Raw genomic sequence first — 63,144 nt, 5'->3', positions numbered from 1 at the left:
AAAAAAAAAAAAAAAAGTCCAACCAAACCAGTAGTGTCCACTACTTAGATTCAAGTTAGGAGGTCAACTCAGGTTAGGGCAACTGTCTTTTGGGACTGCGAAAGGTATACTCTTGATAGAGCTTCTCAAAGGACACAGGATGATCATGAGGGCCTAATATGAAGAAATTTTAAGAAAATTGAAAACTGTATTAGTGAGAAAAAGGCCAGGAAATTTGCACCAAGGAATTTTTCCATCGCGATAATGCAACTGCTCATACTTTGAGGGTAGCAAAGGCTGTCCTATGAGAATTTCATTGTGGAACTTTACCTCATCCACCCTACAGCACTGATGTTACTGACCGATGCCTCAGTCACAGCATCAGTAGGACTAGAGAGCTGGAAATACTGCCTGTAGAAGTGTAGGCACCATAATGGAGGATATATTGAGAGGTTATTTTTGTTTCATAAAAGCTCCTGTGATTTTTAACTATACTTGTTTACTTTTCCTTTGTAAATGCCTTGAATTAGTCATATTGTCTCTAGTCTCTGAAAGCCTTATTAACTCACCATCTTAGTAGTGACCCTTCTGTCAACTTCTGTGAAATTCGAGTTTTCTACTGAAATTAAGAGTTAGAGCTCCTTATTCAAAGAAAATGAAATCAGAGAGAGGAAAAGGAGGTTGAATGTGGAACCTTATATTTGAAGACCTTGCTCTTCTGAGTTGAAACGAACACTGAAGCTACACATACAATCATATTAAATCAACTGTCTCTAATATCTGTCAATTATACATAAGGAGAAGTTCGTGGGTCGTGTAGTTGGTTAATAGTGCTTGGCTGCTAACTGGAAAGTTGGAGATTTCAGTCCATCCAAATGTGCCTTTGGCACATCAAAAGAAATGCCTACTAATCTGCTTCTGAAAAATCAGCCACTGAAAACCCTACGCAGCACAATTCAACTATGACGCACATGGAGTCACCAAGAGATGGAGTCCACTTGATGACGATTGGTAAGTGATATTATACAAGGCGTTTACAGAATTAGAGCAAAATATCTACAAATGCCTATATAGATTGAAAAAATCATAACCTTACACAGATAATCTATTTTCACACTTAACTAGATGCTGCTGTAACCAGTGTGATATAAATTATTTTAATATAACCATTATTATATTCATTTGGCATTACGTATTTTCTCAACCAATATAGACAACTATTGTCATGGGACATCTATAAATATAAATGATGTTAGCAAAGAGTTCTCTTTTTAAAAGGAGCTAGAAATCACTAAACTAAGTATCAGAGTTTCCAATTGTGGTCAGCAAAGTAGGAAGAAACAGAGCTATGAAGACACTTCCATAAGAAAAGTAGAGTAGGAGGTTCTTTCCCACAGCTATTCATCCCTTTTGGGAAACTGGCTGAGGTGTCCTTGCTTTACCTTAGAATGCTGGAAGCCTTCTGTTTAGCAGGGAGGTTCAAGTGGCCTATGTGAATGAACTCGCAGGAAGAACTCATTGTTTCTACTGGCATTCTGTCCAAGCTCTCAAAGGGTACAGAACTCAGTTCCTTATGTAATCAGAATGTCTTCGACATTTTCCTGAGAAGGAATCATAGATTCTAAGTCAACATGCCAAAAGATAAATAAAGGGTTATTTCTTACTGTGAAATTTCTACTACTAGAAGATAATCAAAAGAATCATCCAATTGTAATCAATGCAATGAAACAGAATACGATAGGATGAATGCAAAACTTATGTTCTCCCAGTAAACTAGCACTCAATTCACAATAAAAACTTAAAAAGAAAAGAAAATGGAGGAATCATTCAAAGGTCCTTGTCGTTAAATTGGTTTGAGCTTTTTTCCCTCTTCCAAAAACATTTGCCTTCTGGAACAGAATCTCAATTTTCATTTAGAAAGTTGTCTATATCTGCTGCTGGGTACATGAGCCAGACTACCCCGAAGGTATTCTTATTCAGAAAGAGGTGAACTCTTGTTGAGCTTATAATCTGGTTGGAAGTAACTTTGTTTTTTTCTTGTAATCGTCTTTGCCATCATTGGGACTAGCTGTTCTGAAAAAAAGCAACATAGGGAAAGTTGGCCAACAGATATATATAGAAAAAGTCCAAAACATCATCTAATCAAGAGTTTCTGATTTTGATTTTTGGGTTATGCAAGTTAATCAATTTTCCTTTGTGATTTATATGTTTGAGTTAGGATTGTATCGCTCACATCATAAAGAAATCAGACTAAAACAGAGTTGTAATTTAGCCTCAGATGAAATGTAGTATTTTGTTTGCATTGTGTCCTTCTACATCCCAACTCCAAGAAAAAGTAACCCTGTCAGGAACCCCTGAATGGTACAAACAATTGCTCTAGGCTTCTAACCAAAAGGCTGAAGGTCTAAGTCTACCCATATGTGTCTCATAAGAAAGATCTAGAGATCTACTTTTGGAAAATCAGTCAGTGAAAACTCTTTGAAGCACAGTTCTATTCTGACAGCACGGGGTTGTCTTGAGTTGAAATTGGCACTATGGCATCCGGTTTGCTTCCCAGTCATGTCAGAGGGTGCCCTAGCTTCACAGGTTCATTATGGGGGTGTCTCAGTAGGGAACAGAGAGCTTTTTCTCAGCATTCTCAGTCGCCTTCTCAGACAAGGCAGTCCCAGCCACACTAAGCAGGTCAAACAAAGTAAAGGTAAGGAGAAACAGAGACCATGCAGTTCCACTGGGAAATGTAGCTCTCAGACAGGGCAGAAAAGTCACTATAGAACATTTTAGAATGTTCTAAAATGCAAACTGAAGCTTTCTTTCCAACTGGAAATAAACAGTGAGTGATGCAGTGTATTATATGAAGGGTACCAAGTTTTGTTAGAACATCCCAGTAACTCAGCTGGGGATTTTGCTAAGAGTGGAGACTGTGATGGTGCTGCTTTATGAAGATAGGGTGTTTTGATGCTGACCCTTTGATTTGTATTCTATTCCTTTTTTTCTCCCCTGTCCATTATGTTATTCTTGCTTTCCCTGCTGTGTTCCTCTGTACTATCGCTCTTTACTTTGTCTGGAATTGGAACCACAGAAATGAGCCTATAATAAGGAGATATGATGTTGTTGTTGTGTGGCATTGAGTCAGTTGTAACTCCTAGTGACCCCGTATAGGATTTCTGAGGCTGTAAATCATCACAGGAGCAGAAAGTTTCATCTTTCACATGCTGAGCAGCTGGTAAGGTCAAACCTCCAACCTTGTGGTTCATAGTCCAGTTCTTATCCTACAGGCTCCTGATGTTGATTAGGAGACATAATAATGCTTGAATTTCTCTTATTATGATCTTTTACTTTATTAATATTTCAATATATGAAAAAGATCAGAGGCATTTAGCTCACTGACCCTTCAACTTAACCATTCTTCCATTTAATCAATAGTCTGGAAAATTTTAATATACATCATAGCATCAGAATGGACATTTGTAGATCTTTTTGTAGTACATTATACAGAAAATGATTATATAATACATTATATACTAAATTATATACATTATGTAGAAAATCTCACTAGTACTTAAACCTCTGTCATTTATCATTTCAAAATCCTAGAAAAAGATGCATTTGAAGAGATTTGTCTGAATATAAGAGACATCAGAAAAAAGTAATTTTGCAATACATTGATAACGATTAAAATGGCTTTCTTATCTAAATTGAACTGAGTTCTTTCTTAAATTTGGGGTCCTCTTGTGCAGCTTACTATACAAGGGTAAGTAAAAAAGTACTGCTACTAGGATTCCATTTCCTGATGTAGTCAGTGATGTTGTTGTTCAGTGCTGTTGAGTTGATTGCTACTCATGGTGTTCCTGTATGGGCTTCCCAAGGTATGGCTGGTGGGTTTGAACTACATACCTTGCAGTTAGCAGTCCAGCGCTTATCCTACATTGCCACAACAGGATTCCTTGGTTAGGGCCTTTAATTTTTCCAGAATGCCTTAGCTTATCCTAGGTTCTTACTGTTACTTCAGATCTTCTAAATCCCTTCATAGGGTCGCTATGAGTTAGAACTGAGTTGCTGGCGCTTAACAGCAACAACAAATCCCAGCTACGTTCTCCATCTATTGTTTGCTGTGGTTGTTAAGTGCTGTCAAGTTGGTTCCAACTCGTAGCGACCCTGTATCAGGTTTCTGAGGAGTGACTGGTGAGCTTGAACCACCAACCTCAGGATTAACAGTGCACTGCGTATCCTACAGTGCCACACCAAGATTCTATTGTTTGGTATGGGTTTATTCCAAACAAAAGGTGTTTAAACCTGTCTTTGCAATCAATGAATAGCTGCAGACAAGTTTTCTCATTAATACATTTGTGTGTGCCTTCAAAAAAAGGTCCAGTCCAAACAATGACTTCTGAGGGTATCTGCAGAGGGTCAGTCAGCACAGAAGGTTGTAGTGGCTATTTTTGGGATTCCATAGGAGTAATATTGATAGATTTTCTTGAAGGACACAGAACAATCTTGGAGACTAATTATGAAGACATTTTAAGAAAATTGAAAACTGCATTGGTGAAAAATGGGACTAAAGCCTAAGAACAAATCCAAGTAGATCTAACTTGGTAATAGTGAGATCCCCATTCTGGGAAAGTTGCACCAAGGAATGTTTTTCTATAACAACCATGCACCTGCTTATCTTAAAGGACAGCATTATAAGAATTTCATTGTGAAACCTTACTCCATCCATCTATATCCCTGATAGTTCCCCTTTAGACTTCTTTTTGTTCCCCAAACTTAAACAGAACATTGAGAAAAAGCAGGATTTGATTGCTTGAGGATGTCAGAACTGCTTTTATGTGGTGTAAGTGGAAGAGCACAAAATTCTTTGGTGAAGGATTAGAGAGACGGACAGACTACCTTAAAAGTGTACAGACCTAGGTGGAAGATAAATTGAGAAACATCGTTTCACATCTTAATATTTTTGGTTAATAGCATTTCTATGATTTTGCAGCAAAACTTTTTGATTTACCCTCATAAGGTAGTTGTTCTTCAATGATCTTTGCATTAGAGAAGAAAACAATGTCTGATGCCAAAGTACTATTAATGAAGTGAAAGGCTCCTCTGTCCTCCAGTAGCAGAAGTATCCAGTTAGGTTTTAAAAAACAATGCTTAAAGTACATTGAGCACTTACTATGTGGCAAGAATTTTATATGAGCTATCTCATTTGGTCTTCAGACAAGTCTTATGAGGCAGGATCAGTTAATCTTTTCATTTTATAAGTAAAACAACTGAGAGCTAGAGACTATACATAGTATATCTTTTGGCGAATAGTAAATAGGTGTTCAAGAAATGGAAGGTTTTTTTTTCTTAGTTAGAATTTGGTTCTAGGGCGTGTGAATGAGAACTTAATCTCTTACCAAGAGTTTAATAAAATTTGTAAATTATGGGCTTCAACTGATGCAATTTTCAGTCCAACTGAAAGCTTGGGTAAAAATCTACTATACAAATGTGTCTGGTAAGTTTCATTATTCATTATTTTGAACAGTTCTAACTAGAATGACTGGATGACACTGAACTTGCTTTTGATTTTACTTCTAGTAGCAGACTTGGTAGTACTAGAGATTGTACTCAAGTAGTAGAGCTGCCGAAATGGTTTTCCTCATACCAACCCTTTATAGGGTTTCCAAGGCTGTAAATCTTTAAAGGCAGTAGAAAGTCTAATCTTTCTTCCGTGGAGTGACTGGCAGGTTTGAACTGCTAACCTTGCAGTTAGCAACCCAGTTCTTAATCCACTATGCTACATGGTTACTTAGTACTAGAATTAGTCCAACACAATCTCTTTGAAGTTACTGGCAATATTATTTGACTTCCTTGGATTAATAAAAAGTACATTTGCCTCACTCAGGAGCCATTAGAACTTTCCAGGGCCTTTTAAACAATAATATACAGCATCAAATGACAGTAAGGCCAGGTTGGCAGCATTGTTAATTTCCACTTCAGTTTAATTACTGACTCTTACTGCCTGTGCATCAAGTCTTAAGAGTGAAGATGAATCAAATACTGTAAGTATAAAATTAGAATCCATTTCTGCCCACTCTCATTTCTACCCTTGTGTATCTGAAAAGGGAAAAGTCAAATTTGTTGCTCTCCAGGGTACCTTGACAGTGTGTTTTACAACTTAACCAGGCATGTTGCTTCAACTGTTATTCAGCTCTTGTTATTCAAAATCACTCAGTTTAATTTCCCCCTGGGAACTCCACAGTGTGTTAGGTGGTTACTAAAGCCTTGGACGTCAGAGGTGAAACACAGCTGTGATTCTAAATGGCTCACTCACAGGTGGAGAATGGCCATGACAGAGCTTATGGAGTTGGGGGCGAGTTATTAAGGCAGTTAGCTGCTCAACAACCCCAGACAAGCTCTATGCTGCAGGTGAATTATAGAGACACAAGAAAAATGAATGCTTTAGCCTCCTGAGAATTCCAAATAATCTTCATATTGAACTACTAGGACTGTGGGAACTGCCAGAAAAGTAATTTTATACAGAAATATTTCCTTAATTAAGAATATGATTCCATATAACAAAGAATGTTGTAGTTTTGTTATGTCAGTTCCAACTCATAGCTACCTTACGCACAGCAGAATGAAATACTGCCTAGTCCTGTACCATCCTCAAAATCATTGTTACGCTTCAGGCCATTGCTGCTGCCACTGTGCCAGTACATTGGGGGTTTCCCTCTTTTACGCTGACCCTCCACTTTACCAAGCATGCTGCCCTTCTCCAGGGACTGGCCCATCCTGATAACATGTCTGAAGTATGAGAGATGAAGGCTTGCCATCCTGGTTTCTAAGGAACATTCTGGCTGTATTCTTTCAACAGAGATTTGTTTGTTCTTCCAACAGTCTGTGGTACTTTTAATATTCTTCTCTAACACCATAACTCAAATGTATCAATTTTTTTCTACAGTCTTCCTTATTCACTGTCCAGTGTCACATGCATGTGAGGTTATTGAAAATCCCATGGCTTGTATCAGATGCACCTTAGTCCTCACACTGACATCTTTGCTCTTGAACTCAATAAAGAGGTCTTGTGCAGCAGATTTGCCTAATGCAATATGTCATTTGATTTCTTTTTTTATGTTTTAAAATGAGTTTGTTAAAGAATGGTTTCAGGAAGGCATTGCTTTTGAGTTGTCATAAAAAAAAATGTGAAGTTTCTTCAGGCTATATAATAAAGGTAATGTAAGAAAGAGGCTAAGGAGCTCTGGTAGCGTCATGGTTACGAATCAGGCTGCGAACCACAAGGTCAGCAGTTTGAAAATACCAGCTGCTCCGTGGGAGAAAGATGAGGCTTTCTGCTCCTGTAAAGATTTACAGCTTCAGAAACCCTGTACAGGGTCGCTATGGGTCAGAACTGACTCGACGGCACTTAACAACAACAACAAAGATGCTACAGAGTTATAAGCATCTCTTTCCTGGCATTCTTTGATAATATAGCACAGTATAGTCATTTCTGCATTGCTAGAATAAATTTTCAAAGTACCTTCTATGCTTCTCTTTACCAAGCAATGAGTAGTAACAGAAGCTAGCATAACAAAATCATTTTCCTTATTGATTCTGAAGAATTGGAGCCAATGTTTTTACCACTGCGATCTACAATTTTCACTTTATCCACTTTAATAAGCTCTGTGACCTCTCTGAATTAAACATAATTCAAAGCAAAAATCAACACATTATTGTAAAATCTGTAGGTATTTTAGAGAGCCCTTGAACTTGACTCTGTTCCTGACCCTCTGAGTCAATGCTGACTATGTCGCGGTATCAGACTGAAGCAGAACTTGAAGAACAAGTTGCAAGGTGATCTGCTGAGATTGTATGAACTCATATAGGTGCTCCTGAAGGCTTTTTTCCAAAGTGATATTTCTGTGTAACTGATATGCATAGCTTAGGGGGAAGAAATTGTTTTTTTCATTCAGGCTTGCATTGGTATCCTATGGGGAAGGCGCTTCCCATTACAGAGTGGACAGAAGCCGTAAAGTAGGAGTCCATTTCATGACCACCTCAGCAGCCACAGAAATACTGAGCTGGTTTGTGACCCCTATTTGATTTCTAGACTGCTGCTTCTATGTGTGTTGACAGTGGATCCAAGCAAAATGAAGTCTTTGATAGCTTCAGTCTGTTTTTCATTGATCATGATGCTATTATTTATTGGGCCAGTACTGAGGAGTTTGTTTTTTTTTCTTTACATTGACGTGCAAGCCATACTGAAGGCTATGGTCTTTGATCTTCATTAGTATTTTAAGTGCTCTTCACTCTTTGTGATAGTTAATACTATGTGTCTTCTGGGTTAGTATAAATTCTCACTGGTTTGGCAGACACTAGACTGATTGCTCTGCCATGCTTTAATAAAATGTAATGACTTATATGATGTGATGTCTTGTGAACAGTCAATCAGGTGAAAGGGGACTTTCCTTGGAGATGTGGTCTGCCTTCAACATATAAATGCATGTCTGTAAAGGCTCTCTCTCTCTCTCCCCTGCATTCTTCTTTTTACCTGACCTGTGATTCTTGGGAGATAAGACTGAAGAAGTCTTTAGCCTGCCACCAGACCTGCAGAATTTGGATTTATCAGCCACCTGAGCCAACCAAATTCTTCAGCCTGTCACTTGGCTGGTGAATTTGGGATTTACCAGCCCCCATAATTGTGAGATCATTTTCTTGAAGAAAATCTCTAGATATATTTATATATAGTCTCCATTGATTTTGCTCTTCTAGAAAGCTCCGACTAAGACATTCTTCAGATACTGTATTTACTTATCAAGAGTAACCAAAACCACCAAAGGGGGCACTGGGAGAACTGGATTTGAGCCCTCACTGTACTCCAGTGGATTGTATTGATTTGAATAAATCATCTACCAGTATTGGTCTTTTAAACACATTTATAAAATTCAAATAGATCTGTACAGAATATTTCATAATTCATTTTTGAAAGTTTAATGTGACTGATCTGAGATTCTTTGCGATAAAATGTCACTGCTGTGACTGTGGCTTCAGGGTGGCATTGAGTCAGTTTCTGAGACTGTATCATTATGGGAGAAGAAAGCCTTATTTTTCTCCCTTGGAGTGACTGGTGGATTTGAACTGCTGACCTTGTGGTTAGCAGCACAATGCATAACATCTATGCTACAAGTGCTCCTTAAACTTCACTAGAAGGAACCTCTTATATTTTGTTAAAAGACTCTACCACACAAGTTAGCATATGACTTACCGGATAAAAGAACCATGTATGAATAGTTCGATGAAACCTATTCCTTTAAATAGTATATTTATTAAAGTATAGCAATTAAAAAATGAAAGCAAGAGTTGTCAAAATTTCACACGTTGTATCACTTGATCCTCATAAAAATTCTTTAAGGTTGTTATTGTTGATAAGTACTGTGGAGTCGGCTCTGACCCAACTCAGAGTTTCTGAGGCTATAAATCTTTACAGGAGAAGAACACTTCATCTCTCTCCAGTGGAACTGATGGTAGTTTTGAACTGCTGACCTTGAGGCTGGCAGCCTGACTCCTAACTACTACACTTCCAGAGCTCTTTTCTTTAAGGTAGATCATTTCAATTTAACACAAGAAAAGAACTGCAGTTTAAAGAGGGTTACTTTTTGTCTATGTGTACATTATTAACAAATGGCAGGGATAGTCTTAATTTTCATACCCTTTTTACGCCACTGTGAACTGTTTATGCCAATAGCTGTGATAATAGAATTAAGAATCCTTTCATGCTTCGATCAAAAGCAATTGATTGAAAGGTGTATGCTATACACATTGTAGAATGTCTGTTCACCAATGAAATAGTACACTCAAATATATGTAAACAATTCTTTTATTATTAAAATATTTCACTACCTTTGTGATATTAAAACAAATACATGTATAAAAGTATTATTGAATTAATAGCAGTTTTCTATCAATATATGTTTTCTCAATCAATGGGTACAATCAAGAAACTAATATTGCTTGGAGTCTATGAAACTTTGGTTGTTAAAAATGAGCCTCCATGAACTTCCTTAGGTTATGAGAATGTTCTTTATCTTGATTTGGGTGTGAATTATATGGGTATATACACTTGTTAAGGAGACCAGGTAGCCTAGTGGATTACAAGTTACACAGTTAACTGCAAGGTCAGTAGTTGGACTCTACTAGTCACCTCTCAGGAGAAAAATAAAGCTTTCTGCTCCCGTAAAGATTTACAACCTTAGAGTCAGAATCAACTCATGGTACACAACCACCACCATCACCATACATTTGTTAGAATTCATTAAACTTAACATTTAGACTTCATGTATTTCACTGCTAAGAATTTTACCTCAATTTTAAAAAAATGAGTTCTTATGGCACTTGGGAAGTTGACAATCCTGATGCCCATCAATTTCTTGAGTTCTGACTACATTTCCCTTTTTAAGGGCATCATAGTATTTGGGGTGATAGTGAGGCGGTCCTTCCCATGCCCTTTGTGAACATAACTTAAAAATCTCAAGGAATGAATGAAGTTAGACACCTGTGAGTAGAAACCAAGATATTAGCTGCAATTGTGTTTCTGTGAAGTGTGAAATGGCTGTAACATCAGTCAAGGTGATCAGGACGTACATTTGTAAAGGCAGAAAGAAAATGTGATTGGTGTTTAGGAAATGGAATCTCATTGAATCGAGGAAGACAAGAGTCAATGCAACTGACTAGGTTCTGTGAGTAGAAAAGGGTCAATCTTAATCATAAAAAGGAAGTATGAGGGTTACTTGATCATATCCAGAAAGTATGAGGGTTACTTGATCATATCCAGAGTAAGGAGTCCTGGTGTGACGCCGTGGGCTAATGCGTCAGACTGCAAAGTCATTTGAACTACCAGGTCGGTGGTTCAAGCTCACCAGCTGCTCCTTGGAAACCTTATAAAGGGTCACTATGGGTCCTTGGAAACCCTATTCAGGGTTGCTATGGGTTGGAAATTAATATAACAACAACAACATCCAGATTAAAAACATGCTTAGATATAATAGATAAAAATTCAGGCATAAAAGAGGTGCTCTTTTGGGTGGCAGTGTTGATCATGGACTTTCATTGTGTTGTCGAGTTGGTTCCAACTCATAGCAACCCTGTGTAGGGTTTCCGAAGAGTAGCTGGTGGCTTTGAACTTGGTTCAGATAAAATAGACTTCAAATTAGTCATCTTTCTTTACTCTGGTTCTCACTCAGGAGGCAGCCTTTTGTTTGCTGACTTGACTTTTCAAGTAATCTGATTAAAGGAATTGGGTGATCTAGGCAGAAGATGTAAATATTTTTGACATTGCAAAGTTCTATTAAATTAGCATCCTGTATTATATATCAGTATCTTTTAAATATAGTTAATATGATACAGTTAATAATACAGTTCCGTTGTGTCTGATCATTTCTAAAGACTTCACTTTTAAGTTTATTGATAGGAAAAGTTTGGTGACTCTTTGTATTAGTCAAGAATTTTTGGTTTTCTAGTGACAAACAGAACTTCAAGTTGTTTGAACAAAAGCATGAATTTATTGGTTCATTCAACTTCAAAGTTCAATGTGGCACTGCCTTCAGGCTAGCAGGATCTAGAGGCTTAAATAATTCGGTTAGGGATATTGATATCTCCATCTCTAGGCTTTACCTTGCCCTCCAATAGAGAGAACTTCTTTATCCTAGAGTTTTGCAAAAATCTTGCACCAGTATCCAATTAGTATGACTTGGGTCAAACCACAGAGCTTGAGCAAGAATGTGCTGATTGGTTTAGACTTAGTTTTATCTATAGCTGGGGGATGTGGACAGCCCCTCTAAACTCATAAGGGTGAACACTGGGAAGGGTATTTCCTAAATGGAAAATTGTTGCTGTTATTTTGGGGTTCTGTTGAGTGTTTTCTGATTCCAAGCAACCCCATATCCAAAACAGTTTCATGGGGTTTTCTTGCTTGCAGACTTTCTGTAAATAGATCACCAGCTCATTCTCCCATAGAACCACTGGATGGGTTCAAACTGTCAACCTTTTGGTTATCAGCGGAGTGTTTAACCAAATATTGTTGTTGTTGTTAAGAGCTATTGAGTTGATTCTGACTCATATTGACCCTTTGTAGGGTTTCCCAGAAGTAGCTGGTGGGATTGAACTGCCAACATTGAGGTTAGTAGTCCCATGCTTATCCTACAGTGCCATACCAGGACTCCTCACCAAAAGTTGTTGTTGTTGTCAAGTGCTGTTGGGTCATTTCCAACTCATAGTGATCCTGTATAGGATTTTTGAGGAGCGACTGGTGAGTTTGAATCACTGACCTTGAGGTTCAAACCGACTTTGTAATCCAGTTCTCATCCTACATCACCACACCAGAACTCCCAGTAGAGGTACTGATATCAGACAAGGGAAGGATGGAAGCTCGGCTGGTAAAGCACACACAAACAGCCATGCCCTTCAGAGTTACAATGATCTGTGAGACTTTGTCTAGCTTGCCAGTCAATACCCCCAGATCCCTTTATCCTAAACCAACACAACAGACAAAGCAACCACCAGTGGTAAGTGTTTATGATTCTGTTTTCTTTTTCTTTTTCTTTTTTTCCTAAAGTAACTATTCTAAATTTTGAGTCTTGGTGTAGCACTGTGGGATGAACACTGAACTACTAGCCACAAGGTTGGGAGTTCAAACTCAGTTGTTCCTTGGAAAACCTATACAGGGTCACTGTGAGTCAAAACTGACTTGATGATACTTAACAATAATAACATTGGGGTTATGGAAATGCTGGTGTGGCACTGTAGGATAACCACTGGACTGCTAATGGCCAGGTAGGCATTTAAACCCATCAACCATTTCTTGGAAAACCTATACAGGGTTGCAACTGACTTGACAGCATACAACAAGAATTCTAAATTTAATTTAGGAAGGAAAATAAAATATAACTTTGACCCTATATCTTAAGTTCATTACCCTGATGTTGTTGTTGTTCAGTGCCACTAAGTCAGTTACAACTCATAGTGACCCTGCATAGGGTTTCCAAGGAGAGACCTGTGGTTTTGAACGCTTGGCCTTGCGGTTACTAGTTCTGTGCTTATCCTGCAGTACCACACCAAGAGTTCCATGATCCCTAATGTTGTTGATGTTACTAAGTGTCATCAAGTAAGTTTTGACTCACAGCAACCCTGTATAGACTTTCCAAGAAGCTACTGGTGGGTTTGAATCCTGACCTTGTGGCTGGCAGTTCAGTGCTTGTCCTACAGCCACAACAGGATTTCAATGTTGCTGTTGTTGTTGTTTCTCATAAATGCCATTGAGTCAGTTCAGGACTTCAATAGTCATTCTTAAATAATTGTGACTTCTTGAGAAGAAGAAGATACACTGAAGCCATGTAATATTTTTCATGGCTGGGATTTGTTTTATTTGTTTCATAAAAATAAACTAATAAACAATGGCTTCATTGTGACAGTGGGGCAAACAACCATTCATTCTTTCATTCTGCAGTTATTTACTAAACACTTACTCTATGCACAGAAGCTTTACATTGCTGTAAATATGTAGTTAATAAATGGGGAACTCCAGTTTAATCCCTGCACCCAGAGTCAGTGTTCTTAACTGTGATTCTATGTACTCATCATAGTAAGTTATGTGCCACTGATGGTGTCTGGCACAGAATACACCAAAGACAAGCTCACTGCTGTTGGCCTGATCCCAGCTTATGTCAACACCATGTGTTACAGTGTAGAACTGATATATATGGTTTTCTGGGCTATAATATTTTGAAATAGAAGCGCTGATGTTGCAGTGGTTAAGTGCTTGGGTGATAACTGAAGGGTTAGCTGTATGAACCCAATAGCCATTCCATAATAAAAATATGTGGCAGTTTGCATCTGTAGAGATTTATACCATGGAAACCCTATGGGGCAATTCTGCCCTGAGTCACTATGAGCTGGAATCAACTTGATGGCCACAAGTTTTTTGTTGTAATTTAAAAAAAAAATTTTTATGGAAGTAAATTGTCAGTCTTTCTTTTGTGGCTGAAAGAAACCATTAGGTTTATAGTTGAGCACAAACTTCTGGTACAAGATATCGGTGCAATAAATTACTGGGCAGAATTAGAAACAGTAAGTCAAGAGCAGGTAGTATGTGATGATCCAAGTCAACTGGTTGGTAGATGGTATTAGGAAAGTCTGAAATAAAATCAGCCATGAAGGATGATACTTTAGTTCTTAGAAGAGTTTAACAGGAGTCAAAATAAGCTACCGTGCTGGGAAAACTGCTATACTGTACAGGGAGAGTGGCACACAGGGCCAGAAGAGAGGTCTAGGTACCTGAACTATGTTGCATGATATAAATGAAATCAGAAGCAAGGTGGAATCTGAGGCCTCGTGGAAACAGTGGTTCATGGTTGGACTTGGACTAGCAGGAAGTGGGAAGGCACGATTCTGTGTCACCCTGAGAGCAGTCTGGGGAAGACAGAGCTGCTGGTAGGCATCAGGAGGCTCAGCTTAAAGGAGAGAGAGAGGAAAGGGTGGTGGACCAGGGCACTGGGTACATTTTCTCAGTCATCTACATGCTTATTGATGATGCTGGATTGCTACCTTGACAATTGTATGTGTGTGTGTGTGTGGTAATCAATCTTCTAGCCTATTTGGAGCTATTTTTAGAAAGCATTCTTTATAGGCTCTCTTTGGATTCTTAAAACATGTCTACAGCTACCTTATCAAGACGATTCTCCAGAAAAGTACATTTATTTCTTACAAGCAAGCAAGCAACCACTAAGCAGCAAAAAATAGTAATATCAAAATATGGTAAATAAAACAATCCTCTCCCAAATCAGTCACCACAATAAAAACTTAATTTAAAAATCACAGCAAGATTTTGAACCAAGTATTTATTTAGACAGCATCTTTAAAATCTGCAGAATTTTCCTAACCTTTTACCATATGAACAAATAAGTACAGTGCCATATATAGTGCCTAACCAAGGGATATTTTTAGGAAAAGGCTGTGAAGAATCAGTCAGAAGACAATAAGATGGTTTCCCCCACCCCTCTGGTTTTTATTTTTTTAAACCACAATTTAAAAAGAAAAAAATCTGGCCTGGACTTAGATAAGGAGTGCTGAATGCAGTTCAGGCCGATTCTTCTCCTGGTTTGTAGAACTGAGCTGATCTCAATAAGGGCAAAAGAGACAATATTTCTTATTCACATTAAAAAAAAATTATTTTATTTATTTTGGTTTTTTTCTATTCACATTTTTGCCTGATTCAAACTCATAGCAAAATTAAGTGTGCTTCTTGGGCCTCTTAGTAAAATTGAGGCTTTTGGGGTCTTGCTTAGATTTCCCACGGACTAGTCATTAAGGAGTAAGAAAATGCAAATTCTGGTTTCCAGTCCATTTTGGCAAGTATCTTCAATTTTATGTGCCTGTTATTTCCTTTATAAAGCCAACAGTTTTGATTAGGTTGAAATTTTCAAAATTCCTGGCACTTTGGCAACATGGTAAATTTTTATATTCATAGACTAAATATAGAGAACATGCCTACATATGGCAAATTATAATGAAACAAAACTTATGCTGGTTTAAATTCTATGAGCCATGAATTAAAAATAAAAGTCTGCAGAAATAGCTGGAAAACTGAAAATAATAACAATGTTAATGAAGTACTAAAAATAAGATTCGGTATGCATGCTCTAACAGTTTCTCTCTTGCTTTTTTCCATGTAATTTCTTTTTGGGGGCATGTCAACTTAGTCATTAATTTCCCTCCTCCCAGTGGTAATATACCACAGTCTGCCTCAGGCACTTGGGTCAATAGTAATAATAATAGTTCACTTTTCTTACCATAAGACAAACACCATCTCAAGCAATGATCTCAGTATTTTACCCCACTCTCCCTACAATGCAACACCATTTTATAGATCAACAAACAGACCTAATGCTGATATCATTAGGTTAATGACAGAGAGACTTGAGAATGGAATCTGGTTTGCTTGGCTTCAAAGCTTATATTATGGATTGAATTGTGTTCCACCCCCACATTCCCCACCCCATGCCAGAATGTCAGGGGTCTTCAAAATACTTAATGAAAAAGTAAAAATAGAGCTAAGGGATTTTTACCAAGTCCTCTTGTAGGTGTGTGGGATTCTATACCCTGTCTATACCTGGGAAGTTCTGGTGTGGTGCTGTTGGCTAATGTGCTGGACTGTAAAATCCACTTGAACCAGGAAGCCCGTGGTTCAAGTTTACCAGTTGCTCCTTGGAAACCCTATACAAGGTTGCTATGGGTTGGAACCTGACTCAATGGTACTTAACAACAACAACAACAGACATAGGTGTGGATATAATCTAGCCTAATGTGATGTAAAATCCTCACCACTGGACCGATATACAACATTCTTATCAATGGAGAAAAGATTGAAGTTGTCAAGGACTTCATTCTTCTTGGATAGACTATCAACTCTCATGGAACCACAGTCACAAATCAAACGACGAATTGCATTAGGCAAATTTGCTGCACAAGACCTTTTTAAAAGGGTTGAAGAGCAAAGGTGTCAGCTTGAGGAATAAGGTGCTCCGGACCCAAGCCATGGTGTTTTCAATAACCTCATATACATGTGAAAGCTGGACAGTGAATAAGGAAGACATAGAATAATTGATGCTTTGGAGTTATAGTGTTGGAGGAGAATATTGAAAGTACCATGGGCTGCCAAAAGAACCAACGGATCTGTTTTGGAAGAAGTGTAACTAGAGTGCTCCTTGGAGGCCAGGATGGCCAAACTTCGTCTCTCTTACTTCAGACATATTGTCAGGAGGGACCAGTCACTGGAGAAGGATATCATATTTGGTAAGGTGGAGGTTCAGAGAAAAAGAGGAAGACCTGCAGCTAGATGGATTGGCAAAGTGGCAGCATCAATGGGCTCAAGCGTGGCAACAATAGTGAGGTTGGCCTAGGATCCGGCAGTGTTTCATTCTTTTGTGCATAGAGTCTCTATGAGTTGGTACTGACTTGATGGCACCTAACAACAACACATGTAATGTTGGATTCCCAGTGTGGTGCTGCAGGATAATGCACCAGATCACAAGGTAAGTTTGAACCACAAGGTTGGCAATTCAGACCCACCAGCTGCTCCTTAAAAAACCTAGACAGGGTCGCTGTGAGTTGGAACCAACTCAACAATAATCAACAACAGTAACAACAACAATGTAATGTCATCACTTTCATTATGAAAGGCAAAGTAATCAGCCAGTCAGTAGTGGGTGTACCAGTGCAGTGTGAATACTAAATGTAACCACTTCTGAGTTATGGAAAGAGCAGCATAAACACAGAGCTATACATGCAGACAGAGCGGGGAAGACAGACACTTTCAAATGAGATGGGAGCAGATGCATCCACAAGTCCAGGAATTCCATGGAAGCTGGTGCTGCAGTGGTTAAGCACTCAGCTGTTAACTTGAAGGCTTGAACCTACCAGTGGATCTAAGGTAGAAAAAACCTAAACATCTGCTCCCATAAAGATTATGGCCTAGGAAACTCTATAGGGCAGTTCTACTCTGTTCTATGTCATGCTTTGAGACTGAATTGACTTGATGGCACACAACAGAATCTAAAAAAGATGAAGAACTCCTTTAACATTCACACCTTGAATTTGGACACCTAACCTCCTAAACTGTGAGAAAATGAATTTCTATTTTTCAATCACCCACTATGCCACAGGGCTTCAACATTGACAATGAGTCCCACATTAGGGTGAAGGTGAGTGTGGTGGTGGTGATAGTGTGCCGTGGAGTCAGTTCCAACTCATAGCGACCCTGTACAGGGTTTCTCAGGCTGTAAATCTTTACGGGAGCAGTAAGCCTCATCTTTCTCCCGTGGAACTGCTGGTAGTTTTGAACTGTTGACCTTGAGATTAGCAGCCTGATTCATAACCACTGTGCTACCAGTGCTCCTTGAGGGTGAGAGAGTACAAACTGCTAAATCAAGAGGAGAATAAGGCTGCATGCACAACTAACGCCCTTGCACAATTACACTATATCAAATATTTATAATTTTACAAAGCACTGCAATCTTTTTTGTCTAAACAATTTATAGATTCTTAGCAGACCTCTAAGAAGATAATGTGTAACACAAGACACAGGAAAATCCATGTCTAGATGATTAAGGATTTATCCAATGTTAAACCTGGATCTGATCTTCAATGATCTTTAATTATTAGCATGTTGTTGTTGTTAAGTGCCATCGAGTCGATTCCGACCCATAGTGACCCTGTATAGGGTTTCTGAGGAGCAGCTGTGAGCTTGAACCGCCAGCCTTGCAATTCCAACGGCTTTGCAGTCTGGTGCAACAACCCACAGTGCCATTCCAGGACTCCAATGATTAGCAGAGGTTAACAGACATCATCAAACAATATCATTAATATCACATCCAAGTAAAATTTTGCTCAAGATAATTAAAAAACAGTTGCAACAGTACATTTACAGGGAGCTGCCACAAATCCAAGCTGGATTCAGAACAGGACGTGGAATATGGATTATCATGACTGATGTCAGATGTATCTTGGCTAAAAGCAGAGAATATCAGAAAGTTATTTACTTGTATTTTATGGACTACACAAAGGCATACAACTGCATGGATCATAATAAACTACGGATAACATTAGGAAGAATGGGATTTCCAGAATATTTAATTGCGCTCATGAGCTAGCTGTACATAGAAACAGGAGGCAGTAGCTCGAACAGAAAAAGGGGATATTGAATGGTTTAAAATCATACAGTTTGAATAAGTATTCCCTTACCATATTTATTAAATCTGTATGCTGAGCAAATAATCTAGGAAGTTGGACTATATGAAGAAGAATGTAGCATTAGTATCAGAGGAAGACTCATTAACAACTTGAGATATGTAGATGATACAACTTTGCTTGCTGGAAGCAAAGAGGACCTGAAACATTTGCATATGAATTGCACCTCAATGTAAAGAAAGCGAAAATTCTCACAACTAGATAAATAAATGGCATCATTATAAATGGGGAAAGGAGTGAAGTTGTCAAAGATTGCATTTTGGTTGGATCCATAACCAGTGCTTATGGAAGCAGCAGTCAAGAAATCAAACAAGTATTGCATTAGGCAAATCTGCGCGTAAGGCCTCTTTAAAGAGTTCAAGAGCAAAGAGGTCAGTTTCAGCACTAAGTTGTTAGGTAGCAAGAAAGGTCAGAGAAGAAATGATGCATTTGAATTATGGTGTTGGTGAAGACTATTGAAAATGCCATCAATTGCCAGAAGAACAAAGAAATGCTCTCTAGAAGGGAGGGTGGTGAGATTTTGTCTCTTGTATTTTGGGCTTGTTGTCAGGAAGCACTAGAGAAGGACATCATGCTTGGTAAAGGGTAGAGTCATTGAAAAAGAGGACGGACGATCCCCAACAAGATGTAGTGACACAGTGACAACAACGAGGGGCTTAAACATAACAATTAGGAGGTTGGTGCAGGACTGGATAGTGTTTTATTCTGTTATGCGTAGGGCTGCTGTGAGTCAGAATCGACTTGGTGGCACTTAACAACAACAGCTTCTTTTTTGTTGTTGTTGTTGTCAAGTGTTGTCGAGTCAATTCCGACCCATAGCGACCCTGAATAGGGTTTCCAAGGAGCAGCTGGTGAGCTTGAACCACTGACATTGCAGTTCAAACGGCTTTGCAGTCTGGCGCATTAACCCACAGCGCCACACAAGGGGGCAAATATGCTACTCTTAATTTTTCATCTATGGCTCTAGCCTTCTCTTTTATATTCTGTGTTCAATGATGGTGACCAGAATATAAACCAAGGTGAAATTTTGAAGCCTTCTCATATGTAAGGTGCCTACCTGGACCTACCCATAAAATAGGGTGGATTGATTGCTCAAAAGGAGTCTGAATGTCTTCCTGTGACTTGACTAGGAGTTGGGCCTCGCAGGGCAATCAATCAAGCTGAGACCTAATGCTTGTCAGTTGCTTAAGAGGAATATTTTCTTATTGGTACTGGGATCCTAAAGGTTTTTTATGAAGTATAAGGCCTTTATTTGAAGGAGTTCGTCCTAAAAATTTCTTCTTAATCTATCTCACTAGGTGATTTCCTAAATTGTAGCTCCATCATGACGTAACCTTCACAAAGTTTTAGATGTTTTGAGATATTTCTGGCATGAAAGTGCAGATTTGCTTCCTCAAGGGTAAAAAATGCATATATGTATGTGTATACGTGTATACTTATATACCTAATTTTTCTCTTTTTCTCACTTTATATACACACACACACACAAACACAGATTTTATCTTAACACTCATGCATACCAAAACAACAAGAGAAGAGTGACTGCTTGGTCTAAAATCAAGACTTTCAGACTTGATTTTGCTACTAATTATGTATGACCTTGAGTGAGTCTTTGAAAAATGACCTTATCATAGTATAGTATGTTGTTGTATGACTGGAAAGCTTAGGTATTAGAAAAGAATACAACTTAAAATTTGACAAAGCAATTCTAGATGGGCAGCTTTGGTTTCCCTTGAGACTCATGATAGGTCTATTTGTTCTTCTTGGCATGTAATGTAAACTTGGAAAGTGACTTTCAGTAGGAAATATCACCACATAGAAGTAATCATAACATTTCTGTGTCTTTTCCTAATCCTTTTTCAATGCAAATGTGTATGTTAGTGTGTATATCTATTCTCTCATATATGATTGGGTCCTGTCAACAACCTCTGGCTTCCCCCCACACTGACCTAGTAGCATTTTCTGTCAGAGAAACTACTATTTTATTGATAATTTCAAGCAGATGAGAGAAAGGGAATAGAAGCTACCCTACAGAGCACACAGCATTTTGCTTCAAAATTCACATTCTCTATTTAGCTCTTAGCTAAATTCTTTCTGTTTCTGGATTATTCTTCCACCTTGGCAGTTGTGCGCCTCTTCTTAACTTTCAACTGCCATAGTTCAGGAGAAGAAGGAGACAAGCCTAATAGCTTGTTGTACCGTTACCATATATTATCCAGGTGAGGGGAAACTACAGAATTACCACATGTCATATATGTGAATATGCAAACATGAATTTCTGAAAACTGAATTCCTAGTGTACATTTTTCTGCCTCCTTTTTTTCACGGATATATTTTGTCCATTTCCTCATGGCACTAAATATGTTTCAAGAAAACATGATTTTAATGGTCTCCCAACAAGAATAAAAACTTTTGTATGAAGGAAAGCAGCCTGGACATTGTGTGGAATCTAGGAGATAAGATGGCCCTCATCACAAGAGATTAGTAGCACTTTTATCACCCTCAACAGCATGTGAGGAAGCTGAGCTTGTCTTGGAGGATGAGAAAGAGATCAGAAAGCTAATACTGAATACCTTCTTATGATTTATACATATCCATTTAAGGCTCTCTGGTGAAATGAGGTTCTTTGGGAGTCCTGTTGTCTTGGTTCTTTGGAAAGACAGCTGGAGAGATTTTCTCCGTAAACCTTGAGAAGTTCCCATCACCCTAGTTTTCTACACAAGAGGGTTTGTAGTTTTTATCCAGGTTGATTGACACTTCATAGGTAAACTGTACAACCTGTGGTTTGATGCTTTTTGTAGGGTCTTACAAGTTGATTCGTATACAGTTGGCAGGACTGGTCAATAAACTATGCAAATGAAGTGTCTGTGGTCTACCAGGAGGAGATTGGTTGTTCATAGCCCAGGTGGAAAAGCTATCCATTGAAATTGACAATGAGTTATTTATCTAGACAGTCGACCCCACAGACGTTTTTCAGACAGGAAGAAGCAGGAAGAAGAAAGAAGAGAAAAGAAGCAGAGAGAAAGTTGGCAAGAATCTTCCTAAAAGAGCTTTAACATGGGCCAAGAGGAGTCTGCCCTTAGGGGGCAGAACCTCTCCTCAGGAGTCTGAGAGAAGGACCACATGGTGGAAAGGAGCTGAAAGAATTGTTTGTTGTTGTTGTTAAGTATCGTGGAGTTGGTTCCAACTCATAGTGACCCTGTATAGGGTTTCCGAGGCTGTAAATCTTTATGGGAGCAGAAAGCCTCATCTTTCTCCCATGGAACAGCTGGAAGTTTCGAACTGCTGACCTTGCAGTTTGCAGCCCGATTCGTAACCACTATGCTACCAGAGCTCCTTGTACTGAGAAAGAAAGGTTGCCCATGAGGTTCCTGTTCAGAGTTGTAGCCTTTTGACCCTGATCCGGAGTTGTTACTGTCTTAATAACCCACATGACTACAAGTTCATAAATTCTGTAAGCCATTGTTTCTAATCCATCACTGTCGACTAATGCTTTCTAGTTGGGACTCTTCTTTAATGTATTTAGCCCAAAAAGTTCTTATTCATCTCTCAGTCAAGGTGCCCAAACTCCACCGAAACTTACAGCAGCTCTTCAAGTCTGTATAATGTCTTCTTCTTTGTCAAACCTGTGTTTCTAGTGTAGGTTGGTAGAGACAGTATTCTACTGCTTAGCTAATTGCTTTGCTAATTATTCAAAGAAAATGTAGAAGAACGGTGTTGCATTTTTCATCAAAAAGAACACACAAAGATCTGTCTTAAAGTACAATGCTGTCTGTGACTGGGTAATAGCCATAGGCCTACAAGAAAGACATGTTAGTGTAACTGTTATTTCCATTTATGCACCAACCAGTAAAGTCAATAATGATGAAACTGAAGAGTTCTACACACTTCTTCAGTCTGAAATCGATCACGCATGCAATCAGGATGTATTGACACTTACTGGTGATAGGAATGTGAAGGTTGGAACAAAGAGAAAGGATCAGTAGTTGGAAAGTATAACCTTGGTAATAGAAATGATGCTGGTGATCTCATGATAGAATTTTTCAAGACCAATGACTTCTTCATTGCAAATACTTTTTTACACAACGTAAAAGATAACTGACTAAACACATGGACCTCACCAGATGGAGTACACAGAAATCAAATTGACACATTTGTGGAAAGAGACCATGGAAAAGCTCCCTATCTTTAGCCAAAGTAAGAGCAGGGGCAGACTGTGGAACAGACCATTAATTGCTCATATTCTAGTTCAGGCTGAAGCTGAAGAAAATTAAAACACATCCACAAGAGCCAAAATATGACCTTGAACATATCCCACTTGAACTTAGAGATTATCTCAAGAACAGATTTGATGCATTAGACATTGAAGACTGAAGATGAGGTGAGTTATGGGATGGCATTAAGAACATCATACAGAAAGAATGCAAAAGATCATTAAGAAGATAAGAAAGAAGGAAAAGACCAATATGGTTGTCAGACGAAACTCTGATATTTGCTCTCCTGTATAGAGATGCTAAAGCAAATGGAAGAAATGAGGAAGTACAAGAGCTGAATAGAAAATTTTGAAGGGTATCTTGAGAAGACAAAGTCAAACATTATAATGAAATGTGCAAAGATCTGGAACTAGAGAACCAAAGGGGAAGAACACGCTCAGTATTTCTCAAGCTAAAACAACTGAAGGAAAAAATTCAAGCCTTGACTTGAAATATTGTTTTTTATGGACAATATATTGAATAATGTAGAAAGCATTAAAATAAGATGGAAGGAATATACAAAGTCACTGTACCAGAAAGAAATGGATGCTGTTCAACCATTTAAAAGGTAGTATATGATCAAGAGCCAATGATTCTGAAGGAAGTCCAAGGTGAATTAACGGCACTGGCAAATAGCAAGGCACTAAGAATTGATGGAATACAAATTGAAATCTTTCAACAAGATGAGGCAGCACTGTAGACACTCACTTGTCTATGCCAAGAAATTTGGCAGACAACCACATGGCTAACTGACTGGAAGAGATCCATATTTATGTCCAATGAGAGGTAACCCAAAGGAATGCAGAAATCATCAGACAATTTTACTAATATCACATGCAAGTAAAATTTTGTTAAAGATAATTTAAAAATGGCTGCAACCATACATTGACAGAAAACTTCCAGAGGTTCAAATTGAATTCAGAAGAGGACATGGAACAAGGGGCATCATTGCTGATGTCAGATGGATCTTGGCTGAAAACAGAGTACCAGAAAGATTTTTACTTGTGCTTTGTTGACTATGTAAAGTCTTTCGATTGTGTGGTTCATGACAAAGCTATGGACAACATTGCAGGGAATGAGTATTCCGGGCTGCTTTATTGTGCTCATGAGGTACCTGTACATAGACTAAGAAGCAGTTGTTCCAACAGAACAAAGAAACACTGAATGGTTTAATATTAGGAAAGGTGCACTCCACACTTGTGTTTTTCACCATATGTATTCAATCTGTATGCTGAGCAAATAATCCAAGAACTTGGTTTTTATGAAAAAATAATTTTGGAGGAAGACTTGTTGACAACCTACTATACGCAGATAATACTGCAAAATCATTTGAACAGCATGGTCAGTAGTTCAAGCTCACCAGCTGCTCCTTGGAAACCCTACACAGGGTCACTATGGGTCAAATCGACACTTACCACCAACAAAAATATGCAGATAATATAACTTTGCTTGCAGAAAGAAAAGAGGACTTAAAATACTGATGAAGATCAAAGATGACAGCCTTCAGTATGGGTTGCACCTCAATGTAAAGAAAACAAAAATTCTAACCACTGGACCAATAAATAACATCCATATAAATGGAGAAAAGATTGAAGTTGTCAAAAACTTCAGTTTGCTCTCATCAACCATCAACATTCAAGGAAGCAGCAATCAAGAAATCAAATGTCGTATTACATTAGGCAAATCTGCTGCACAATTTAAGACCTCTTTAAATTGTTCAAGAGCAAAGATGTCAACTTGAGGAGTAAGATGTGTCTGGCTCAAGTCATGGTATTTTCAATAACCTTATATGCACGTGAAAGACCGTGAATAAGCAAGACTATAGAACAATTAATGCATTTGAGTTATAGTATTGGAGGAGACTATTAAAAGTTCCATGGACTGCCAAAAGAACAAACCAATCTATGTTGGAAGAAGTACAACTACAATTTTCCTTGGAATCCAGAATGGCCAGAATTTGTCTCTCTTACTTTGGACATATTATCAGGAGGGATAAGTCCATGGATAAGGAGATCATGTTTGGGGAAGACCCCCAATGAGATGGATTGGCACAGTGGCAGCAGCAGTGTGCTCAAACATAGCAACTATTGTGAAGTTGGTGCCAGATTGGGCAGTGTTTCATTCTGTTGTGTCAATATGAGTCAGTACCGACTTGATGGGACCTAACAGCAACAAAATAGTTTATTCTAAAAGCCCTGGTGTCACATCAGTTAATTACTTGGCTACTAATCAAAAAGTTGGCAGTTTGAACCCACTAGTCACTCTGTGGGAAAAAAAAGAAACAGCAGTCTGCTCCCATAAATGTTTACAGTCTTATCTCACATGACATAATATCTCTAGGCTCATCTAGTGTGAATTAGCAGATTCAGCATTATTGTTTAACACTGAGTAGTATTCCATCGTGTGTACCATAACTTATGTATCTGTTTTCTCTTAATGGGCACTTAGGTTGTTTCCATCTTTTTGCTATTGTGTATAGTGCTGTGATGAACAGAGGTGTCATTTATTTATTTGTATATTGAATCCTATTTCTCTGGTAGTGGGATTGCTGGATCTTATTGCATTTCTGTTTCCAGGTTTTTAAGGAAGTGCCATATTGTTTTCCATAGTGGCTGTATTATTCCAATCCATCCCATTAGGGGGGGTCTTCCTCTCCTTCTCCAACCCTCCACTTTCCTAAACATATCCTTCTCCATGGACTTATTCCTCCTGAAAATATGTCCGAAGTAAGTGAGACAAAGTCTGGCCATCCTGGATTCCAAGGAACATTCTAGTTGTACTTCTTCTAACAGAGATTGGTTTGTGTTAGAAGTTTCATGGAACTTTCAATAGTCCCCTTCAATACCGTAACTCAAATGCATCAATTCTTCTATGGTCTTCCTTATTCATGATCTAACTTTCAGTCCCACCAGCAGTATATGAGAATTCCAGTCTCTCCACACCCATGCCAGTGTTTGTTATTTTCTGCTTATTTGAACTTTGCTATTCATTCTGTTTTGAGATAACATCCCATTGTTGTTTTTATTTGCATATATCTAATAGCTAATGGGGGAACTGAAGAAAAAATTCAAGCCTTGACTTTCATTATTGAAAGATTCACTGGGCAAATTATTGAATGATGCAGAATGAATCAAGAAAAGATGGAAGGAATACACAGAGTCATTGTACCAAAAGGAAATGGTTAATGTTCAACCATTTCAAGAGATACCATATGAACAAGAGCCAATGATACTCAGAGAGGAAGTCCAAAGTGCATTGAAAGAAGTGGCAAAGAACAAGGCACCAGGAATTGATGGAATAAAAATTGAAATCTTTCAAGAAAGTGAGGCGGCACAGGAGGCACTCACTCATCTCTGCCAAGAAATTTGGAAGACAACTATCTGGCTGACTGATTGGAAGAGATCAATATTTATGCCCATTCCAAAGAGAGGTGACCCAACAGAATGCAGAAATCATCGGACAATCTCTTTGATATCGCAAGCGAGTAAAGTTTTGCTAAAGGTAATACAGAAATGGCTACAATCATACATTGACAGAGAACTTCCAGAGGTTCAAGCTGGATTCAGAAGAGGCCGTGGATCGAGAGATATCATTGCTGATGTCCGATGGATCTTGGCTGAAAGCAGAGAATACCAGAAGGATGTTTACCTATGCTTTATTGACTATGCAAAGGCTTTTGATTGTGTGGATCATGACAAGCTATGGACAACATTGAGAAGTATGAGTATTCCAGAACACTTAATTGCACTTCTGAGAAATCTGTACCTAGACCAAGAAGCAGTTGTTCGAACAAAACATGGGAACACTGAATGTTTTAAAATTGGGAAAGGTGTGAGACAAGGTTGTATTCTTTCACCATACTTATTCAACCTGTATGCTGAGCAAATAATACGAGAAGCTGGGTTCTGTGAAGAAAAACGTGGCATCAGGATTACTCATACTTCTCAATGTTGTCCATAGCTTGTCATGATCCACACAATCGAAAGCCTTTGCATAGTCAATAAAGCATAGGTAAACATCCTTCTGGTAGTCTCTGCTTTCAGCCAAGATCCATTGGTCATCTGCAATGATATCTCTTGTTCCACGGCCTCTTCTGAATCCAGCTTGAACCTCTGGAAGTTCTCTGTCAATGTATGATTGTAGCTGTTTCTGTATTACCTTTAGCAAAACTTAACTCGCTTGAGATATCAAAGAGATTGTCTGATGATTTCCGCATTCCGTTGGGTCACCTCTCTTTGGAATGGGCACAAATATGGATCTCTTCCAATCAGTCGGCCAGATAGTTGTCTTCTAAATTTCTTGGCAGAGATGAGTGAGTGCCTCCTGTGCCGCCTCACTTGCTTTCTGATATTAATTGAAGGTATGGAGGGGATGATATTTCCCAGGAAGGTAAGAGATGGGCTGAGCACAGAGCATTAAGATATAGCTGTATTTAAGGGACAGGCAGAAAAATAGATACAATGAGGGGAAATTGAGAAATGGATGGAGAAGTAGGAGAAAAACTAAAAGGGAATCACGAGGCAGAAATTACGAGCAGAAAGATGTGGATCCCACAGACTCTTCAAGGACATTCTTATTATGAAACTTTTAGTCACAAGCAGCAAAACCCATAGAGAACTCATAGAATGCTTGTGTCCCTCAGTCAACCTAAAGGCAAACCATGTAACCGGGCCTCACAGGCAAATGGAACCAAGAGATGGAAAGATGTCAGGGGCACAGGAGATAACTGCTTCAGCTTTAAACACTACTTTATTCTTGTCTCTGCAGACCGTCTCTTTACTTTTACCTACCTCACAACATTTAATTTAGATATTGAGACATTTTCTGAATCCTAGTTCAAAATCATGACAGAGAGAACGTAATTGATAGCAGTTTGTTAGGTATCCATCAGTGATGCAATCAACTATGACATGGTGGGAATGAGGGAGAGTCCATATTATAAACATGGTGGCCAGAATTCCTTTCTGGTAAAGAAAGGAATAATTCTCAGAGAAGAAACACTCTGAGTTGGACAGATGCCCCAAAGATATTTACTATCAGATTAATCAAAACAGCTGTATAAGGCCTTGGCAAGGAGCTCAAGTAGTGTAGTGATTACAAGTTACATTGCTAACCTCAAGATCAGAAGTTCAAAACTATCAGCTGATCAGTGAGAGAAAGATGAGGTTTTCTACTCCTGTAAAGATTTACAGCCTCGGAAACCCTATGCAGGGTCACTATGTGTCGGAACTGACTCCATGGCACATAACCACCATCATCCTTTCATGGAGATATCAATTACAATGAAAGCCGGGAGAATACAGACTCCTTTTTTCTCTTCTGTACTTTTGATTCCTCTGTCAGTCCAAAGGGAAAGTCTCATTCCTATCTTCTGGGTTGATTCCCCTAAACCAGAGACAAGGATAAAAGAAATTGCTTGTGAAATGACTTGACATTCTCAGGTCAAAGGGTCTAAACAAATACAAAGGATTTTCACTTCTTTTTTCCCCCTTTCTTAGGAAGAGCTTTAACTTTCTGATCATTTTTTCCTTCATCTGGGTTTCATTGATTTCCCAAATTGTACTAGTAACTTTCTGGCTTTCATTAATCAAACTGCCACCTGTGATAGACTGCTGGTCCCTCATCTTATTTTGATTAATTCTGTTCTCACATTCATCTCTCAGCACAGTTTGCAGCAGCTGATTTGTTATGGGCAGAATGGAACGGGGGTAGACAAGGGATTTGGGTAGTGGAGTCATCTCCTGAATCCGATTGAGTCTGTCTTTTAACAGATTTTTTTTCCCCCATATTCTCTCCAGCTCTAAGAATAGCAGTACCAGCTGTACTTGTCTGAGCCATATCTAAACTAATAAAATAAAGTGGGATTATTGACATTTTCTTGCTTCGGCTAACAAATGTGCATCTTTGAATTTTTATCAACTAAAATGCTCTTATAATGGAACATTCACATAAATGGGCTTGACATAAAAATGATAATGCACACTTTACTCAGGCTAATTATGCATTTGTATTCCTCTTTCTTATGTTGTCCTTTTATCTGTTTTGCATTTCAGAAATTAGTACTAGATGGAGGCAGTTAAGGAAGCTGATGTAGCATAGTAGTGAGGAGAAGAACTCTGTGATCATACTGTGGTCCTGCTCCTAGTTCTGTTACTAAGACCTGCGTGACCTTAGGGAAATTGTTTGACCTTTCTGAGACTCTATTTTGAAGTTTATGTGACAGATGTAACTAATGGAATACTGTATCTGACACATGGCAAAAGGTAATCCGTGTTAGTTCATAAAAAGGTGTTTTGGTAGGCAAAGAGTGATTTCTCATCCACACTCTATTCAAAATCACTGTTGCAGACATTCTGATAGAAAATGTGTTTAATGTGGTGGATAAATTCAAGAAACCCTGGCAGCCGCATTCAGCAAGTGAAAATGTGGCCATCTTGCTGGTGGGATGGAGTCATACTCTTTTGTATCCAGATTTCTTGACTGATACTTCCATAAGTATTGATGGTCGATCTGACCAAAATGAAGTGTTTGACAATTTCAGTTTGTTTTCCATTTATTTTGATGCTATTTCCTGGTCCAGTGATGAAGATTTTGGTTTTCTTTATGTGGAGGTGCAACCCATACCGAAGACCGTGGTCTTTGATCTTCATCAGTCAGTATTTTAAGTCATCTCCCATTTTAGCAAGCAAGGTTGTATCATCTGCATATCACATTATTAATGAGTCTTCTTCCAATCCCAATGCCACATTTTTCTTCATATAATCCAGATTCTCAGACTATTTGTTCAGCATACAGATTGAATAAGTATGGTGAAAGAATACAACTCTGGCCCACAACTTCATAATTTTAAACCATTCCGTTTTCCCTTGTTCTGTTCAAATAGAGGCCTCTTGGGTCTATGCACAGGTTCCTCATGAGCACAATTAAGTGTTTCAGAATACTCATTCTCCACAATGTTTTCCATAGTTTGTCATGATCCACATAATCAAAAGCCTTTTGTAGTCAATAAACACAGGTAAACATCTTTCTGGTATTCTCTCCTTTCAGCCAAGATGTTAGCAATGATATCCCTTGTTCCATTCCACATCCTTGTCTGAATCCAGTTTGAACCTCTGGTGTTTCCCTGCTAATATACTGTTGAAGACATTTAAAAATTATCTTTAGCAAGATTTTACTTGCCTATGGTATTAATAAGGAGCTATGGTAGTGTAGTGGTTACGAATTGGGCTGTCTACCGCAAGGTCAGCAGTTCAAAACTACCAGCTGTTCCGTGGGAGAAAGATGAGGCTTTCTGCTCCCGTAAAGATTTACAGCCTCAGAAACCCTGTACAGGGTCATTATGAGTCGGAACCGACTCCACGGCACATAACAACAACAACAAATGGTATTAATGATATTGTCCGATGTTTTCCATATTCCATTGGGTCACCTCTCTTTGGAATGGGAATAAATATGCATCTCTTTCAATCATTTGGTACAGCTAGTCGTCTTCCAAATTTCTTGGCATAAATGAGTGAGTGCCTCCAGTACTTCATCAGTTTGTTGAAAGATTTCAGTTTGTCTTCCATCAAATCTAACTTCCTTGTTATTTGCCAATGCCTTCAGTGCCCCCTTGAACTTCTTCCTTCAGTATCATTGGCTCTTGATCATATTTCTTGATTATTTCAAATTAGGGTGAACCAAATTTTCCTTCTTAAGGTACTTTCTGGAGCTTAAAAAGATCAAGGCTATATTGACATGAGCAGCAATCTTGATAGTCTAGAAGATGAAACAGTTGAAGAGCCTGACAGTTGAGAGGACTAGCTTATAGCCATAGAAACCCAGGTAAGGGAATTGCCCAGGTGAATGTGTGAGTGAAGCCACTAAAATGCCATTTGTGGTTGTTGCTGTGACACTTGAACTCTCTTACGATGTAGCCTGGAAAATAATAACCGTCTAACCAATGTATGTAGAATAAGTTCCTGTTAATTAAGCATTTTATATGTATCACACTTGTGTATTGTCCTTTTTGTTTATTTTGTTTCTAGAGATTAATATTGAAGCAAAAAATTTCAAAGGAGTCTGTGTTATGGAAACATAGGCTTTTGAATCTGGGAGAAATTTGGACAAGTTACTTAATATATCCATGCCTCTTTTTCTTCATTTATGAAAGAGAATTATTAGAAGATTAAATTGGACACTGTGTGTAAAGTAAATGAATGTGCACCTGCCCTTAACCTTGAACTTTCTATATAGCAACAATCAACTAGTAATAGCTTAACAAGAATTCATGCACACTTACGTGTCTCTTATTCTCATAGCTGAACGTAACATTATGAGAAAGATGTTTAGATTGAGAAAAACAATTTGAATTTTTAGGGTTATGAGTAAATTATAATTATTTCATTATAAAAAATGTTCTCAAACTTCTTTTATAGCAAAGTTTATAGCACAACTTGTGACCCATTAGGTAGGTGATTAATAAGTTTTGATTTGGGGTATCCCTGATAACTTGCTGTTGTTGTTGTTAAGTGTCATCAAGTCGGTTCCAATCCACAGCAACCCTGTATAGGGCTTCTGAGGAGCAGCTGGAGGGTTTGAACTGCCGGCCTTGCAGCTCAAACTGGCTTTACAGCCTATCGCATTATCGTGTAGTGCCACACCAGGACTTCTCCTAATAATTTAGAATAATAATAATGCAACAGAAAAACCACTGGGCTAGGAGACAGGAGACTTGGAACCAAGGCCCAGTTTTGCCACTAATTTGCTACGTGAACTTGGAGCTCAGAATATTTTTTTCCTTAAAAAGAAGTTACCTCAAATTCTTCCTAATAGCCTGTAGTTTTTCAAGGGACCCAAAGGCCTAGTAGAATGTTTTCCCACAGTGAATAAGAGGACCATAAAAATAGTACACGGGAGGCCCCTAATGTGAAAAATCACATGTGAGATTTAAGAAAAATGATAATAACTGCAGCTGGTATGGCATAGCAGTATAAGTACTGGGCTGGTAACTGCAAGTTTACCAGTTCAAACCACCAGTTGATACTTGGAAACTCTATACAAGGCCGTTATGAGTTAGAACCCACCCAACAGTACTTGACAACAACAACGAAAACCATTGAGCATCTACCAAGTTCTAAGTGCTTTACATACATTATCTTATTTAATTTTTAGAGCAACTCTGTGAAATAAGTATTTATATTATCAGCGACAGCTAAGAAAATGGAGGCTTACATGCTAAAAATGGTTCATTATTAAGTAATTCCTCAGTAATGCTTACTCATATACTGTCACTTGCCTCATACACTAACCTAAAATCTGGATTTCCATCTCGGAGAACTGGGATTCAATATTAGATCTATCCATAGTGTTTGTTTATATATTATAATTCTTGACCTTTATTGGAGTCCCTGGGTACTGCAAATGATTAATGTTCTTGGCTACTAACCAAAAGGTTAGTAGTACAAGTGCATCTAAGGCACCTCCAAAGAAAGACCTGGTGATCTACTTCTAAAAATCAGCCATTGAAAACTCTATGGAGCACAGTTCTACTCTGACACATGTGGGGTCATCATGACTCAGAATCAATTTGTCAGTAACCGCTTGGTTTGTTGATTAATCTTTGTTGACTAAGGACTTTGATGAATATTGTATAAATGGTGGTAGAGGTCTCATTCGTCATCACAAAGATCTATCTTGAAGTACAGCATTGTCTGTGATAGGATAATATCCAGATGCCTACAAGGAAGACCAGTTAATACCAGCATTTTTCAAATTTAACACCAACCACTAAAGCCAGCAATGATGAAACTGAAGAATTCTACCAAATTCATCAATGTGAAACTGATCAGATATGCAATTAAGCTGTACTGATCATTACTGGTGATCGGAATGCAAAGGTTATTAACAAAGAGGAAGCATCAGTCATTGTAAAATACCACCTTGGTGACAGAAATGATGCTGGAGATCACATGATAGAATTTAGTAAGACCAATGACTTCTCAATTGTAAATATCATTTTTAAACAATATATGGAGCTCATCCGATGGAATACACAGAAATCAAACTGATTACAGCTGTGGAAAGAGATGGTGGAAAAGCTCCATATCATCAGCCAAAACAAGGTCAGAGGCAGACTATGGAACAGACCATCAATTGCTTATACACAAGTTCAGGCTGAACCTGAAGATTGGGAGAGATACATTTTTGTGTCCATTTCAAAGTGAGGTAACCAAAGGGAATTCTGACATGATTAGACAATATCATTGATATCAAATGCAAGTAAAATTTTGCTAAAGGTAATTAAAAAAAAAAAAAACTGCTGCATGTGTACCTTGGCAGGGAACTGCCAGGAGTTCAAGCCAGATTCACATGAGGACATGGAACTAGGGATATCATTTGTAACATTAGATGGAGCTTGGCTGAAAGCATAGAGTACCAGAAACATGGTTATCTGTTCATTATTGACTACACAAAGGTTATTGATTGTGTGGATCATGACAAGCTATGAACAACATTGTAGAGAATGGGTATTCTCGAAAATTTACTTATGCCCTTGAGAAACCTGTACATAGAAAAAGAGGCTGCCATTTTAACAGAACAAGGGAATTCTGAATGTTTTAAAATTAAAAAAGATGTGTGCCAAGGTTATAGACTCTCATCATAGTTACTCAAATCTGTATGCTGAGCAAATAATCTGAGATGCTGGATTATCTGAAGAAGGGAATGGCATCAGGATTGGAGGAAGACTCATTAAAATCTTGCAATATGAAATGATGCAGTCTTGCTTGCTAAAAGCGAAGAGAACTTAAAATACTTACTGATGAAGATCAAAGACCACAGACTTCAGTATGGATTGCACCACCAGGTAAAGAAAACAAAATCGTCACCACTGGACCAATAAATAACATCGAGATAAATGGAGAAAAGATTGAAGTTGTCAAAGACTTCGTTTTTCTTGGATCAACCATCAACACTTATGGAAGCAGCAGTCAAGAAATCAAATGACTTATGTTGTTGATGTTAAGTGCTGTGGAGTCGATTCCGACCAATAGCGACCCTGTACAGGGTTTCCGAACAGGAGCAGAAAGCCTCATCTTTTTCCCGCGGAGCAGCTGGTAGTTTCGAACTGTAAGGTTCGTAGCCCGATTGGTAAACACTGTGCTACCAGAGCTGGTAGCTACGTAACCACTATGCTACCAGTGACGTGTTACACTCTGCAAATCTGCTGCACAGATGTCAGTCCGAGAACTAAGATGTGCCTTGGGCATGGTATTTTCAATTGCCTCATATGATGGAGCTCTGGTAGCACAGTGGTTATGAATCAGGTTGCTAATTTCAAGGTCAGCAGTTCAAAACTACCAGCAGTTTCACAGGAGAAAGATGAGGCTTTCTGCTCTGATCTAGATTTATAGCCTGGGAAACCCTATACAGGGTCGCTATGAGTTGGAACAAATTTTATGGCACCTAATAACAACAAGGAGTCACTTTGAGACCTTCTTTTAACTCCTTGAAGGTAGAGTCCTTGTTAATCCTGTTCATGGTGAAATTCCTTGTACAGAAGCTGACATGTAGCGATTAGTCAATGAAGACTGTTGAATGGAACCATAAGTAAATAAATGGTCTAAAGCTCCTTGAGTGCAAGAGTTCTTAGTCTGATGCTGATTAATTCGTGAATCTCTGCTGTTTGCATGGATTGGTCTTTGTAGAGAAAGCACCAAATGCACAGTACCTAGTTCAGTAAATTGTAGACATATAAAGGCAGCAACTGAAACTTTACCTGCATCTCTGCTCCCCTTTCTTTTAGCACCAGCACCTAGTACAGTTATTAACAGTAGGCTTTAAATTTAATGTTTAATTATGTCCTGTAAATTATATATAATGAATTAATATTTAATTTAATTAATATATGTGTATTGAACAAAAAAATCTACTTGTAGTTTTTTACTGTTATTTTTAAGCAAACTTCTGAAATATCAGGAACACAGTGGCTCTGTAGGATAAGCAGAGGACTGTGAACCACAAGGTCCGTGGGTCCAGCCCATCAACTGTTCTGCAGGAGAAAGAGGAGGCTTTCTGCTCCTGAAAAGATTTACAGCCTCAGAAACCCTATATAGGGTTGGTATAAGTCAGAACCAACTTGATGGCATTTAACAACCAACCCACTGAACTACCGTTTTCAACATCCTCTCTATACTTACTAGCACTCTTTATGGGGTTGTTTTTGGGGTTTTTGTTTCCAAAAATTGGAAAGAAGTAGAATTAAAGAACACTTAGATTGGAGGAGTCTTTGAAGTCATCTGCTCAATTCCCTACCTGATGTATGTAGCAAAACAACTGCTCTGGGCATTGTTTTCTATTTTGGTTTCATAGTAGACTCTGACTGACTTCTCTGAGCTCTGTTCTTATTTCTTCCCAGCCCTGGGTAGTGCGCATCTGCATGACTGTATTAAATTCATTTAAAGATGTAAACGTGGTGTGATCCAATAAGTGTCATTCATCTAGTTCAGCTCAGTATTTTCAGCATTACATAAAGGAGGGCCTTCTGCACCAGAAAGTACTAGAAGTTCTAGAAGTAAGAATGCACTAGCAACATGTTTGAGGTATTTTGGTGGTATTTTGTAGAATGCACTTCTTGACCATCTCAGATACCTTAATAAACAAAACAAGCATAGCTAGGTTGGGCAATGGGATTGTGTAAATTTTCTTTTAACAGTTGCACCCCTAATGTAAAGGGGCCCTGATAATGTAGTGGATTATGAATTGGACTGCTAAGCACAACTTCAGCTGTTTGAATCTACCAGCTGCTCCATGGGACAAAAATAAGTTTCTGCTCTAGTGAATTAATGTTTCTGCTATAATGAATTAATATTTAATTTAATTAATATATGTGTATTAAAAAAAATCTACTTGTAGTTTTTTACTGTTATTTTTAAGCAAACTTCTGAAATATCAGGAACACAGTGGCTCTGTAGGATAAGCAGAGGACTGTGAACCACAAGGTCCGTGGGTCCAGCCCATCAACTGTTCTGCAGGAGAAAGAGGAGGCTTTCTGCTCCTGAAAAGATTTACAGCCTTAGAAACCCTATTCAAGGTTACTATGAGTCAGAATGACTAGATGGCACACAACTACCAACCAATCATTAATGTATCGTTCCTGGAGCTCTCAACTGGAATTTTCACACCTCTCATCTGTTTATAAAGGATCCCTGTTGGCACAGTGGCTGTAATGATCAGCTGCTAACGGAAGGTGTAGGGATTTGAATCCCCTATCCATTTTTCAGGAGAAAGATGTGAAAGTCAGTTTCCATAAAGATTTACAACCCTGGAAACCTAGTGGGACAATCTATTCTGGGTTGCTATGAGTCTGAATTGATTTAGTGGCAATGGGTATCTGTTTACAAGATGCTTTCATGGATCTTATTTTCTTTTTATGAGTGTTCATTTTTCCATTTAAACTCTTCAAAAATATCACTTAGAATGCCTACTCCGTGCCAGGCTCTCTTTGCGTAGGTCATACAAAGAGATGGAGGGTTTGCCTCTGTAATAGTTAGCAAGCTTTGGTTTCCAGCTGCAGAAACAAAACCTGGCTAACTTGTTACAAGGTTATCAGATAGTTCAAAGAAAGCCTGGACTAGCAGGCTTGGACCAGAACAGGATCTGATAGGTCTAGGAAGCCAAGGAAGCAGGAGAAAGCAGACAGCTTCCTAAGGTCATTGCCACTGGAAGAAATGAACTATTTTTTGCATCATGTGACATTTTGTTCAAGTTTCAAATCCCTGGGAAAGAAATTCCAACAAGTCTAGCTTGAATCAGTTACCTAACCTGGGGGGAGAAAAACAAATCAAAACAAAACAAAACAAAATGGACAGAGAGCATCAAAATGCACACAGTGGGAGAAAGATAATTTCCCAAAATAAAAATAAAACTTGTGTTACCACAATAGGAAAATGGATGCTGAACAACCAAAACCAAAAATCCACATAGGAGTACTTTTGCTTTGTTCTCGGAAGATTTCAAACTTGAGGTTTGAAGATGTGACAGATATCCATGAAAAGTTCAATAAAGGAATGAGAGTTGAGTTGAGCAGCAGCAATAATTTGATTAAATACCATATAAAGAGTTTTAAGGACACAATCTGTGAGTCCAGAGAAAAGCATATTGCTAGGCACTGGACTAGCCATGTAGGTTTTATAGAGAAGAAATAGTTTGGGCTGGAATGGAAGGATAGGTAGCACAGGGTGAGGTGAAGTATTTTTTATCATACATTCACCCCGAGTAGATTTAAATTAAAGGTCCAAATCATGTCTGAATTAGAGCAGTTCATATAATTAACAAAAATACTAATTATTGAAATAGTTAAGAGACAAGACATGGAATCTTTAGAAGGCAAGCTTTCACATGAAATTTGTTGTTAAAATGCAGTGGAGTTGGTTCTGACTCATAATGACCCTGTATAGGGTTTCCCAGGAGCAGCTGGTGGGTTTGAACTGCTGACCTTGCGGTTCAAGCGAATCTTGTAGTGAGTGCATTATCCTGCTGCACCATACCAGGACTCCTTTCGCATAGTAACTACTTAATAAATATAAACCATGGTCATTGACTTTCTGATCATTATTTTAAATCTAAGGCTCTTCTGAGTAGACATCACTGATTTTTATAAATGCATATGCCACAGACCTATCCTGTATGCTATCGTGTCGGATATAGCCAGCTACCTAACATTGTGTCCCTGAACCAATAGAAGACTGATTTCTGGGATTTGGCTTTTAAAGATCAGTTAGGGCAGCCACAGCTAGATCACCACCTCAATGAATCAGGGTGCTCAGGTTGATGTATCCATTCTTTGTCTGGCATGCTGTTCTAAGATTGTTCTTCACACTGAGAAGACATTCTTATTCATGTCAAATGGAGTTATTTTGCTGTAATATTTATACGTGCAAACTCCTGTAGAAACAGAAAACAACTTGTCAGCTTCCTCATAATAATTCTTTCACTTGAATGCTATGACCACCTTTTAGCTTCCTCTTCTACAAGCTAAAAACATTCTGACTTCTTTCATCTTTCTGTGTAGCTTCTCAAGTTTTCTTGAAACATAATTTTGTTATGCTGTCACTGTTGCTTGTTGTCAGGATCACTTCCAGCTTCTCCACATGTCCTTTTATACTTTCCAGAACAAAGTTGTATAGACTACATGATCATAGAGAGTTCTAATGACTGGGCCAAAAGCCCTCTCAAGAAAGAACAATAATGAACAATTGTGAAGTGTTTATTATGTGTCATGTGTTATAATGAGCATCTTAGATGCATTCTTCAGTAGTCAAAATACCCCTGTAAATTGGTCACTATTATTATCCCCATTTCACACTTATATAATATTCCAGAGTTAGTGAATGGCATAGTCAGGGTGATAACCACGTCTGTTTGGTGCCCAAACCTGTGTTCTTTCACCCACACAGCATATTAGAGACGATTGAGTTCATAGTAACAGATGATGGGATGACCAAGGCCCCAAAATATCTATTTATATTGGGCCATGGTCAACCAAAACAAAGAAAAGGTTTTTCTTTCTAGTTTCTTATGAGAATGAGGTCATCATCGTTGTCTGCCATTGAGTCGGTTCCGACCCATAGCGACCCTGTATAGAGTTTCCAAGGAGCGGCTGGTGAGCTTGAATTTGACGTTTAAATGACTTTGCAGTCTGGTGCATTAACCCACAGCACCACACCAGGACTCCGAAAATGAGGGTGGAGGAAGATAATTAAGTATCAAACTCATCCAGAAGTATAAAGAAGGAAATCGTTTTCTGCTTCATCAACATGAATTTCTTGGAAGCATTGGAGGTATCAATAGCTCTAAATGAGTATTAGGTGATGAGAGCTGGGTAAAGTCTGTATGGAACTCCTGAAGTTTGGCCCAAAACGAGGGTGATCATATATAATTTATCATTTTAACTAGGGCACTGTCGAGAAAGAAAGAGGACATTATTAATAATTAGGCTTACACAAAAGGTATAAATTGGGACTGTTCTTGGCAAACTGGAACAAATGGTCACTTTGATCATAGTCATTTCCCCACATGGACTCGAAGGTCAAGGAGTGGTCACTATAACAAAAAAATTGATGCCATCCTACCTGATTTCAGGTTGCTTTTCTGGTGAAATCAGTGACAGTTTCTGAGCTGTGAGTCATAAGCCCTCAAATTTTAAAAAGTCCTTTCCCTCAATTCCTATAGCCATGTGACCATCTTCTTCCCTTATCATTAGGTATATGTGTTTGTGTGTGGGTATTTACTAGTTCTTACTGCCTAGAGGCTTCGATATGGATTATACCTCAACATAAAGAAAACAATAATCCTCAAAACTGGAACAACAACAATATCATGATAAATGAAGAAAATATTGAAGTTCTCAAGGATTTAATTTTACTTGAATCCAAAATCAACACTCATGGAAGCAGCAGTCAATAACTTAAATGATGTACTACAATGGGCAAATCTGCTGCAAATGACTTCTTTAAAGTGTTAAAAATAATTTATGTCACTTTGAGGACTAAGGTGCACCTGACCCAAGCTGTGTTAGTTCAGTTGCTCCATGTGCATTGAAAACTGGATAGTGAATAAAGAAGATGAGAGAAAAATTGATATATTTGAATTATGGTGTTGGTAAAGAATATTGAATATATGTACTGCCAGAAGAATGAAAAAATCTGTCTTAGAAGAAGTATACCAAGGGCATTTCTGAAAAGGGAGGATGAAGAGACTTTGTTTCATGTACTTTGGACATGTTATCAGGAGGAACCAGTTCCTGGACAAGAACATCATGCTTGACAAAGTAGAAAATCCGTGTAAAACAGGAAGATCTCTGTCATAGTAGTCTAGTACTGCTATAACAGAACTATCACAAATGGGTGCTTTAAACAAATAGAATTTCATTCTCTCACATTTTAGGAGACAAAAAGTCTGAATTCAGAACATTGGTTCTGGAGAAAGGTCCTTGTCTCCTTTCGGCATCTGTAGGCCCAGTTCTTTGGGTGTCTTAACATCAATCTTCCTCTGGTCCTAGGAGCTTCGCAGTGAGGGCCAAAGGATGCAGTCCATTCCTGGGTTTTCTATCTTGGTGGTAGGTGGTCCCTCTACGCTCACTTCTCTTTCTTTGTATATCTCAAAAGAGATTGACTCAGATGCAGCCTAATTCTGTAGATTGCATTTGGCCTTGTTTACATCATAGAAGTGAGGATTTGCAACATATAGCATAATTACATCAGAACAGAGCTGAACACATCAGATCACATCTTGGGGTTGATTGCATCACATTAGATCTCATTATTAAAGTGATGACACCTCATAACTGCTAAGTCACTGAGAGCCCTGGCCGAGCCAATTTGACACAAAACCTTAACTCTCACAACCCTCATTGCTATAAATGGGCACAATGGCTACAACAATGGGCTCAAACATGGCAATAATTGTGAGAATGGTGCAAGACCAGGCACCAGGGTCATTCTGTTGTACATATGCATGGTATGAGTTGGAACTGACTGAACGACACCTAACAACAACAATATCTAAATTAGTAATAGTACAGCATAGTGGTTACGAATCGGGCTGTGAACCACAAGGTTAGCAGTTCGAAACTACCAGCTGCTCCGTGGGAGAAAGATGAGGCTTTCTGTTCCCGTAAAGATTACAGCCTTGGAAACCCTGTTCAGGGTCACTATGGGTTGGAACCGACTTGATGGCACTTAACAACAACAACAACACAGGCAGTGCCCAGGTTACAAACATCCAATTCATGGACAACTCCTCCCTGCCTTTAATGTTATGTAAATTTGCCCTCACTTTGAAATGATTGAACCAACCCCTACTGGCAACAAATATATTTGTTCACAGTCACCTTCACTTGATGCACATGAAGATATCAAATCACTGAGGAGTCTTTGAACCTTTTCTTGTACTACAATAAGTGCAAACTAGAACCGTATATACCTGTTCCAATCTGCCTACAAATTCTTAAGGGCATAGTTAGGAATAAATCTCAATTACAACCTGGAGACTGCCTGCATCCCTAATTCATATCCAACTGTGTTTCCTTTTGGACATGAGATTTTTTTGTACAATAGCAACTCCTTTTCCTCATCATACAGCTGAATAGGATTGTCTTTGCCCCTAACTATATTTTCTATAACTATTAAAGTTCCATTTCACAGTGCGGGATCGTTCACAAGCAATTTACAATAAATCTAATTCCTGATTCTAAAGATTGGCAGATCCTGTTAACTTAATCCAGATACCACCTTAATCAATGATCATTGATAGCAATCCCACAAAGCTTAGTGTAGCAGCAATGAAAAATCCTCGAAGGTAATTTCCATTCCACAGCAGGTCAACTTTCAAATCTCATTGTTGTAACAAAACGGAGGTTATTTCTCACAGTAGTCAAAACCCAAATGTGTGTTTCTGACCAGCAGGGTGACTCTTCTCCAAGTAGTGACTCAGAGACCCAATTTCCTACCATTTTGTGGCTCTAAGGCTAATCTAGGAAGTGGAACACATCATGTCTACCTAACTTCTTTTGACTAGAATTAGGTCGCTATGGGTCGGAACCGACTCAACGGCACTTAACAACAACAACAACAACAGTCACATGACCACACCGCATTACAAAGAGCTTGAGAAATGTAATCTACACTAGTCCAGGAGGAAACATCCAGGTAACAGAAGTGATTTTTCTGTACCATTCCTTGCCAAGTATTATACCAGGTATAACAGGGTCAACACCTGTTATACTAAATCTCCTTACTGTGTGAATAGCACGACCCACCAAACTTTATCAGCGCTCTTGAAGAGACAATAGATAAATAGACTCAGATATGCCTTTGAAAAATCACTTAACTTCTTTCTATAAGCCTCAATTTCTTCATCTGTAAAAGTCAAGTAAAAGCATCTAGCATCGTTTCTAGTATATTGAAAGCTCTGGTGCTTATTATTAAGATTATTTCTTGTGGTTTCATAGTGGAATGTGCCATTTGCCATGATTTGATTCATGGTAGTTTGTTTTTTGTCTTGCTTTAGTTTTGTAGTATTTTTCTTACTAAGGAAGCTAAATTAAGTGGTCTTTTAATGAACAGATCTGCCTTAAGGCAGGATATTACTTTTCCCAGTGCCCAGGGCTACCTTCAGTCCTGTAAGAGTCGTTAAGCAATGCATGGTAGCTCTAATGCTACTTGGATGCCTGCAAAGTCTACTTTCTCAACACACTGTTCAATTATTTCCCTCTGTATTCTATTTAGGATTTTCATTTTTATCTGTGAAAATAACTTGATTCTGAACTCTTGAGTCCTCATTCGTTATTCTTGCAGGATGGAAAAAATATCGTTTCAAGAACTACTGAAATTAACAGTTGTAAATTGCTCAAAAACTATTGTCTTCAGACCAGATTCCTATTAGACAGCATTTCCTGGTACTATCTACACTGCCATTTTTATTCTGCATTTGCCTCCAGGAAAGAGAATGTCATTAGCTTACATACATATGGAAAGAAAGTGAGGGGCAAAAATCATAATCATAGGTCATATTTGCCAAATCAGATTGTTTTCTTACACATATAATCCTACTAGATAGGAATTGACATCCCATTATTATAAAATGAGCATGTAAGCTGGAATTCACAGTGATCAACTGGCTTGTCCAATTTTGAGGGAAGCTTTTGACTTCAAAGAACATGCATGCTACTTTCTAGCCCAGAGTATCTCAAGCTGTGGTCCAGGCACTACCTACTTTGGGATCATGAGAATCCTAAGCAAAGTCTAAGAAACCAGAATCTCTGAAGGTGAATTTCAAAAGTTTGCATTTTAAATAATCGTCACAGGTAATATTAGAGTCACACTACAAGCCAATTATGTCAGTTGGTTTTTGTTTGTAGGTTTGTTTTCATTTTAGTCATTCGGATGGTAGTGGTGTTTATGTGCCGTGGAGTCGGTTCTGACTCATAGCGACCCTATACAGGGTTTCCGAGGCTGTAAATCTTTATGGGAGCAGAAAGCCTCATCTTTTTCCCACAGAACAACTGGTAGTTTTGAACTGCTGACCTTGTGGTTCACAGCCTGATTCGTAACCACTACGCTACCAGAGCTCCTTAGTCATTCTGATAAGTGTGTACATTTAATTCTCATTTTCTTGGAGAGACTAATTGCTCTATTTTGTGCATTTCTGTTTCATTAGCTAGGTGTCATAAGCCACCCAGTTAGGAAGCTAGAAACCTGGTCATCATCCTTGTCTCCATTGTTATTTACCCTCACATGCTGTTTTTACTACATAAATCTTTTTGCAAACGCGTCCATCTATTGCCATCAAATACTGTCAAACCTTTATTTGGAGCCTTACTGATATTCCTAAATCTCTCTGCCTCTACTGTCTCCTAAGTTGTTTCTCCCTCTTCTTGCCCCCAAATATAGTCTCCATGAAGCCATCAGCAGGATCAACTCCAAACTCGAATCTGCCATGTTTCTGTGATGCTTAACTACTTCCATGGCTCCTCACTGCCTCTAAGAGAAAATCTAAGCCTTTAGCATAGCATGTAAGATCTGCCAGGCTCTACCTCTTGTCTTCCCATCTGGTCTCATCGCGCATCATTTCCTGCCACTTGCTCCAACACTTCGACAGTGCTAACTTTTCTTCTCCGTGTCTCTTTTCCTCCCAGAATGCCATATCTTCCACCTTCTCACTCCAAGACCTGTCCCCCATATCCTGTGCTGATCTAGAAACGTTTCGCTTACGCTAAGACACAGAAATGACTGCCAAACTTTGAGGTAGTTCCTCTCCACAGGATGTTTATATTTTAATCGAGGATGAAAATCCAGTCTCAAACTCTGGATTTTTTAGCGTGTGGAAGACATTAAAAAAAATTACACAATTAAGTTTGCAGCTATGTGTAATAACAGCCCTTCTAAATAACAATTCTTGAATACATTTAGGAAAGAAGAAATCTGCATCCTTACATAATTCCTTACATGAAATTAAATCCCCAATGGATCAAAGGTTTGAATTAAAAAAAAAAAAAAAAGAGTGTTACAAGAAAATACCTTTTAAAATAATCTTGTGATGGGACAAACATTTCTAAGTATCATTACAACATAAAACTATGAAAGGGAAGTTATTGAAATACCAGGTCAATGCATGGAGTGGATAGAGCAAGATCCTATTCCATCTCCTAATTCCAAAAATCCATTTAATATGTTGTCATCGGGTAGAGGATGTATCAGATATTAAACTGATAAGAACAGATGCTACATTTGATCTTAGCTAAAAGGCTGAGAAGCGAGGAAAGATGGATACATTTGATTCCATTGAGAAAAAGGCAAAAAAAATTAATGTAAATATCAGTACAAATATTGCTAAAAGACAGTAGTGAACTGGCTGTGGGGAGCTACGTTTTCTGTACATCCTTAGCATCTGCTCAGGCCAGTTCAACCTTTCTGGAGAACAGTGTGGCAGTATGTGTCAATGCTGGGAAAAAAAAAAAAAAATCAGAAGATTTCCAATTGGCCAAACATCTGGCAGAGATAAACTATTCCTAAGAAAAGTGATCCAGGGGAATGACAAAATTATTGAACAATATCATCAATTAAACATACAAGTAAAGTTTTACTAAAGATAATCAAAAGTGGTTTCAACAATGCATCAACAGAAATTCTCTTCTCTCTTGCGCACACCTTGGAATTTGCAGTGCCTGTCATGTAGTAGATGTTTAATAAATATTTGAGGGAGGAAAGAAAGCAGAAACGGAAGGAGGAAGGATGAGATTATTTGCACAAATGTTCACAGTGGTTGATGAGCTTTTAAATTACTTTTACCTTTAATTTTGTGCTTTTCAGTATTACATTAATTTCCTTCCAAGGATCATGTATAGTTGTTAGTTGCCATCAAGCCAGTACTGACTCACAGTAATCCTATACACAACAGAATGAAACACTGTCTGGTTGTGGGCCAACCTCACAATTGTTGTTATGTTTTAACCTATTACTGCTGCCACTGTGCCAATCCATCTCATGGAGATCTTCCTCTTTTTCTCTGACCCTCAACTTTACCCAACAAGATATCCTTCTCCAGGGACTGGTCCCTCCTGATAATATGTCCAAAGTATGAGAGACTAAGTCTGGCCATGTTGGCTTCTAAAGAGCATTCTAGTTGTACTTCTTCCAACACAGATTGGTTTGTTATTTTGGCAGTCCATTTGGTACTTTCAATATTCTTCTCCAACACCATAATTCAAATGCATCAATTCTTCCAGTGTCTGCCTTATTCACTGTCCAGCTTTCACATGTGTATGAGGTTATTGAAAATGCCATGGTTTGGATTAGGTGCACGTTAGTCCTCAAGTCGATATCTTTCGTCTTGAACACTTTAAAGAGGTCTTGAACAGCAGATTTGCTTAGTGCTATGTGTCATTTAATTTCTTGACAGCTGTTTCCATGAATGTGGACTATTGATCTGAGCAAAAAGAAGTCTTTAACAACTTCAATATTTCTCCATTTATATGTATGTTATTTATTAGTCCAGTGATGAGGATTTTTGTTTACTTTACATTGGGGCGCAACCCATAATGAAGACTGTGGTCTTTGATCTTCATCAGTCAGTATTTTAAGTCCTCTTTGCTTTTGGCAAGCATAGTAGTATCATCTGTATATCGCAGGTTGTTAATGAGTCTTCTTCCAATCCTGATGCCATATTTTTCTTCACAGAACCCAACTTGTATAGTTAGAATAGCAATAGTTAAGGAAAGCTGTGGTTGTAGGGAGGTACATATTGGCCTGTGAGTAACCTTGGAGAAACAGTCATAGACTAAGGACAAAGAGCTTTTACAGGATCAGCCAGCAAGGATAGGTTTTCATTTCAATTGCAATTTCAGGGCTCTCTTGTCACTGAAAACTGGATCATTTTATCCCCAGGTGAAAACTGGAGAGTGTCACCCTAAACATGGTTATTGTTGTTATGTACCATAGTGTATTTTCCAACTCATAGCAACCCTGTATTGTTGTTGTTGTTAAGTGCCGTCGAGTCGGTTCCAACCCACAGTGACCCTTTACAGGGTTTCTGAGGCTGTAAATCTTTACAGGAGCAGAAAGCCTCATCTTTCTCCTGCGGAGCAGCTGGTAGTTTCAAACTGCTGAGCTTGTGGTTTGCAGCCAGATTCATAACCACTACGCTACCAGAGCTCCTTAACAACACTGTATAGGGTTTCCAAAGAGCTGCTGATTAGTTTGAACTGCCAACTTTGTGGTTCAAACCGACCTTTATCTCACAGCGCTAAACCAGGACACTCATGCCTACAGTTCCCCAAACCAGCTTTCCTATGCCTGTAGGAGTCCCTTGAGCAGACTGGACCAACTCAGCCTTCCCCAGAGACGTCTTACCCATATTGGCTCCACCTTTGAGGTTTGTACTCTGGATGTAAATTACTTTCCCTCCTTACCCCCCTCACATTACCTTCTTAGCAGTTTTTCCCCTCAGCCACTGATTTCTATCTTTCAGGTGCCTTAGGCACACAATTCAGTTCTAGTTTCTATATGAGACAAAAGAAAAAAAAAAGTCTGCCTGCCAGGAGAGGAAACAGGATGCTGAAGTGGGGCCTCGTTTGCCCCACATAAAGAGCTTCTGTCTGGATCTTCTCCCAGAGTCCTTGGTGTGGTTTTTCAGATGGAGTTTGGCAAGTCCGAGGGAGTTTCAGTTCCCTCTGTGCTGTGGGAACACTCAGGCCAGATTACAGGAATGCAGCCTCTGGGATTTACCCTTGAAATGTCTCTAGAAGCCTCGGCTGGTGCCCTGGTTGCGTTATCTGCCCAGGACTGGAGACACCCAGGCTCCAGGCAGTTCAGTCCCACAACTGAGCACTTAGCTTGCAAAAAGGGCTTTCTAACATGGCTCCTAATGTTGTCAGGGAGCACCACTTCTTTCCAGAGGAACAGAAGCCACCCTTAGTAACCAAAGCCCTTTTGGATCTTTGGCTTGAGAACTGAAGCATTTCCCGCCTTTTTCATTAACATCAAATAACTACTGACCCTTGACTTGTTATATTTAATATATATTCTGGATATTTCTGTCTGTATTGGTCAGTATTTTCTTTTGAGAATCAGGTAAGGTTGTTTGGTTGTTTTTTCCCCTAATTCGTCCAAACAGGCACTCGATAAACTCACTTTATACCCACTTGGAAGAATTATAGCATAGAGATTCTCCATACAGCATACCAGAAAAATCTTCTTAAAATGCACATATAATCATGTTATTACTGTATTATTGTTGTTAAGTGCCATCATGTCAGTTCTATCTCATAGCTACCTGTATAGGGTTTCTGAAGAGTGGCGGTGGGTTTGAACTGTTAACCTGGTGGTTAACAGTCCTGTGCGTATCCTACAGAGTCCATACCAGGAGTCCATACTGTATCGCTGTTGTTGTTAAGTGCCATCAAGTAGGTTCTGACTCAGTGATCCTGTAAAGGGTTTCCACCTTACAGTTCAAACCCATCTTGTGGCCTGCTGCTTATCCTACAGTGCCACACTGGGACTCCAATACTGTATTGTTGTTAAGTGTTTCATCGAATCATAGTGACCCTGTATATGATTTCCGAGGAGTGGCTGATGGATTTGAACTGCTGAACTTGCAGCTCAAACTGACCTTACAGTCCAGCTCATTATCCTGCATTGGCACACCAGGACATGGTGGAAATAAAGTACACAGACTTAACCTTTTAAATTGAGATTCTGCTATTTGCAAACAGATAGACAGAATGGGAGAGGCTCGGAGGCAGTAGTGACTCCACACCCAGTCTGGTTGGTGTTTTAGAGTTACAGTTTTCCTTTTGTTTGCTTTTGTGGAACTGGCTTAGTGATGGGAGCAAACTGCCAGGGATATTCTTGCGACGCCTGCCATTTTTTGTTGATAGGGCTCTTCTTCTAGTAATAGCCATGTCCTTCATTCAGCAAAAGCAAGGAGCCTTGGTGGTTCTGTGGTAAAACGATTGGCCTGCTAACCAAAAGGTTAGATGTTTGAGTCCCCAGCTGCTCCTAGAAGAGAAAGATGTGGCATTCTGTTTCCATAAAGATCTGCAGCCTTGGAAATCATGGGACATTTCTGCTCTATCGACAGTTGATTGGGTTGGCTTTTTGGTTTAAGCAAAGGTATTCTTTGAATGTAAGATTTTTAGACAGGAGTTTCTTAAGACTTAGAAGGACTTACATCGTGCAATAGATCTTGCCATATAGGGTGGGGCACGTGGAAATTTTCAGCAAAGGAGAAGTGAGATGGGGACCTCATTATTAATCACAATGTTTCTGTGCCGCTCCTCAAATTCCAGTGAAAAGAAGCTCCTTCAATAGAAAACCAATGAGGAAACAGAGTAGAAAAATTCCTGAGGAACCAAATTTTAGAAAGGGGGGACCAGGGCAGTTTTGGGGACCTTGGCAACTAGAAGGACATTGAAAAATGTTATCGCTATCTCTTAGGAATTCATGTTCAGCTTCTCTGGGTGTATTCAAGACTGTGTATTCTCTTCTAGTAAGAAATGATTTTCTCTTTAACTGGCAGTCTCTCTTCCCCAACACTAAATCAAGAACACCTCCTATTACCCAGGTTACTTACAATCCTTTGACCATTCACTAAGGCAGCAGAGCTAAGGTTCTCTGATTGGTCTGGTCTATGGGTGGACAGTCCTCCATTGCCAGACCAATCACAAAGTCTAGGAGGCAGCGTAATGTAACGTCAGTAGTGAATAGCTGCTCTCATGTGGATTACAACATATTAAAGCAGTTCCTGTGGAGAAGGGAGAGTGAAGAGCTGAATCCCCTATAAAACACTCTTAGTAACTCCTCAATCTGCAGGATATTCCTCAAAAACACATTCAGGATCTGGTCTACCTTGCACCCCAAACCTCAGTGTTCAGCTCCTCAGTTAAACTGCTCTGTTTCCCTCTGTACTTCCTTCCCTGGCTCATCAATTTAGAAAACTTCTATTAGCTTTCAAGATTCCATTTGATGTTACCTCCTCAGAGAGATATTCTTGGATCACCATCCTTCCCCGGGAAAATTTTTCATCTTATAAGTCACAGTAGTTTCTTGTCCAGATTTACTGCAGTTCTTGTCACTTAGCTATAAATACAGTGGCTGGAAAAACTTCTTTACTCATTTTACTCTCTCTACCCCTCCAGCCCTTGGATTGGGTTTTATTCATTTTTGTGTTAAGGGCCTAACACTAGGCACTTCCTAGATGTTTGTAAAATGAACAGGTGAATAAGTTAATGAAGATCAAAGACTACAAAAATGTATGCTGCTGTTGTTGCATGTATTGTTGTTGCATGCATTGTTGCAAACTATCCACTACATAGTGTCGTGATTACGAATTGGGCTGCTTTAGAACAAGGTTCTGACTCATGGCTAGCCTCTACGGGGTTTCCGAAGCGCTAATATTAATAGGAGTAGCAACCTCATCTTTCTCCCTCCAGCAGCTGGCGGTTAGCAGTCCAACATGTAAACCAGTACGCTGCCAGAACTCCCACAAAAACACATAAAAAAACAAAACTCTTCACAACTGGACCAATAATCAACATTTCTTTTGGAAGAAGTACTGCTAGAATGTTAAGAGCAATGGTTAAAGCAAGGTCAGTGATTTGAACTCATCCAGCTATGCTGTAGAAAAAAGTCCAGGCAATCTGCTCTCTTAAAGGCTGTTGTTGTCTAGTGCCATTGAGTTGGTTCCGATTCATAAGGTTACAGCCTAGAAAACTCTAGGGGGCAGTTCTCTTCTGTCATGTAAGTTGACATTGACTTGATGGCACACAACAACAAATGACCTATAGAAAAGAGCTTACAGAGGCTTCAGTAATGTTTAACTCTGCATCATTATCAAAGCACTTTGTATTGGAACCACGTTTGGAACACACTGGTTGCAGAGCAGTCTTCGACATTGTATTTAAATTAATTAAGCTACACCTAGCAGCTGGTGTGCTGGTTGAGGGATGGGAGGGGAAGAGACTTGGAACAGCTAACAGATTTAATTGGGGATGAGAAAATCACAGGATTTCTGAGGAAAACAAATGTTTTGCATTTCTCAGGGCCGATTGGGTTTTAAACATGCTTTCCCATTGTCATCGTAACTGTTCTGATTTATGTTATCCAGATCATTGCCCTCAAATCTAAGTGAGGATATAGGCTAACCATGTAAAGTGAATCTCTCTTTTAGAGGCTAGTATAAAAGAAAAGCAAGAATTCTAGACACTAAGAGACCAAAGGGAATAAGAATCTCTTCTTTTTGGAGACGTACAGCCTAGGAGAATTGTCTGGTGGTAGGAGGCTGAAGAATATTGAAAGTCCCATGGACTGCCAGAAGAACAAACAAATCTCTCTTAGAAGAAGTGCAACCAGAATGCCCTTTAGAGGTGAGAATGACAAGATGTCATCTCTTGTTCTTTGGACATGTTCTCAGGAAGGATTGGTCCCTGGAAAAGGATATCATGCTTGTTGTTGTTGTTAGGTGCCATGGAGTCAGTACGACTCTTAGCGACCTTATGCACAGCATAACGAAACACTGCCCGATCCTGGGCCAACCTCACTATTGTTGCCACACTTGAGTCAATCAATGCTGCCACTTGGCCAATCCAGCTCGTTGGGGAATCTTCCCTTTTCCTCTGACCCTCCACCTTACCAAACATGATATCCTTTTCCAGTGACTGATCCCTCCTGACAATATGTCCAAAGTATGAGAGATGAAGTTTGGTCATCTTGGCCTCTAAGGATCACTCTGGCTGCCCTTCTTCCAAAATGGCTCTATTGGTTCTTTTGGCAGCCCATGGCACTTTTAATATTCTCCTCCAACACCATAACTCAAAGGCATAAATCCTTCTACGGTCTTCCTTATTCACTGTCCAGCTTTCGCATGCATATGAGGTTATTAAAAATACCATGGCTTGGGTCAGGCGCACCTTACTCCTCAAGCTGACATCTTTGCTCTTCAACACTTTAAAAAGGTCTTGTGCAGCAGATTTGCTTAATGCAATGCGTCATTTGATCTTTTGACTGCTGCTTCCACGAGTGTTGATAGTTGATCCAAGAAGAACGAAGTCCTTGACAACTTCAATCTTTTCTCCGTTGATAAGTCCATTGGGGCTGAAGCTCAGTAAATGCTTTTCTGGGTTGTGAGACGTATACTACTCAACTCTATGGAAAATTATCAAACATCCTATGCTATTTAAGGATAAATCATCACCTTCTACTGAAGTACTTACTATCTTAAATACATTTTTATTTTTGTGAAGAAAAAGCTTATTTTTTTTCTCTTACTCTTTTTGCCAAATTTATGGGAAACTTAGTCCCCATCAAATAATTAATTATCACTTGGTGGTGATGGTGGTGTGTCGTGGAGTTGGTTCTGACTCAGAATGACCCTGCGTAGGTTTTCTGAGGCTCTAAATCTTTACCAAACACCTAATCTTTCCCCTGCAGAATGTCTTGTAGTTTTGAACTACTGACCTTGAGGTTAGCAGGCTGAATTGCAACCATAGTGATTTTTAATTTGGAAGTTAAATAAAACTGAAAACAGCCAGTTCCAAGCCTACACAGTCCTTTAAATCCACTGCAGGAACACTACCAGTCTCCCACCACTTTTTCTCTTGCAGGATTCTGACTCGGTCTGACTCAGTAGTTTCATGTATTTCAAGGCTTACACAGCAAAGCTTCTAGGAGGTTTAGATTTAGAGGGCTGAGTTTGTAGTATTTTTCAAGATATGGTCCAGGTCCCACCCCATCAGTCACCTGCATAATTTAAAAAGCAGAATCTCAGGCCCTGTCTGGGTCTGTTGAATTAAAGCCTCTAAAAGGCTTTGCATGTTTTATATGTTCCCCAAATTGTACACCAATTTTAAGGTCAAATATATAAAGTTGATTGTGTAGTCATATTGTTAAGTGCTTTCAAGTCAGTTTGGACTCATAGTGACCCTGTATAGGGTTTCTGAGGTGATAAATCTTTGCAGAAACAGAAAGCCTCATCCTTTTCCCACAGAGTGGCTGGTGGGCTTGAACTACTGACCATGTGATTTTCCTACCACATCAGAACTCTTAAGTAGCCATAGCTAATGCCAAAACTAGGTGTCCTGCTGTGGCGCTGTAGGTTAATGCGCCAGACTGCAAAACTGTTTGAACTGGCGGTTCAAGCTCGCCAACTGCCCCTTGGAAACCCTATACAGGGTCGCTATGGGTTGGAACCAACTTGACAACACTTAACAACAATGCCAAAGTTAATTCATTTCTGGTTTAAAATAAATAAAAATTGATGACTGATAACAGCTGCCTTGATGTTATTGCTAAATGCTGTCGAGTTGGTTCTGACTCATAGTGACTCTGTATATGGTTTCTGTGGAGCGACTGGTGAGCTTGAATGGCCAACCTTGTGGTTCAAACTGACCTTGCAGTCCAGCGCATTAACCCACAGTGCTACACCAGGACAACATATATAATAATAAACCTGAATGTTCAGAGAATTGGGGATTGTAGTTAGCTTTGTGGTAAATTTGTCCTTAACCGAATATAGGATAGGCCCCAATTTCTGAGCCTAGTCATTAATTCCCACATTTCCTGAAAGGCGATGTCACAGGCACACCATGATTTTATTTGCTTGTCGGACCCATGCATTTAAGTCAACAGAAGTTGTGGAACCTATGTTTGGTCCAGAAGCAATGTCAGGGGCAGATTACCCAATAAGCAAGATACTTGTGTATTGGGTACCCAGTAAGCATGGGTGTACTTGTGCTTACTTACTAATATGCGGTGGTGGTGGTGGTGTGCCATGGAGTCAGTTCCAACAGGGTTTCCAAGGCTGTAAATCTTTATGGGAGCAGAAAGCCTCATTTTCCTCCCATGAAACAGCTGGTAGTTTTGAATCGCTGACCTTGAGGTTCACAGCCCGATTCGTAACCACTACACTACCAGAGCTCCTTCTGTACCTGTTAGGGATAGTAAATTTCAAGAGTCTTTGAGTCTGAAGGAAGATGCTGTGAGTTAGGAGAGAGACAAATAGATGCCAGTCAGACCTAGAAGAAGAATCTTTGATGTTACGGTGCTATAGAGTATAAAATTCAAAGACTTTTTGCCTGTAAATGACTCCAACCAAGCAGAGCTTAATCCCATTTGTGCTCTGGTTTAAGGGTTCGGATGCCAATTTTTCTTAAGTACCTCATGTACCTCTGACAATTGAACTGCCAAAGTTTGAAAAAGAGTGTATTTAAAGGTGTGTTTGGGGATCACTTCCCAAAGCCAGTACTCACAGGAACATCCTGGGCCTGTCCTTTATTGTTTGCCTTGTTGTGATGTCTTACTCTGAGAACCTCAGAGACTCTCAGCCTTTCTATCTGCAATAGTCTCTCCCTGCTTATATGACACATGACGGATGGCATGGTTGTGGGAGGAGATGCCTTTGTTCTCTGTGCCCTATAAAAGGTCACCACCACGGGAAGACAACTTAGGAAACTTATCAAGGTATCTGATTTCCCTCAAGGGGTGATCTATGTTTGCCTTTTCGCGTGTTTATTCTTAAGACTTAACAAAGTCTGTGTCATATTTATACCTTTGAAGATGAGGTCTTTTCTCCCCTATAACAATGGAAAATGTAAACCAACCAGAAGCTGTTTGACTGTTCTCGCGAGGAGTACCTCTTCTCGGGGAGCCTGGTGTGGCGCTGTGGGTTAATGCACCAGATGGCAAAGCCTTTTGAACTGCAAGGTTGGCTGTTCAAGCTCATCTGCGTCTCCTTGGAAACCCTATATGGGGTCGCTATGGGTCGGAATCGACTCAGCGGAACTTAACAACAACAACCTCTTCCAGGAGCAGTTCCTGTGGGAGGATCTGGCCCCGGGCAGACAGTGGTGAGACAGATCAGCAGGCGGATCAGGCTACTGTGGGCCACTACGCCCAGCAGCAGTGGGCACTCATGGAGTTCAAGAAGCCCATCACCTGCCCTCGGCTTTGCCTGGTGATTGGCTCCAGGCTTGACGCAGACATTCACGCGAACACCTGCCAGCTGGCCTTCCATGGCACCCTGCTGCCCGGGCTGGAGGACAAGAACTTCACTGAGCGCTTCCTGCCCAAGCTGAAGGTGGACGAGCTAAAGGTCACACGGCCTCGTGGAACGGTGATAGATGACTACAGTGTGATCGGCCGTTCCCTGTTCAAAAAGGAGACCAACATCCAGCTCTTCGTGGGACTCAAGGTGCACCTGTCCACTGGGGAGCTGGGGATCATTGACAGTGCCTTCGGCCAGAGTGGCAAGTTCAAGGTCCACATCCCTGGTGGCCTCAGCCCCGAGACCAAGAAGATCCCGATGCCAGTCCTCAAAAAGCGGGGCCAGGCTGGCGGAGGGGAGGTGACCAAGGAAGAGGAGGCACCTAGCGGCTGGAGACTTCACAACCCGTTACACTCAGACTGACATTCAAGCGTTATGCCTTCTAGACTCACAAGCGCATGGTTCAGTCCCCTTGACCACTGAACCTGCTCCTAGATCCTAGATCGCAGTGCCATTGTCTACCACAAGAGCCTCTCGACCCCAGGTCTCTCCCCATGCCAGTGGTGAGAACAAAATCCAGGCCTACCCAGCCTCCACCAGGCTTCCAGACCAACCAGTACCTGGGCTGTAGCTGGTGCCCAGGAGGCTGTCTGCCTGGGGCCACCTGCAGCCCATACCCACCCTGCCCCCAGGCAGTGGGTCACTTGGCAGCTGCAAATAAATGTCTTGAGCCCCACCCCTCCCCACCCCCCAAAAGTTGTATTGTTCACCACAGATTAGTAAATAAGCACAAATAAACCCATTTGGAGTCCTGGCATGGCACTGTGGCTTAATTTGCTGGGCTGCAAAGTTGGTTTGAACCACAAGGTTGGCGGTTCAAGCTCACCAGCTGCTCCTCGGAAACCTATACAGGGTGGCTATGAGTCGGAATTGACTCAACGACACTTAACAACAACAAACTTATGTTTACTTGCTTATTTGGTAATCTGACACTGGGCAATGGGCTGATGGCAGAAGTGAGGGCAGAGAGAGAAAAGAGGTAGTACAACTCAGAACTTTATCAAACAAAAATGAAAACCAGTCGAACGTTAAGAGCACTCATTTCCATGGTCTGTCTCAGACCAAAAATGAAGAGGGAGGAATGATGTCCAGTGTTGAATGGCTGGTTGGGTACAAAGACAATAGTGGCTTCTGCTTGATCAGTATTCCCTGAGATGGACAAGTGGGAGAAGACCAACACATACAAGCACTGAGAAGTCAGAAGAAAGTCCACCAGGGAGAAAGCCATAGTAAACACTGCGTAATGCTGAATGGCTAGCATTTCCCTGGTGCATAAAGCGCAAGTGCTGGGGACTGCCTAGAATTATTTGGAGAGATTTTTGGAGTGATTTTCTTGTAGTTTGCAGATGTGCATGCAACTAGAGAAATACTCCTTTGCTACTGTTTAAATAAGACAATTTTCTAATGGGTAAGGAAAGTGGCAATGTAACTACCCCTTGTTGGAACTTTTTCTCAAATGCATTTCTAAAATTCACATTCCTACCTTGGTAATTGGAGCAGAGAAAGTCAGCCTGCAGTGGTAAGAAAGAGACTAGTCTAGCTGTTAATCAGAAGGCCTGTATTCTAATGCTTAGGGCCATTTTCTGCTACATAACCTTGAGCCTTAATTTCCTTGCTGATCTACCACCTAGGGGTTTGCAATGATGAGATTAATAATAAACGGGGACGTGCTTGCTATACAAACGGAAGATGGGCTGATGATAACGGAATTTGCTTTTGATTGAGGATCTTTGGCCATTAGTGAATAGCCCTCTAGAACAGTTGTTCTCAGGGCTGTACCTAAGAGCTTTTCTGTAGAAATTTGAAAAAGAAAATGTATGCCTTGATATTCTGATGTGGGGTTGTTGTTGTCATTAGGTGCCATTAAGTAGGTACCAACTCATAGTGACCCGATGCAGAACAGAGTGAAACACTGCCCAGTTCTGGGCCAACCTCACAATTGTTGCCACTCCTGAGCCCATTGATGCTACCACTTTGCCAATCCATCTCGCTGGGGGTCTTCCTCTTTTTCTCTGACCCTCCACTTTACCAACACGATATCCTTCTCCAGTGACTGGTCCCTCCTGTCAATATGCCTGAAGTATGAGAGACAGAGTTTGACCATTCTGGCCTCCAAGGAGCACTCTAGCTGCACTTCTTCCAACACAGATCTGTTGGTTCTTTTGGCAGTCCATGGCACTTTCAATATTCTCCTCCAACACCATAACTCAAATACATCAATTCTTCTATGGTCTTCCTCATTCACTGTACAGGTTTTGCATGCATATGAAGTTATTTAAAATACCATGGCTTGGGTCAGGCACACCTTAGTCCTCAAGCTGACATCTTTGCTCTTCAGCACTTTAAAAAGGTCTTGTGCAGCACATTTGCCTAACGCAATAATACATTGTTTGATTTCTGCTTCCATGAGTGTTGACAGTTGATCCAAGAAGAATGAAGTCCTTGACAACTTCAGTCTCTCTCCGTTGATAAGAATGTTGTTTATTGGTCCAGTGCTGAGGATTTTTGTTTTCTTTACATTGAGATGCCATCCATACCAAAGGCTGTGGTATTAATGTAAATATTTAAAATTGGGTGATTTGTAGGAATAACAGAGGCTAAGAACCACTGGTTTAGTGTGGAGGACAGTAGTGAGTGGACAGGACAAAACTCTTGTGACCTAACTTCTGGCTCTGTCACCAACACACGTTTCTGTGTTGTGGTGGGAAGGTCAACAGGATCTTGAAAATATCACTAAACTCTCCATGCTTCATTTTTAAAATGCAGAACTGGATAAACTTGCATGGTTACCTTTTTATTCCATGAGAATTTTACTTGGAAACTTTAACATATAAAACAGAAAACAAAACAAAACAAAAAAACAAGAAACCAGAGGTGTTTGATTTTTTCTCAGCAGCTTCCCTGGGGATTCTGAAAAACTTTGACCTTGACAGCTGACAGCATTCCTTCTAGCACTAGAATTCTATTCAAGGTAGAGAAGTTGACAGATGTTTGTACTGGCGCTACTCAGGAGGCTGGACAGTTCGTGGTGTATACAGTCTGAAAACTGAGAGTTGAGGTGACTAGGCTGACAGAAGTGGATGGACATTTGCTTCTTTGCTCCCTTATCTTACTCTGCCCTTCTTTACCTCTGCTCTGTTTTCCAGGTATTCTTGCCAACTGACTCCTAGCTACATTGTGCCAAAAAGATACACTGGCAAGAGATGGAAGGATAGGAGCAAATGCAAACTGGCGTATTTCAACCCTTCTTTGTCTTTATTGGGTGATCTCTGGAAGACAGGGCTCATTTTCAGTCATTCCAGAGTGGGCCTACTGGAGTTACGAGTCCATGGTGTCTTTTGCTGTAATATTTCTTTTCACTGTCCTTCCAGTGTAGTTATGGTGGTAGCTTTCTGATATTTATGTTGCCTCTCCACTATCTGCTTTGGTTTTTCTGAGCTTCTAGCAAGGATAATGGGTTGTTGTTGTTAAGTTCCGTCGAGTTGGTTCCAACACATAGCAACCCTGGATAGTGTTTCTGAGGACCGACCTTGCAGTTTAAACCAACCTTGTGGGCTGGTGCTTACCCTAAAGCACCACACCATTATAATTTCCCACTCTTGAGCTATCCAGTAAGGACTCTGCTTTTCTAGCTGGATCCTGACAGTACATTGCTGAGTTTGTGTCACAGAGGACTGTGAGAAATATGCTTAAGAGTTTGAATTCTATACCTTCATATTGGGAAACTTATGTCTAAGGAAAATATAGTGGTCCCAGTGTGGATGCTAGATTAGAAAAACAAATGACAGGAAATATTGGACATGAGACATTATCTACCAATATACAATGGGATTGTTTCACTCTTTAATTTCTTCATAAATATTTTTGCTCATCTTCCTGTTCTTAGTGAAAGTTTTATTTCTAGTTCTTGTGGGTGAATTTTATCTCCAAATGTCATTTGGCTAACTGATCCACCATCCTTTTTCACTTTTGACTTTTAAAAGGAGGTATCAGATGATAAGATAAAAATATAGTGATCTGGGTCACAGTATTAAAGAAATTCATAGTATAGAAAGTGAGGATGGCTTAAGAAAAACTCTTTTTTAAAGAATATTTGTCCACTTTTTGATATCTACCTCAAAGAAAAAAGACATGTAATCACAGAAAGATTTGCACACTAATGTTCTTAGCAACAGTATTCATGACCCCAAACTGAAAACACCCAAAATGCCATCAACTGGTGAGAAGATAGCAGAATGTTTAAATCCATATCCCAAAAAAGGAGTGAACTAATGGTATTCCCTATAAATAACACTGAACAGCAAAAACATATTTTTGCTACTGTTGTTGTTAGTTGATAGTGAGTTTATTCAGATTCATATGGTGTCCCCATATGTGCTGAGTACAACTGCTTCACAGAATTTTCAAGGCTATGATCTTTTGGAAGCAGATTACTAGGCCTGTCTTCTTGGTACCTCTGGGTGGGTCAAATCACTAACCTTTTAGCTAGTAGGCAAGTGGTTAATCATTTGCACCAACCATTTTATGCTAAATGAAAAAATTTAGATATACTAGACCAGATATTGTATCATTCTATTTATGTAAAATGTCCAGAACAGGCTAATCTATGAATACAGAAAGTAGAAGTTTTATTAGAGTGATGGAAATATTCTGAAACTAATTTATAGTTGTTGTTGTTAGGTTCCATTGAGTTGGTACCGACCCATAGCGACCTTATGCACAGCAGAATGAAACACTGCCCGATCCTGGGCCAACTTCACTATTGTTGCCACGCTTGAGTCCATCGATGCTGCCACTTGGCCAATCCATCTTGTTGGGGGTCTTCCTCTTTGCCTCTGACCCTCCACCTTACCAAACATGATATCCTTCTCCAGTTACTGGTCCCTCCTGACAATATGTCCAAAGTACGAGAGACGAAGTTTGGCCATCTTGGCCTCTAAGGAGCACACTGGCTGCAATTCTTCCAAAATGGATCTATTGGTTCTTTTGGCAGTCCGTGGCACTTTCAATATTCTCCTCCAACACCATAACTCAAAAGCATAAATTCTTCTGTGGTCTTCCTTATTCACTGTCCATCTTTCGTATGCATATGAGGTTATTGAAAATACCATGGCTGGGTCAAGTGCACCTTAGTCCTCAAGCTGACATCTTTGCTCTTCAACACTTTAAAAGGATCTTGTGTAGCCGATTTGCTTAATGCAATATGTCGTTTGATCTCTTGACTGCTGCTTCCGTGAGTGTTGATAGTTGATCCAAGAAGAATGAAGTGATGGTTGTCTAATTTGGGAAATTTACTTAAAAAAATCACTGGCTCATATACCTGAAATAAAATATACCTCAGTCAAGTTATTAATTTTTTAAAAAGAAAGGCACTAAACAGTTACACTATTTTTAACATATTGGCCTTTTTAGAAACCAATTATTCCAGCAACATTATCTAGGTATCCAACTAGGTTTTTTTGTTTTGTTTGTTTTTAACTTTCATTAAGAAATATAGTGCTGAGAGCTTTGCTGAAGTCTAAATACTTTATCATTACTCTGGTCCTCCTATTCACTCACTTAGTTCTGTTGAAAGAAGTGATACGCTCTGATCTGGTTTAGGTTTTTGTTATTATACACTGTTTAAAAATTTAAAAGGGATCATTTGCTTGGAGGTTTGGAACAGCCCACAAACTGGTGATCTGATTCCAGTTCCTGCCAGAGATTTGAAGGAGCCCTGGTAGCGTAGTGGGTTACTCATTGAGCTGCTAACTACAAGGTCAGCAGTTCAAATCTACTAGTCACTCTGCAGGACAAAGATGAGGCATTCTGCTTCCGTAAAGATTTACAGCTTCAGAAACCCTATAGAGGGTCGCTATAAGTGGGAGATGACTAGAAGCACACAGAGGTTTGAGAAAATGTTGATGGGTGCCAGATAGTCTGTTCTGAGAGATTTGGAAGAGGTGGCTTGTCTTTGTCCTGTGTACCTAACAGCTGGGAGATAGGTGATAAACAGATGCCTTTAAAAATAATTTCTGCCCAACATGGTTGTTGTTGTTAAATGCCATCAAATTCTTGCCAACTCATAGTGATCCTGTATAGGGTTTCTGAGGAGTGGCTGGTGAGCTTGAACCTCAGACTTTGTGGTTCAAACTGACCTTGCAGTCCAGCACGTTCAACTGCAGTGCCACACCAGCCCAACAAGGTATAGCTTTAATTCCCAGTGACTCACATCATAATCTAGTGATTCTTCCCACACTGGGTTTGTCATTACTCCTAGATTAAAGTCCCCTTTTCTGACTTCATTGCTCACCATCAACAACCCATTCAGCATCAGATCACAAACTTAGAAATAACTTAGCTGGATGTTTCATTTCTTAGTTTTAGCATTCTTTCTATTGGTCTGGAAGGGAAATAACAGGCCTCACTTCTCCACACTTAAGCCTGCACCTCAGCACACCTAGAAGGGGGAGATTGCATTCACTATCTTTAATTGAGGAACCACAGGAAAAACCACCAGACCTTAGATTCTTCATCTACTAAACAGACTTCTTGTCATGCCTATCTCCTTCTCAGTGTGGTTGTGAAGATGAGAAAGAAAAGATGCAAACATCTTGTAGAAAAATATTTGCTGGAAAAATTCTGAGATGCTAACTCTGGGCTGATAACAAGCTGAAGTTAAGAACTTTCAAGGAGCAAGGAGAGAAAACTACAGAATTAACCTGAAACAGTATCATTTTCCGATTCTGAAGGCTCTCTGCTTGATGCTCCTTGCTCTAGGATCTTTGCAGATTAATGCAGAAAAGGAGGAGAAGCTGCAGGTTCTTTGGTAATTGTATCTTAAGGAGACTGACAATAAATGCCACTACATCCCCCCTCTAGCCACATGTTATTCCCACTAGCAAGGGAATGTCTTTCTGCTATCAAAATCATGTTCTCTGCAATCCTCTTCATGGCCTATTCTCTGCCCTACCACATCGAAAATTATTTTCATCTTCCCATAATAGAATCCTAAATACTTGACATGTGAAGTCAATGCCTGTTCCCATGGAGCTATGCTTCCGAGAAAGCTTAAAACAGACAAAGAACAAGGCAGAAAACGGCCTCATCACGGGAGAAGAAATGAAGCTGCTCTGATGAGGAACTATGTTTCCAGTTCCTGCAGCTAAAATTCCCCTCTATCTCTGGTTTTCTTTATTGTGCTCCCCAGAAACAATTGCTCCTTCACAAGGCAACAGGCATGATAGAAAGCGTATCAGTTCTATAGAGTGATTTTAGTAATTGTGATAGAAGTGGAGAGAATGGTCCACACAAGGATAAGACACTAAGATTTCATCTCTCATTGTATCTTCATATTGTAGGGAGAACCACAAAGTTATACATTAAAACATTTGTAAGAAAACAGACATTGACTGTATGTTGGAGCTTGAGGGAAAGTTATAGGAGAAAGGACATTTATGATGAATTAAAGTTTCCCTAGTTCAGGGGTGGGGAACGCCTGGCCCGTGGGCCATATGAGACCCTGCCAAGGCAACCACTGCTTCAGCCATCACTTTGTTGTTGTTGTTAAGTGCCATTGAGTCGATTTTGACCCATAGTGACCCTGTATAGGGTTTCAAAGGAGCAGCTGGTGAGCTTGAACCACTGATTTTGCAGTTCAATTCAAATGACTTTACAGTCTGACGTATTAGCCCACAGCGCCACACCAGGACTCTTAGCCATCACATTAGGAGTGAGTTAATTAAATGTTTGACCAAATATAGCAGACTAATTTTTAAGTTGACAATTTTGTTATAAATTTTGGCAAAAATAAAGTTCCTCACCCCTGCCCCTAGCTGTACCAGGATGGAAACAACATTTCAATAGAGGTTGACTAAGATCTCAAAATGGAAGAAATGGCATGTTTAAGAAATCTGTAAACCCAAACAGTATCAGTGTTAGGTACTGTTTCAAAAAGTGAGGTCATCACTACCACCATCCTTTGGGGTGTTTAATAGTTCTGCTTCCTTACACCCCAGCCCAAACCCACTTATTCAGAAAACTACTTTCTGTACCCTCTGTTGTTGTTGTTAAGTACCATGGAGTCAGTTCCGACTCACAGTGACCCTGTACAGGGTTTCCGAGGCTGTAAATCTTTACTGGAGCAGAAAGCCTCATCTTTCTCCCATGGAACAGCTGGTAGTTTCAAACTGCCAACCTTGAGGTTAGCAGTCCAATTTGTAACCACTATGCTACCAGAGCTTCTGTACCCTCTACTCCCTATCAAAAGAGTCTGATGAATTAGGGAGGGCATTACATAAGAAGAGGAAGGGGTAGAAGAACAAGGTAGATAGGCAAACACTGAGGCAGGTTTGCTAAATGGGACAGGGGTAAATAGTGATGTCTGCTCAATATTGGAAGAACAGGGCTCTGGGATACAGATATGGAGACATAGTCTGAATGTGTAAAAGGGGAAATAATGTTAAGATGCCTGTCTTATGAATATTGGTTTTCCTTGCCTACTATTGTAAAATAGACATTTAAGTGGGATAGAAAGGAATATAATATAGGGAAACATGATTACAAAAAGTTTGTAAGCCCGTCTTTAGCATATAATTGATTGGAATACCTTAAAGGGGTTCTGGAATTTGCCCAGTGAAATAGGCTTCTTGTGGAGACTTTGTAGTGTATAGGACCTTAGGTGGAATCCTGAGCCCCATCCAGAACCTTCTGAAGTGGAACATTCCCACTTGAAAGGTCAAGAAGACCAGCCTGGAACAGTTAGAAGAACAAAGATACTCCTTGAAAGAAAGATGAGCAGGAAGGAAGAAATGGGCTGAGTTCAACCATATTCCATAGACTCCTGTAGAGCTGGAGATGCGACAGAGCAGAGGAAGGGATGGTTGGTTGGTCAGACATGTGGTGAGACCTGGGGACTCCTAAACCCATGGACAAGGACATAGCCACAGAGGGCTAGAGCTGAGAGTGAAGCATCCAGCTGATATGAAGTGAGGAGAGACGTACAAGTATGCCCAAACTTGTAGATAGTACTCATTTGACCTAGCTTCGATGGCTTGATGATCAGAACTCGACTGTTGTTGTTGTTGTT

General features: G+C 39.6%; 1 pseudogene; it reads right to left on the bottom strand.

Annotated features, from left to right (window-relative positions):
• Positions 1–7,531: 7,531 nt before the first annotated feature.
• Positions 7,532–43,721, bottom strand: LOC102825401 (annotated as a pseudogene).
• Positions 43,722–63,144: the final 19,423 nt, after the last annotated feature.

Source organism: Chrysochloris asiatica, unplaced genomic scaffold, assembly GCF_000296735.1.
Source record: "Chrysochloris asiatica unplaced genomic scaffold, ChrAsi1.0 scaffold00003, whole genome shotgun sequence".
NCBI lineage: Eukaryota > Metazoa > Chordata > Mammalia > Afrosoricida > Chrysochloridae > Chrysochloris > Chrysochloris asiatica.
This window is presented reverse-complemented; position numbering and strand designations above follow the sequence as displayed.